Source organism: Vicia villosa, unplaced genomic scaffold (assembly GCF_029867415.1).
Source record: "Vicia villosa cultivar HV-30 ecotype Madison, WI unplaced genomic scaffold, Vvil1.0 ctg.001856F_1_1, whole genome shotgun sequence".
Lineage (NCBI taxonomy): Eukaryota > Viridiplantae > Streptophyta > Magnoliopsida > Fabales > Fabaceae > Vicia > Vicia villosa.
The window spans coordinates 72,101-144,189 of NW_026705752.1; positions in this window are offsets into that span (position 1 = coordinate 72,101).

A 72,089-nucleotide genomic window follows, 5' to 3' on the forward strand; every position below is an offset into this window, starting at 1 on the left:
ATAGTGTCCTTCCTGAGTTTATACTCAACTCATTAACATTGTCTAATTCTCTACGGTGTCCTTCTTCTAGAATTCTCAACCCGGTAACATCTTGAACGCAAACGCGACTTCTAGACCTCATTACACCATCCTCGTTAATTCTGAATTCGCCGTCTTTACCTTTGTAATTCAAGGTCGACTTATCAGCTTTCTGGCTTTCTCTAATCTTGTCTAGAATACCATTAGTCAGTCTCAGCATACCCAATCCACATTAGTAGGAGCACCTTCACATACCAAACTTAATTCTCTGAATTGTTCAATTCAATCCAACTCTTTCACCATCAGTATCGACAATTTTAGAGGCAACCTTGAACCATACAAATAATGTCACTGCAACATCAAAACAAAACCATGGCTGCCAAATCTAAATCATGAGTCAGATAATTCCTTTTCTGCGCTTTCAATCGTCCCGACGCATAAGTTACTACTTACTGATTTTACATCAATACACCATCCAAACCCATCAACGACGCATCACAATATACCACAAATGGTTCCAAAGTCTATTTCACTTTTTCTACTGATTCCTTCATCACTCAAATCCATCAATATTTAAATCATCTTTATCCGCTTATTTATTAAGGACATATTCTACTCGACTTCGTTCCGAACAATCGCGGTAATAAGCATTCCTATTTCAACACTGGTCTAGGCCTCTTTATACAACATCATAATATCTCCTCATAGGACCACTCTACTGTATTTATAACTCTTCCACAAGTTATAACATAATCTCACCTCTTCGTAGTCTCAAACGACACCCTAATCCGATACTCAAAGTTCAAGATATGAATGTTTCTAACCGTTACCCAAGATACAATACCGATACCATGCAACGAAACTCTATACGACATCTCCAAAACTTCTCAATTGGCACATTTAATCTCTAAGATTGCTTCTCAACAAGCCTCCTCATTATTCCTTTATTCTGTTTAACTCTGACACTGACATCCCATGCCGCACCAACGAACAATCTAGTTCTAAGGACAAGTGTAACCGTAACTTCACCTCTTTCTAACATCATCCTAACACAATTAAATATGTTACAGCTGCTGCAACCATTTTTATAACAAGGTTCATCTCGTTAGCTTTCCGACGCTTCAAACGGAACTCAAATCGGATGTCCAGAACTCCAGTTATGAATTTTCGAAGTTTCATAACGATTCAGCAATCTTCCTGCGATTTGCTTACGAAAATTCTGCTCCAAAACTCATCCTCTTCAAATTAATCTCATTATTAACATCATCTTATCACATCTCTTCACTTCCAAACTTCTTATAACTTAAACAACACATTTCATCGCTGAAGTTCGATTTCTGCAACATCCTGAAACCAAATTCATGTACGCCATCATCAACCTTCTTATCCTTGAGATCATATTCGTCTCTTTGCATTACTCGCACTTCGAAACTTTCTCAACAACATCGATAACCTCTCCCATCATCTCAATTACTTACTAGTAATCCCACGACAAGGTCTACGACAATACTTCTTTTAATCACTGCTTCAACAACAACCTTTTACATAGGGCTACTCATACAACAACATCGCAGTACGTCAGTAGCACTTGAGGCATCACAACTTCCAAATTCCATTTCTCAGAAATAACCATCATCTACTCCGAGACACTCCGACTGAACAACAACCACGGTCTTCAGTCCATGTCACCTTCGCTTCAGAAAACAATAACTCCACACTCTTGTACTACTGCCCCACGCATCTCTCTAACATCTTGCATCTGAGACATATCCGAGAAGCATGACTTCTCCCCCACTAGTTTCAATCCCACTTCTGCAAGCAAACCGTTAGAACACACTGGGTACCGACAGTGTTTCTCACACATGTCGCATACCGACAGGAATTAACAACAAGACTCTGGTCACAAGGACCGACTATGCTCTGATACCACTATTGTAACACCCTTCTAAACCCCCGCGGAAAATAGAATAATATTCAGAGTAAACATGAAATACAAGGATGTCACAACTTCTTTAACATAAAATACCATAGTCATTTGTCATGCTACACGAGGAACCACTTAACATAATTACAATTCATGTTCAACACAGCGGATTATAATTCATAACATTGCATATTCATCATCATTCATGCAAGTTCTCTAATACAATTATAAAACAACAAAGACCGACATAATAATTCGTCTCTAAACTATCGTTCCCCAGTGTTACAATCAGAGCATGACTCGACACGAACTACGGGCTAGCCTATAAGCTATCTTCACCCAATCAAGACGCCGCTACATCCTTTATCTGAAATCATCAAAGTAAGGGTGAGTTTCATTCGAATTAATAAGCATTATGCAATCATAAGTAATAAAATCTCATAGTAATTATCATCCACTCAATCATACATATAATCAGAATTATTACAACAAGTAAACATCAATCCAACAATATTGGCCATCGGCCCACAACTCATCAATTATACCAATGATCAAGTTATATTAACGACATATTCTTAATACATCAATCATATAAACACACCAAGGCATAACACTGAATTCCATCCAATCATGTTATAACCAATGCATATGATTAAACTGACACTATGCATGTGGTACCATACATGGGATATACCCATCCAACTGATATCCTCATCACTGAGATACAGTTTAACCAGCACCGATTCCACACACAGGGAATCATGCTCACCAAATATCCAGCACCGATTCCACACACTGGGAATCATGCTCACCAAAATATCCAGCACCGATTCCACACACTGGGAATCATGCTCACCAAAATATCCAGCACCGATTCCACACACTGGGAATCATGCTCACCAAAATATCCAGCACCGATTCCACACACTGGGAATCATGCTCACCAAAATATCCAGCACCGATTCCACACACTGGGAATCATGCTCACCAAAATATCCAGCACCGATTCCCCACACTGGGAATCATGCCCACCGTTTTGATCCACTTTCATCACCGGGATCCATCACCAAAAATGTATGCCAATGAATGCAACATATAACATGCTTACAACATCACCAATCCGATGTAACACATCGTCTCATTATCATCACCAAATCATCACCAATAAGCATATATATATTCTTAGCATTCATACAAACATATCACACATACATTCACCACAGTTCACATGTTAATATTAACAGTATATTAACATTCATAAATCATCAATCATCACCACGTTCATACATCGTTACATCTAACATCATTGCACACAATGTAACCAATTATCAAAACAACCCAACAACATAATCACAAAACATGTATTCATTTACGACATGTTATAAACCAACATCACCCAATGAATATCACAATCTCATCACCAATACAGAACATGCATCAATAGTCATATATATAAGCACATATACATATACTATCTTTCAATTCATTAATAATTAAATCGAGTTTAAAAAGTAAAGTTGGCTATTGCCCATTTTATCAATTCATCAGATAAAGCATCTCATTAGCTTCGCAACGCCCAAAACGGCACATAAATCGGATACTCGGATCAAAAGTTATGAGTTTTCAAAGATAAAACATTTTTAGAAAAAGTGCTGCAGGAACGGGGTTGTCCCTACGTGGGAACCGGTTCCTGGCAGCTTCAAAGTCTCGTCTCTGGTTTTTACTATGGGGAACCGGGTTGTCCCTACATGGGAACCGGTTCCCAGCTACCCAGAACCCATATTTCTCTGTTTTTACAAGGGGGAACCGGTTCGTCCCACATGGGAACCGGTTCCTACGTACCTGCACAGCAAAAATCACTATTTTGACAGCTTTTACCCTATCCCATAACCCCAATTTCAGGTACATACGAACATACACACAATTATCATTGATTTTCACACAATTACACATTTCAAACAAGTTATTGACATGCATTAACATCATATATCACAAGTATCAACAAAATCATGTCAATTCATACAAGATTATCAAAACCTAACAAATTCCCAACCCGACACGTACGATTGAACTGGACCACAATCCTAATCAATCATACTACCTACAATCACATAAGGAATACTAACCCGAAGAATCCCCCCTTACCTCAGAGTCGAACTTCGAAGGTTCTCTTCCCCTTTGGCTCTTCTCACTTTCACGTGTTCTCCTTTCTTCAGACTCAGTTCCTGCTTCTCCTTCCTCTTTTCCCCAAATTCCTTATTTTATGAAAAATAAAATAAATATTATAATGGGCTTGCTTAGTCAACACCCCCTCTTCTGCTAATCACCACTCTAGGCCCAAATGTCAATATTTCACCATTTTCCAAATAATTCCAAATAAAAATACTAAAATTCCAATTATTTAATTTAAATCCAAATTAAATTAATAAACTGAAATTATGGGGTGTTACACGGCCCAGTTCAAAAAGGAAACAAGTTATGAGGGGCTGAGCGGCCAGAAACCCTAGCCACCTCATTTCTCCCCAAATTTTCAAGTTTCCAAGTTCCCTCTTTTCCTCTTTCAACCTTTGCATCCATTTTTGGAAGGAATTTCTTGTTTTCAACTCATCTTCATCAATTCTCTTTTTCATTTGGGTGTGCAAGGTAAATGTTTGTTATTTTCTTTGAAAAAGTTTGTGTAAATTGGTAGTAGTAGTAGGTAATGTTTAGAATTGTTCATATTTATAGATTTTAGGTTTAGATTGTGATTAAGTTGTTGTTTTTGTGAATTGATTTCTGGAATTTGTGTGTTAAAAACCCTAGTTTGTGTAAATTAGGTTAGTTTAGTGATTAGGCAAAGAAGAGTTAGTATTGCATTCATCACTGGTTGCCATATTTGATGCAGAAGGAGTGAAGAGAGTGTAGGAGTTAGCAAGTTCTAGCAGCCTGCATTTCTGCAGAATTTTTCTGAGAAATCGCAGGGCCGCTAAGCGGCCGTGACCCCGCTAAGCGGCGGATGCTGATGACAGAAAAATGTTTCTGTTTCTGGTTCAGTTCAGTTCAGTCAATCTAAGTTGGATCTAATGCACTCAAATGGCTCTGTTTTTCTGCAATATTATGTGTTTAACAGTGTGGTGTGCTTTTTGTTGTAATGTGCAGATGACTTCTCGCCAAAGCCGAAGCAAAAGAGGACGATTCCCAGGCTCTAGTTCTGGACAAGCTCCCGTTCCCGTAGCACCCCAATTTGACAGTGCAAGGTTTTTGAGTGCTGAGCACCAAGAGTGGTTTGGACGGTTGTGCGGCAGAAAAATTTTACCGGAGAAAATCTTTGACCTCAAGCCTAATGGGGAGTATAGGCAATTTGTGGAAAACATGCATCATCGTAGGTGGGATGTTCTTTTGCAGCCGAGTACTCGTATCAATGTGGATATTGTGAGGGAATTTTATGCTAATGCGATGCCAACGGAAGATACGAAGTATGTGCGCAAAACAGTTGTGAGGGGGAGAGTCATTTCATTCAACCGGGCTGCCATTAGTTCTTATCTTGGTGATCCATTAGCCCTTCCTGAAAATGGGTGTGAGTATGCAAGGATACATAGAGCAAGGCAGTGGAATATGGATGAAGTAGCAGAGACTCTTTCTTTTGAGAGTCGTGGTTTTTCTCTTAACCCATCTGGCATACCAGTGAAGATGGACCAAAGGAACATGAATCAGATGGCTCAACTCTACCTTACCTTGCTTCTGAACAACTTGAAGCCGAAGAGCCACAACAGTGATCTCACTTTAGCTAACTCCTGTTTGTTATTTTCTATGATGACAGGTATAGAGATTGACATTGCTCAGATTATTTCTGAGGAGATGCGAGAGGTGGCTTCTAGTGGGCACCCTTTAGGGAGTCGACTTGCTGGTCAACTCCCTTATCCTGCTTTGATTATGGGATTGTGCAGGAGGGCTAGGGTGGAGATTCCAGATGAGGTTCAGATGGCTATTACTAGCAAGGTGGATGAGAGTTATGTTGCTCGGTTTTGTTCTCCACGGGGAAAGGGTCGTTTTCAACCACAACCTGAAGCAGTAGCTCCTCCTGCCGGCCAAGCAAGGTATAATCAGCAAATGGCTTGCAGGTATAGTTGGGATTATATGGATGCTTTGCGCAGGTCGGAGGCTACCATTCACGACTCTTTGCACCGCTTGTACTTGAAGATGAGCGATCCTTCCAGTGTGACATCTTTTACTACAAATGAGCAGTATGAGGCCATTTGTAACTATTCGGAGGATAGGCCATTCTTTAGGAATGGGGGAGGAGCTAATGAAGAAGAAGGTGATGAAGGAAATCACGAAGAATAGGAGGATGGTGATGAGTGATGATGCATACCTTTTGGTGATGTTGTTATGTTTTATTGTGTTTGTTTACTAGTACTTTAATTTTCCGTTGAATAGTTAGTTGTTGGATTACTTTGTTACCATCCTTAGGGATGTGTTTTGTTTTGTTGTAATGAAGTAGCAAATGGTGCTACTAAGACATCTTTGAGGCATTTGCCATTGGCAATTTGTCTCTATAATATTATATCATATTAGGTGTGTGTTATATTTTGTGTTTTTGTTATAGTGTTAAGTTTGTGTAATTATATAATATAGTTATAGTAAATATAATAAGTAGTGCTAGTAATATTATAATAGTACTAATAATATAATAGTAGTAATTATGTTTGAACATAATATTAGTAATTATAAGAAATTTTTTTTGTTATTTGTCCCTGTGATGAATAGAAAAAAAACTCAAGCAAGCAAAATCTCATCAAAGAGTGGTAACATCAAAGTTGGATGGTGATGATAATGCTCTTGATGCGGTGCATGCTAAGGTAACGATTTTCTTGCTTTGTAGATATTAGTGTGAATATGATTTAGGTGCTTTATACAAAAACTTGTCATCACTTTGCATTTGAAAGATTTTGTTCATATTTGAATCAAGTTAGGACATAACTACATAAGTGAGAGGACTTTCCATTGTGTACTAGAAACTTTTGTGTGTGCTAGCAATTGGTGTTAACTGGGATAATTCATGCTTAATCTGCTTTGTTTAAAGTGTTAGAACTTAGAAGTGATCGAGGCAATTTTTTTGTGTAATACGAGAAAAACCACCTTCCAAAAGGCCACATGTGAGAGTGTGATCAATTGAAATCAATTTTGAGCCTTAAATTTTGATGTTGCCAAGTGAGTCGAATGAGAACCGACAAGCTAGTAAGTATTCCCTTATTAAGTTTGTTGAAGAAAAGCAAATAAAGAAAACTTTTGACTCACTTGGAAAATATTTTCTTTGGTAGACACTTAACCCAATTACACTTAAACCTTAAATGAAGAGCATAATTGTGTTGAATTATTGAATTGTTCAAAGTTGGGGAGAGAGGAGTTTACTTGAGAAAAAGAAAGAAAGGAAATGGTGGTATAATAGAACAATGCATTCAAAAAGAAAAAGAATAATATGAAAAAGAAAAGAAAAAGTTCAATGAATTGAAAAATCAAAAGACAAAAGAAAGAATGCATTGTAGTGTTGTTAAGTCAAAAGGGAGAAATAAGAAAGTTTGTGTAAATAGTGTGATTGAATAAATGCTCTTCATGCAATTGTCCCTTTTTGATTCATTGGCCTTGTAGAAATGTCACTTGTTTGGAACCGAGCCAAGTTACAACCGAAAAAGCCCTCGTGATCTTTGTTTCTATCATTTTGGGTACTTAGTTTAGATGAATGTATGAATTGTCTTGAATGTGCATAATTGCTAGGGAGAGTGATAAGTCCTTTGTGCTAGCATGATTATAGCACTTTGTCCTTCATTTTTGAAGTGATTGTAGGTGATTCAAGTTTGAACATCATTTTGATAAATGCAAGTGTGGTGAAGTGTTTGTATTTAGAACCTAGCTCATATTCATGTTTTGATCTTGTACAAGCAAGGGATGGTTATGGAGCATGCATGTAAGTCAAGTTTGAACCATTCTCTTTATGTTGCTAACCTTGTAAATACTATTTTGTTTGTGCTTGTTGAGTTGTTCTTGTTTGAGGACAAACAAAGGTCAAAGTTGGGGAGAGTTGTTAGAATCCAAAATGTGGATATTTGTTGATAAACTTTTGTGGTATTTTGATAACTTTTCTCATTACTTTTCTATTTAATTTCGGTTCGTAATAGTGTAAATAAATAAAATCGAGTTTAGTAGTAAGTATAGTATTTTTTAAGCTTTTCTTATGTTTTTTGTAGGTTCTATGCATTTTGGCAAGTAATAGGAGGTAAGGATGCAATTTGGAGCAAGTTTAGAGGCTTAATGAAGAAGTTTGGTTCAGCAAGGGCCGCTCAGCGGCCACTAAGCGCGCTTTCCAGGGGCGAAAGGAAAATTTATGCTCAGCAAGTCCCGCTTAGCGGCCTCAGCCCGCTTAGCGGTCTCCAGCGTGGAAGCAGATATTTTTGGTGCTCCGCTTAGCGGCAGTCTGGGCGCTAAGCGGCGGTACTTTTTCAAGTGGCTACTTTTAGGCACTTAGAGATATTTTTGAGGATCCTTATCTTGTTCTATTCATTGTTACCAACCATACACTCTAGGGCAAGAGAAGAGGAGAGAAAAACTCATAAATCTTCAAGATTTCTCAAGCATTTTTCTTCATCATCTTTGAATTTCTATGCTAGGAGGTCTTGTGTTGATGTTTGTTGTTGAAGCTATGGATAGCTAAACTCCTCATGTGTCAAGATTAGAGGTAGTTAGCTTGTAGAGTATGTATTTAGCTTGATCTTTTGTATATGAACCTTGTTGGTGATTAATATATGGTGAATATCTTTGTATTCATGTTTATATGTTGTTTTGATACACTATTGATAGATATGTTTCAAATCTTGACCAAAAGGGTATTCATCTATCAACAATCAAACTCTAGAGATAGATTTGTGAGTTGATAATCACTTGTATCAAACTTAAAGGTTATTATGTCAACTGTCGGCATGAGAGATCATCTGACGGTTAATATAATAACAATCACGACACTGCTTTAGAGATAAACAGTATCGAGAGGATACGTGATTGTATTAATCATTGATATGTTCATATACATGATCATCAGAGTATATACAAAAGCAAGCTAACGAAAACTAATCTTGACACAGTTTTACCAAACCGTTTTTAAACCCGAAGTTATTGTCTTTAATTTCTTTTCATGCTATTTATTTTTCATGACATTAAAAGCATCCAAAACCTTAACTCAAAATACACTGAGCTGTAGAACGGCGATAATATCGCATCAATCCCTGAGGAGACGATACTAAGAATACTTATCCTATACTTTCTAACAACTCATTGTGGTAGGACTGGACAGACTATAGAAGTTTGTTACAGAAAACACGGTTTTACACCTCACTTTGGCAAAAGCTCCATTGCTAATAATGTTGCTACAAGTGAAAATGATGATAGTGAAGATGATGGTATCCAACAAGCTGCTATTACCAAAAGTGCTTCTCTAATAACTCAAAATCAGTTTGAGAAAATAGTGCAGTTAATTCATAATTCATCTCTTCACCAAGCTTCTACTCCTGCAGCTTCCAATCAAGTTGGTTCATCTTTATTCCCAGGTCATTCGTATGTGAATAACAATGGTAATCCTCATTCTTTTGTTTATAAATGTTGCACTTTCAATTCATGGATCATAGATTCTGGTGCTAGTGATCACATATGTTCTTCACCATCTTGGTTTCATTCTTATATTGCTATCACTCCTATTAGTGTTAAATTACCTAATGGACAATTTTCTTCAGCCAAGTATGTTGGTACAGTAATGTTCTCTCCCACATTTTTCATTACCAATGTTCTTTACATTCCCGAATTCTCTGTCAATCTAATTTCTGCTTCCAAATTGTGTCATAATTCCAATTACCAAGTGAGTTTTGATAACACTAAATGTTTGATTCAGGTTCAACAATCGATGAAGATTATTGGTTTGGCTGAGAAGCATGAAGGATTGTACCACTTAGTTCTTCAAAATAAGGATGAAGCCATTTCTAGCATCAACAACACCTCAGCCTGTTATCTACCAAAGAGTCCCTTATGGCACTTCAGATTAGGACATATGTCACACCATATAGTGCAATCTTTGAACCAAAGTTTTCCTTTTATTGATGTAGATCAAGGAGATGTCTGTGATGTATGTCATTTTGCCAAACACAAAAAGCTTCCTTATCAGTCTAGTTTTAATAAAGCCAGAAATCCTTTTGATCTTGTGCATTTTGATGTTTGGGGCCCTTTAGCTATAAAATCTTACCATGGTCATTCATATTTTCTTACAGCTGTTGATGACTTTAGTAGGTATACATGGATTATATTGATGAAATCCAAAGCTGAAACTAGAAAAAATGTACTCAATTTCATTAAAATGGTTGAAGTCCAACAGAAATCTCAAATTAAGATCATAAGAAGTGATAATGAACCTGAGTTTATAACTAGTTGTGTTGAGTCCCCCCAACAAAATGGGAGGGTGGAGAGAAAACATCAACACATTTTGAACATAGCAAGAGCTCTTATTTTTCAGTCCAACACCCCTAAAAGTTTCTGGTCTTTTGCAGTAAGTCATGCTGTTCACATCATGAATAGAGTTACCAGTCCTATTTTGAACAATAAATCACCTTACTACATTCTTTTCAATGAACTACCTGATTTACAAGTTTTAAATTTTTTTGGAACTTTAGCTTATGCCTCAACCATTCATTCTCATAGGACAAAACTTGATCATAGAGGTAGAAAGTGTGTTTTCTTAGGTTTTAAACAATGTGTTAAGGGTGCTATCCTTCTTGACACAAACAACAATGAAATTTTTATGTCTATAAATATGGTTCATCATGAACACATTTTTCCTTATCAACTCAATTGGCAATATCACACTGCCCTAACTCCATCATCCACCCTCTCCTATTACTGAACCAGTTCCACCTGCACCAACTCCCAATTCTGATCCTACTACTCCACCATCTGCACCAGACCCTTATGAACCATCACCATCCCCTACTTCAACATCTGAACCCTCACCACCTGATAATCATCATCACCAAAATCATAGACCAGCTCGAAATAAACATGCTCCAAGTCACCTTAAGGACTATGTGTGCAATTCTTCATTTTCTCCAACTCAATCATCTTCAGGTATTATTTATCCAATTTCATCTTTCCATTCTTTCAATTCATTATCTTCTTCTCATAGAGCTTTTAGTTCTTCTGTCACAAGTGATTTAGAACCAAAGTCTTATGAAGAAGCTTGTAAGAATGAAGATAGGAAGAAGGCTATGAATTCTGAATCGGAAGCACTAGCTCTCAATGGAACTTGGAAATTGGTCGATTTTCCACCTCATGTTAAACCTATTAGCAGCATATGGGTTTACAAAATTAAGCACAAGGCCGATGGCTCTATAGAGAGGTATAAGTCAAGGTTGGTTACCAAGGGCTATAACCAAGTTGAAGGTTTGGATTTCTTTGATACCTTCTCTCTAGTTTCCAAACTTTCTACAGTCAGAGTCTTACTTGCTGTAGCTTCCATCAAGCATTGGTATTTATATCAACTTGATGTAAATAATGCTTTCCTATATAGAGATTTAGAGGAATATGTCTACATGAGTGTGCCTCAAGGAATTCAATGCAATAAGCCAAATCAGGTTAGCAAGCTTGTTAAAAGCCTTTATGGTTTGAAGCAAGCCAGCAGGAAATGGTATGAAAAACTCACTTCCTTTCTTTTACAGCTTGGCTATCATCAATATAGTTCTGATTATTCTATGTTCACTCTCTCTAAGGATGAACAAGTCACAGTTCTGCTATTTTATGTAGATGATGTGATTTTGGCTGGTACTTCTTTAACTTAGTTTGACAGGATCAAAGCCATCTTGCACAACAAATTTAAAATCGAGGACCTAGGAATCTTAAAGTACTTCCTTGGCCTTGAGGTGGCACATTCAAGAGAAGGAATTGTCATCTCACGAAGGAAATATTGCTTAGATTTGTTACATGACACTGGACTGCTTGCATCCAAACCAGCCGCCACTCCTTTAAATACTTCAACAAAATTGTACCAAGATGATAGTAAACCTTTTGAGGACATCACATCATATAGAAGGCTTATTGGTAGACTGTTGTATCTGAATAATACAAGGTCTGCCATCACACTTGCAACACAACGGCTAAGTCAATTTATGCATAATCCTACACAAATGCCCTATAACACAACATGTCGAGTAATCAGATATTTGAAACAACATCCTGGAAAAGACTTGTTATTTCCAAGATCCCCCAATTTACAGATTCTAGGCTACTCTAATGCTGACTGGGCAGGATGTGTTGATTCTAGAAAATCCCCATCAGGCTATTGTTTCTTCACCGGGTCTTTTATTGTATCGTGGAAGGCAAAGAAGCAAACAACAATTTCTAGGTCCTTTTCTGAGGCAGAGTATAGGGCTTTAGGCTCAGCTACATGTCAAATGATTTGGCTCTTATACGTCTTGAGAGACTTGAATATTACATGTTGCAAATGACCGGTTCTATATTGTGATAATCAAAATGCCTTGCACATAGCTTCAAATCATGTTTTTCACAAAAGGACAAAACACCTTGAGATCGACTGTCACTTTGTGAGAGAAAAAGTTCAGCAAACTGTTATGAAGTTACTGCCTATATCTTCCCAAGAACAATTGGCATATTTCCTCACAAAGCCATTGAATCCAAGCAAGTTCAATAACTTCATATCCAAGCTTGGCATGATGGATATTTACCATGCTTAAGCTTGAGGGAGACTGTTGATATCCTGATTGAGATATAGAATCAAGCTCTTCCTTCCTTTGTAACTGATTTTACTAATTTAGTATTAGAGGTTACATAGTAAGTTAGGAAGTTAGTTGGAATATTCTGTTAGTTTTCTATTGTTAGTTAGAATTTCATCTTTTGATTCTCAATTAACTATATAAACATAACTATGATGTAATGTAACACCCCAAATTCTATACTAAACAAATAAGGAATACATTTGCATAAATCAGAGTAAAGAAGCATGCATCTCACGAGGGTGTTACACATATTTCAAAATAAAACAACATTTTATCTTTAAACATGCAATGGTCATTTCCAAATAACACGGGATTTAAAACATGCAAAACACAGCGGAATAATCATTTCATCAAATAAATGGTAAAATCAGATGATTCCCATACATCATCTACCATGTCTCAATATTTTGTCTCAAGGTCATTCATCAACCAAATAACATATTCAAATACGAAATACAATATGAGTAAACAAATATCTCATAACATCAAGTTATAAAAATATAAACCCAAATCTCATGTGTTACATATGACCAGAGCACAAATGATTACTTAGTAACAACACCTTACAAGAGATCTAAATCTCTAAGCTAAGCCTCCTACGAAGCACCACTATCCACAAAACCTGCGCGTTACCAATAAAGGGCAACATTTAAATAGAAGAGTGAGAATTCAAATTATTATAGAAAACATAATAATGGGAAATGCAAAAATAAACGAGCATACATTTCACATTTCATCACTCTCCTCAAATAACAATCCATATACAATATATTAAGATTCCCATGTTCATGTCTTACGACTTAGCTCATTCAATCCTAAGTGATCCAACATGATTCACGTATCCACATATATACATATATCATTAGCACATATAAATTCACATCTACATCACATATGTTCCAACGACATATTTCATATTCATAACACAATAACCATTCATATCAAATGAATCACAAAATCCAAATATATGCATATCACCAACATCCTTCCACACAATTCATATCACATAAATCACACCAAAGATAATATTTCACACCGACACGTGCGACTCAAGTGTGACTCAATGCCATATGCATGTGGATCCCATCCGTTATCATTTCCAGTCACGCCGATTGTCTTTCCTCTATAGACTAGATAACCACCTCAAAAGCCTCATTCCGTGTTAAGATTTCAAACCCCATACTGCGCTAGTTTTGGGACAAGCAAATAATCTTCACAAGACTACCCAACATTGCCTCCTTCAAAGACTCGTGCTTGTGTACGTTGTAATAGCCCGAGCCTTCGGCGTTCACGGCACTGTCACCTCACGATCTTCTCTACCCCTCACTAGTAGAGTTTTTTGCCTTTCGTGGGAATCGAACCATGTACCCTCGGGTTCAAGAACATGTTCATTCCATTCCCGCTACCAATTGAGCTAGTAGCTCAATTGGTAGCGGGAATGGAATGAACATGTTCTTGAACCCGAGGGTACATGGTTCGATTCCCACGAAAGGCAAAAAACTCTACTAGTGAGGGGGGTAGAGAAGATCGTGAGGTGAAAGTGCCGAGAACGCCAAAGGCTCGTGTCATACCCCAAATTTGGCCCACTAAGACTTGTCCCTTCTTATTGGCACATCATTTAAAATACGTATGTATTAAAATATATATGTATATAAGTGTGACCAAAATTATAAAATGGGGGTGTGCATCAAATAAAAGTGTGTATTTAGTTGGGCTTATTATTCATAAAATATGAGGTTCGATTTCAAAATTCAAAATTATTTTTAAACTTGGATTTTATAAATTTCCTTGGTTTATTTACAATATTTTGGATTTTTGTAATTATTTGTTTAAAAATATAATAATTCACTTGTAAATTATTTATATTTTTAAATAACAAGTATTTGCTCGCCTTTCATATCCTTTCAATTGGGTTTTTGTTTCAAATAAATAACATAGCACAATTGGTAAGGAATAAGGCTTGCAAGTTAGAAGTCACAGGTTTGAATCCCACAAGTGGCATTTTCACACTTTTTCTCATATTCTTTTACTAATTTTCAAAATGGGTTGTTGGGCTTTTGGATATGGGTTATTTCCTCTTATTGAATTTAACCTAATTCTCTAACTCTATAAAAAGGGGTCTTAGCAACCCTAAAAAAGACTTTTTTCCCAATTTCACGTTGTTAGCTGGAGATTTCGATTGAAGAATATGTTTCTTGAAGAATTAGAGTTCGAAGAAAAAATGGATTTCAAAGGCCATTCCTGAGAATAAATGGCTTTTTAATGGCCATTTCCGAGAATGTTATTTATAGAGAAGATGATTGAAATCGAAGCTGAATCGAGACAGGTTGTCTTCGAGACTTAAGCGTTTTTCGAAATACAAAAGTACTGAAGCTTGTAGTATTTCGTTGCATTCTCACTCAAGATCACGTTGCCACGTATCGAAAGAGGATTTAGGCGGGAGGATTTGAATTTCGAAATATTCTATGTAACCGAACGAGGACAGATGGCGCCCTAGAGATTCGAAACGCATGCATGTGAGCAACGTGGCATTTCGTTAGCATAGGGCCGTTAGGGTCGAATTAGTATAAATAAGGATCTTAGTATCATGATCCGGGGTGTTTATTTTGTACAAATCACTCACAAATAACTCAAGTATCAAGTGTTAAGAGAAAGAGTTCGCTGAGAAATGTACGTATGACACCACACTTTTAATATGTTTGTATTTCCATTTACAGAATCGAAATATCTTTAAGTTTCATTTACTTTTTCGCCTAGTCTTTCCTTTAATTCAAGTTCCTTTATTTTCTTCGATAAGTCTTTACATTTCCGCACTTTACATTCCTGCACTTTACGTTTCTGAAAGTTATATTTCTTTATCTTTTCGTCAATGTTTCACTTACGTTTATAACCAGTTTATGTTTCAATTGTGTACATTCTTTGTTAGTTTATTTCACAAGATTATTTACGCGTTCATACCATAACCAAGTTTCGAAGCGAAAGACCAACAAATATGAACCAAATTATCTCGAAAGACAACTATTTGACTATGTCCTAGGATCAATCTAGTCGATCCTGTGAGTAACCAAGGTATATTTATAGTTTGGAAGACTAGCGGTTATTTACTAGAAATCACCGTGAACAGCCTAGGCTAGTTGTAGTTAATAGGGACGAACATCCAAATGAAGTGTTACACAGGGTTAGGAGAGACAATATGGCGACGGAAAATAAATCAAGATCCACCACAAGGGTCAGGAACAATAGCAGCAAGTACCACAAATTTTTTGACTCCTATGTCAGAAGCACAGGAGAAACCCGCTTTGATAGGGTCTGCGGCCATAGTTAGTTCCCAGGCCATGCCCGAAAATACATCAGTGCCAACAGGGACAATCCCAGTTTCCAGTTCGACCACCGTGTCTTACTTTACAGGCACAACAGAAATACCACAGTTTGCGACCAATTTCGCAAATCAACAACATACCCCAAAACCATCATCATCATTCGAGGGTTGGAGACCTGGGAATCCATATGGAATTCCGTTTTCATATATGTCAGGACCTACATATACTGCACCTAGTGCGGCAATATTTTTGCCTAATGTCGGTTCAGTAGGTCGAAGTGCACATAATACATGCCCATCGGGCCAAATGCCTCTCTTAACTACCAATAGTCAAGCAGTATTTAGGCATGAGATGGATGTAAAAAACCACGATATGGTGGGTGTCCTCGCTCGAGAAATGGGTTCTATCTTTTCTCCCTTAATAGCAAACATTGCTAGGACTAACCAGGATAATGTAGAAACATACCAAAAAATATCTTCACAAATAGGTCATATGGCAGAGTTTTTTGGAGCCCATCAAACATCTACTAGGCGAAGAAATAATCAGTCTAGCTATCGAGAAGGTGACCCAGTCCTAGAACGTGTTCAAAATGGGGTTCATCCACCTAGGCAAAGACCCGTCGAAAGAAACCAAGTGATAGATTTGGAAAATCAGAATCGAAGGACTAATACTGGTCAACAAGAAGCTCTCGAAGAACAGCCTAGGCTAGTTGTAGTTAATAGGGACGAACATCTAGATGAAGTTTTACACAGGGTTAGGAGAGACAATATGGCGACAGAAAATAACCTAACCACCATGATAGAAAGAATTATGGCCAATAATGGCCTTAATACTGGACTTCGACGTCCAAATTACACTTCCCCTGTAGCGGAGTATATTTTGCAAAGTGAATTACCAAGGGGTACCACAGTTCCCAAATTTACAAAATTTTCAGGGGATACTAGTGAATCAACTGTGGAACACATAGCCAGATATCTGACAGAGGCTGGTGATTTAGCAGGCAATGAAAACTTGAGAATTAAATATTTCCCTAGTTCGCTAACAAAAAATGTTTTCACATGGTTTACCACCTTACCCCCAAATTCCATAGATGCTTGGGCACACTTGGAGAGGATGTTCCATGAACAATTCTATATGGGACAAACCAAGATAAATTTGAAAGAATTGGCTAGCATTAAGAGGAAATTCACGGAGCCCATAGATGATTATCTGAATAGATTCTGTTTGCTAAAGTCAAGATGCTTCACAGTTGTGCCAGAACATGAATTAGTCGAAATGGCTGCAGGTGGTTTAGACTATTCAATTAGAAAGAAATTGAAGGAGAGAGTAGCATATATTGAAGCTGAAGATGTTGAAGGCGAAGCCTTCGAAGATTCATACAGTTTCGAAGATGTCGAAATAGACTTAGCTGAATTAAAAGAAGCTTCCCCTTATTCTTGTAAATTGCTCACACCTTCGAATGAGAAAAATCCTGTCGAAAATGACAAGAGTGATAAATTTCCAAAGAAAACATACACTTTTGACGTCACTAAGTGTGACGAAATTTTTGATTTATTAGTAAAAGATGGCCAGATGATAGTGCCTCAAAATTCCAAAGTTCCTCCATTGGAACAACGGGAGAAACAAGGTTTTTGCAAATATCATTGTTTTTTAGGCCATAAAACCTCATAGTGCTTTCTTTTCAGGGATCTAATTCAAAATGCTATCAAGGATGGACGTTTGAAGTTCACTGATAAAGGAAAGAATCACATGAAGGTCGATTTTGATCCCTTGAATGTCGCTGACACCAACTACGCTGAACCAGTCGACATCAATATGGTGGATGTGTCTGAAGCTGACATTACTAAATGGGAGATAATTTCGATAGGAAAGCAGGCTACTGAGAGCCTAAACAACAATGTAATCTTCAATACTGATGTTGAAGAATCATTCGAGTCAAAGACCACTGAAGGTCTTATGGAGAAACTAGCGACGCCACTGAAGACCTTGGGTGAAGCTCCAACAGATAAGAATTTCTGAAGTTCCCCCAGCAGGGCTTAATATGGTGAACGTTGGACAACCTTTGTCAGAAATCGAGGAACTAGAGAAGTGTCTGGTGAAAGAAAGAAACTATGGAAACTCACGGGCAAATGAAAGATTGAAAGATTATCTCTGGAGGTGTCACGAGAAAAATGTTGGACGAATGCTAATGTGTCCAAGGTGGTCGATTATGCTGAATCGAAGGGTCCAAGCTAACTATGAAAGGGCCCAACGGAACAAGATGCAAGGGCATTGGAGGCAAGAAAATTATTTGCTGAAGGTTTACCCAAGGCCAGAAGAAAGCTTAGAGAGTTTGTTGGTTCAATGTCACAAGGCCAAGACTGAGATTGTTATGTGTCCTAGATGTGGGGCAGTTTATGATAACCTGATGGCGGAATCTTTCGAAAAAATATTATTCTCTACCGGTTGGGAGGTTCAGGGACTCATCCCCAACATGTATGTGTTTGATAATCGAACACCATCAAGAAGGCCTGATAGTCCTTATCCCAAGGCTCAAAGGGTAACATTCAAACTTCCTGCAGAAGTACCCACGGATACATGGACACAAGCTGGTGCAGGGAATAACAAATGGCGAAGTTGGGACCAAGGTGGACGAACTATAATGGCTTATAGAAAACAGTTCAAGACGTCAAATCGAGAGATGTACATGCATGAGAATTACAAAGGAAGGAACCCAATGTCCAGATCTCAGTGGAGAAGACACCAAAGGATGAAGAAAGCCCAGAAAGAATACAAGGCGAAGGATGTTGGAGAATCCAGCAGCACCAAAGTCCCAATGCAAGGGGTAAAGTAAAGTAAACCTCCGGTGGAACACAAATTGTTCAGTTTTGAAAATGAGAAAGAAGAAGAAAAGATGCAGTCTAGTCCTTGGAAAGAAGATGACAGGATGACTAACGATTCTGATTCAAATGGAGTGTCATCCATAAACTTCAACTGCAATGTGATGTCAGTTCTTCCTCACGAATTTTACCAAGAGATGGAAGTCGAAGACTGCGAGGAAGCTGACATAGAAGAAATGGTGAAACACAGACCTGTGTGTTACTATGTGCTGAATAATGGGGCTGTTGAAGAACATAATGCATTTTTTGAAAGACCTGACCAAGGTATGAGGAATCATCTGAAATCCCTTTACATAAGAGCCAAAATTAAAATTGTGGGCATAAACAAAGTCCTAGTTGATGGGGGGGGGCAGCAGTGAATCTAATACCCCAATATATGCTGAAAAGGATTGGCATGTTTGACACTGACATAAGGCCACATAATATAGTTTTGTCCAACTATGAATGAAAAATAGGACATACCTTGGGAGTGATCCAAGTGAACTTAACTGTGGGTTTAGTCACAAGGCCAACTATGTTCATGGTTATACCAGCAAAGGCGAATTATAACCTTTTATTGGGAAGAGAATGGATCCATGGGGTTGCTGCAGTACCTTCGACAATGCATCAAAGGTTAAATATCTAGAGAGAAGATGGTATAGTTTAAAATATAGAAGGAGATCAAAGTTACTATATGGCTGAAGTCAATCAAGTCATCAAAACTAGTTTTGACATAAACTTAGCCAATATAGGGCCATGCAATGCAGCAGAAGAGATATACTCTCCGAATAAAAATGCTATTTATTATCTATCCTTACACCCAAATGGATTCTAGTGGAATAGAGAAATAATGGAAGGTACAGAAGAGACAGAACCTGTCAAAGGATTACTAAGAATACGGCCAACTGGCTGGGACGAAGACGTTGATTATGCCTGAGTCATCTTTCTTTGAAAAGATTTCGGCTTACATAGCCGAAAAATAAAAGGAAAGCGGCTCTTGAAGTCGAACTATCAAACATGGTTATCGAAGCCACACAAAAAGAATCAGAAGTACCAGGCCCTGGGATACACTTTATCCCACAACCACCTGACGATGAAATTCATGACGAATAGGTTTCAGGCAAAGAAGCAGGTCAAAGATTAGACGCGATCTATGACGAAGAACCTCTGGGGTTTGAAAAAGATCCAATGGCACCAAATATAAATATGTTAGCTCAAGATCCACTCGAAGAAGTAAATCTTGGAGACGACAGTCAGAAAAGGGTAATGTATATCAGCGCAAAACTGGAGCTAGCCCTAAAGTCAAAAGTCATTGCGTTACTAAAAGAAAATAAAGATTGTTTCGCCTGGGACTATGATGATATGCCCATAGAAGAAGGGAAGAAGCCCATCAAGAAAACTCCTAGAAGATTCGCACCAGAAATCCTCTCAAAGATTAAAACAGAGGTCGAAAGACTTCTTCGCTGCAAATTCATTAGGACTACGAGGTATGTCGAATGAATTTCTAATATTGTACCTGTTATTAAAAAGAATCGTTCTTTAAGGAAGAAGCATATGCGCCTTTATATCTCAGCTTGAGATAACACAATAGGTAGCATGTTAGCGCAAGAATATGAAAATGGCATCGAAAGAGCCATTTATTATTTAAATAGAGTACTCAATGATGTAGAGACTAGGTACAGTGCCATAGAAAAACTTTGCCTTTGTTTTATTTCTCTTGTATGAAACTCAAGTATTATATAAAGCCAGTTGATGTTTACGTTTCATCTCATTTTGATGATATTAAAGACATGCTATCCAAACCAATATTGCATAGTCGAATTGGCAAATGGGCTTTAGCCCTTACTGAGTACTCTTTAATCTTTCAACCTCTTAAGGCTATGAAGGGACAAATTGTCTCAGATTTCATTGTGGATCATGCAGTGGTTGAAAATCCTCAGCAATATGTTGATTTGAAAACTTGGAAGCTATATTTCGATGGGTCAACACACAAAGAGGGAAGTGGAGTTGGTATCCTCATAATTTCTCCTGAAGGAATTCCAACAAAGCTGAAGTATAAAATTGAAGGCCCTCTATTCTCTAATAACGAAGCTGAGTACGAAGCATTAATTGCTGGACTTGAAGCCTTGTAACCAGAGTCGAAATTAAAGGAGACTTAGAATTAGTGATAAAGAAACTGACAAAAGAGTACAAATGTATCAAAGAGAATTTTATCATGTATTTTGTCATAGCAAATAGGTTTGTTCAAAAAATTCGAGTATATGGATTTAAAACACGTCTCGAGAATAAACAATCAAGAAGAAAATGATTTGGCACAGTTAGCCTCATGATACAAAGTATCAAAGGAAAAATTAGAAGAGTTGATCGAGGTAAGAGGCAAAGCAATGGCCACAAAATTGTCTCCAAGTGATATGGAGAATTCACAATTATGCTTCACCAACAAAGAGGAATTTGAACTATTAAACATAGATTCTTTAGGAGATACAAATTGGAGGAGTCCAATCGTAAACTACTTAAGGGATCCTTCGACATATACGGATAGAAAGATAAAATATAGAGCTTTATCATAGTTCTTGATGGGAAATGAATTGTTTAAGAAAACCCCTGAGGGAGTCTTATTAAAATGTCTGGGCGAAGATGAAGCTTACTTGGCACTCTCGAATGTGCACAGTGGGGCATGTGGTGCTCATCAAGCGGAGCACAAAATGAAATGGATTTTGTTTCGTTATAGAATGTATTCGCCCATTATGCTAAAATATTGCATAGAATTCGCCAAGGATTGTCAGGAATGTCAAGAACACGCAAGTATTCAACACGCACCTGCAAACGAATTGAGTTCAATTATAAAACCATGGCCTTTCAGAGGTTGGGCATTAGACTTAATTGGAGAAATCCGCCCCACATCATCCAAAGGCCAGAGACATATATTAGTAGGAATAAAATATTTCATAAAGTGGGTTGAAGCAATACCACTAGCCAATGTAGATCAAGAGGCTGTGATTGAGTTTATTCAAAAATATATATTGTATAGGTTTGGAATCCCTGGAAGCATAACCACAGACCAGGGATCAGTGTTTACTGGTCGAAAGATGCAAGAGTTTGCGAAAGAGATGGGATTCAAGTTGTTCACTTCTACACCTTATTATTCTCAAGCAAACGGACAAGTCGAAGCAGCTAATAAAGTAATAACCGGGCTGATAAAGAAACATGTAGGGAAGAAACCTAAGAATTGGCACAAGATTTTAGATCAAGCGATGTGGGCTTGTCGAACATCTCCCAAAGAAGCTACCAATACTACACCATTCCAATTGACACTTGGACACGATGCAGTACTTCAAGTTGAAATATACCTACACTCAGTTAGAATTCAGAGACAAGAAGAAATTCCCCCAAATATATATTGGGAAATGATGATGAATGAGTTAGTCGATCAGGACGAAGAAAGGCTTCGAGCATTGGAGATGATAAAAAGGCAAAAAGAAAGGGTGTCAAGAGCATATAACAAAAAGGTGAAAGGTAAAACATTTGTTAATAATGATTTAGTTTGGAAAGTTATTTTGCGTATAGACCGAAAGAACCAAGCTTTAGGCAAATGGTCTCCACATTGGGAAGGCCCTTTTCAAATTTTAAAGGTATTCTCAAATAATGCCTATGAGACAGAAGAGCTGGCAGAAGATCGTAGGATCTTAAGAGTAAACGGAAAGTATCTAAAAAGATACAAGCTAGTCATGCACGAATTAAAGATTGCAAAAACGTAAATATTAAACTTAGATGTCGTGGGCCAAAATGGTAAAATGTTCGCCAAAATGGCTTTATCCTTATGCTAGATATGTAATATAAATTAGGAAGAGAAACGGTGTCAAAATATGTTTCATTACTTCAAAGGATCAGAGACACATCCAGTCAAGATAGGTTGCATTATATGCAAACCAAAACTACAATAATTCCTACTAAACAAAATAAGCACTAAATATTCAGGATAACAAGAAAAAGTGAAGACCCACGATGCCTTCAACACCCTTCATTTGACTTTATGCTGCAAATCCTCTAAGCTTAGCAAGGGTAAGCTTTCCGCCTCGAACGAGTCATGGGAGCCATCCCTGTGCAACTTTTTTACTATCCCTAGTTTGACAAACATATGAGATAGCAATCTTCCGTAAGGAAGACAAGAGAGTTTGCCTTGGCGAGAAATGGCAACAGCTTCGGTGAGATGTTTGATAATCATCAGCGGTATGTTGATCTTCTTTTTCTGGAGAGCACTGAGCATGAATTCCAGATCCTCCACCATTATGATTTCTTAATCTTCCTTTCATGGGCAAAAGTTGCCCACCAGGAATTGATGCCAAATCCTACAAAGGAGCGTGTTGAAGGGATCATTAACAAAAATACTCGCTAAACCATCAGAGGTATTCATGGCAAAAGAGTTGTAAAAAACAAGACCAATGTTTTCACATCTCATCACTTCAGAAATGAGTGTTGGAGAGATGATAATGCGAGACCCGTAGACTCGGGAAACAATTGTGGTTTTCCCTTCTAGGTCCATCTTGATGGATGCGAACATCCAGAATTCAACCAGCATCTTCGGGTAAACAGACCCTTCTAAGATTCCAAGATAAACCGTTAAGTTCTGGGTGGCAAATAATTTATCAAGATTAATGTCATGTTGGTGGAACTCTTCAATAGAGGGTTTAAACTCTTTCTGGATGGCAGAGATAATGTTGTTGTAAGTTAAAGGTGCCATCGTTGTAAGAGAGAAGTATGAGAAAGAGAAAACCTTGGTGAAAATGTGGAAGAGGATGAAGAAATTATATAAATGGTAAGGTTTATATAGAGGGTGTATGTCTTGAAGAGTGGTTACGCTTTGAAATATGATTGGACCACGTATGGGATCCCCGAGGGAAGATATGGAGTTCGCCGTTTCTAGTCTTGGAAGTTGAAGCGTAATCATGATAGAAACTGATACACGCACGTCTTAGTTAGACGTTTTGGAAAAAGTGATGTCATGATTAACTGACTGTTACGGCTAGTAGAGTGGAAACGTCAAGTCAAAAACTAAGTGGTTGCAAAGAGTAATCATGTCAAATGTATAAGCTATCAAGGTCATCATGATGGTTGAAAGAATAGGTTTTGACAATATAAAAATTGTTAAAAATATTATTTGGGACATCGCATGGTAGAATATATGTATAGTTAAAAGACAAATAATATATATATATATATATATATATATATATATATATATATATTCATTAACCAGTTCAATTACAAAAAGTAGGACAAGTACAAACTGGGAAAAGTATTACAAAGACTATTATGATTAAGCAAAATCTGTAGGGAGATTGTTTTTCATTGTGGAGTATTGAGAGGCCCATAATGACAAGCGGCGTTCGATTGTGGCCTATTGCTTCTTCAACTCTTCGATCTCTGGCACTAATTTTTGCGCCGTTTCAATGTGTTGAATCCCTGCTTTTACCACTTCATCCAATTCTTTTTTCTTCGATTGCTTGATTTCTTCCTGGCGAGACTTGGAAGCCTTTACTTTCTCTTGGAGGCGTTCAATTTCTTTTTCCCATGTTTTGATATTCACCCCGCAAGTTTCATACTCTTTTTGGCGCTTCGCACACTCAAGCTCAAGAACACCAGCTCTGACAGTTGATTCGTTAGTGGCTTTCAACGAAGAGCTATGAGAAGCTACTTTCATGTTGAGTTTTTGGTCAACCTCTTGTTTTAGAAGGTTATCAGCTTGAAGCTGATCAAGTAAAGAACTTAGTGAAACAATCACTTATGAGGCTTCGTCAGAGACTTGGAGTAGATCCACATTCTTTAAAAGATTTTTCAGCCCAAAGCAGCTGGTGGAATCTTTACTCAAAACTTCGATAAGGTCAGTCTCAAAGAACTTCTCCTTTATCTGGCGAAGAAGGTTTGGAGCATCGATTCCTGTACCACTTTCCACCATGATGTTCGAGGAAGTTTCAACCATGAGGGGAAAAACGCTTTTAGCATTCATCATGGCTTTGAGGAAGCTTACAGAATCAGTGTTCTTAAGTTTCTCTAATTCGGCTGGAGTGAGTTCAGAAGAAGTTTTGATCGAAGTGGTTGCAGGGGCAACAATGGTACCAAAGGTCGAAGCTTCAATATTTCCTGATTTATGTAAACTAGAGACTTCGTCCATGGCTTCATTCCCAAGGTTACTGTCCTCATTCCTGGTAGATTGTTCAGATGCTTCACCAGTATTAGAATGTTGAGGAATACCCTCCATGTCTTCGTCTTGATTAATAACGGGGGATGCATCATTCAAATGAGTATCTTAAGTATGCTCAGGGGAAGCGGCTTTGATGTTAGGTTCATCATCCTCGATGTAATACGGTGAACTGACTTTTTATATTTAAGCAAGCAATGTTGCGGAGAGCAAGAGTCGCCACCGACTTTTATTTTATCCAATTTTTAGGAAAGGCTAAAAGAACAAAAAAAGAACTTAAAAAGATTTTGAGTTCGGGGGTAAATTATACAAAGGGAAGGTTTAAAGCACCCTCTGTATTCATGGTTATCCATGGGCTCTTGATTGCTTAGCTCACTTTGTTTTCAAAAGTGTTTGTAATGAATAGAAAAAGAATTTTAATAAGGAATTTAACTTGTAAATAAGCGTAGCCTTTTTGAAGGTTTTTGAAAAAAAGGGTAAAATTGAATTTAAACCAGAGCAAGCAATTAGGAGGTAGTTACCCTAAAATCATAAAAATGTTCTTTTAGCTCTTCAGGGCTATCCATGCCATAGGAGGGTAGGAAGTCCTTTTATTGGATGTTGAAGGGTCATCGGAATTATCGTTTGCCATAAGAATGACCCTGCCATAAAGAGGACATGTAGTCTAAGGGAAGGATATAATAGTCATTCTTAGGCAGCAGGCGAGGATACCTTTGCAATGGGGACAAATCATCATTTACCGAGGCAACATCGAGGGACAAAATTGATGATGAATGAACTGAGGGCAACATTTGCTTTAGGTATCCTTGGAATCGACGGACTTGACTATTCTATAATAAACAACAAAATAAGGCAACAAGGCAGCAAATCATAAGGCAACAGGCAACAAGAGAGGCTACCCTAAAGGTGTGTGTGTGGCACAATCACGTGATCAAATTCAGTTATTTTATCTTGTAATTAATTATTATAGGTTCATTCAAGGCTTGCACTCCCTAGGATTGCTAACCACATCAATTAATATTAAGGCAAAATAAAAGGCAGAAAAAATAAAATCCTACGCTATTACAATAAACACCTGCGGGGAAGGGGAAGTAATAGGCAAAAAATAATAAAGGCAAAAGAAAAATGATTAATTTATGTGTCTCGAGCCTTCATCGAATCCCTAATCAACCCTGAAAATTGCGAATGAAGAAGAGAAAAGTTAGTGTATTATTGACCCATTGGTTATTTACACAAACCCTAATTTAAACCAAAACAGGCAAAATAATTAATTATTTTAAGATAACTGTTTAGAAATTAGGAGAATCGAACGTGCGATTAAATATAATATTTACATGTTTTAAAATATTAATTCAAATTAATTAATCAATTAAGAAAACACATATGAAAGATAATACTTTTATTATAAAACAAACAATTATTTTTAATGTTGTGAGAAAAAAAATCGAATTTTCAATTAAATAAAAATAGGTGGTTATAGATTTATTATGTAAAAAATAAAAATTCTAAAATAAAATAAATTTGATGAAAGAAAAAGAAATAAATAAAAGAATTCATGAAATTAAATAAAAATTTGAAAAAAAGACTTAGCTTTGATTATGTGTGATTGGTCCATGATGGTACACGGTGGAGCTGCGTGTTCTGGTCCTTTGGATCTGTATTGATGGAGATCTTGTGGAGAAGAACGATGGTGTATCGTAGGCGTCTGTACGTGAGGTACATCGGATCGATGAATGCTGTGTATCACACAATTAAACAAAAAATAAAATACTTGCACTAGGTAAGGTTCGAACACACGCCCCCTATGTTAAGAGCCTTTATCCTTTGCCAGCCGTGCCAGATTCATATGCTGTTAAAAACACACATCCAAACAATAATATATGTAATTAACGTGAATCAAAATTTTAAAATGGACCCTGCGCGCCCAGCTTCATCTTCTTCATTTATTTTCTGCAAAAAAAGGTATGCACTTTCACCCACGGTTTTTCACCGTGGCCGTAGGTCCTTTCTCTTGAAACCTACGAATTGTCACTGATAAACACCAACAAAAAGCCCAAATCGAGTGCTCGGGATCTCGGGAATGCAATGAACACATTGATTCAACCTGCAATTGCTTCTACACAAAGTCCCTAATTCGAAAACCACGAACCCTAAAATTGGCATAAACAAATCCTTGTCTCTAAAACTAAATCAAACTATGCATTTATGTTAAGAACATCATGATAAGCAACAATATGCAAGCAAAACGGATTAATTGTGCGTAAATTCATGGAATCAGTATTGAGCCAAAGAGTTGTAAACCGTGGCTATGCCAGTCGCATCCTGGGATGCTCTGAGGTTGAGGAATGATGTGGAACGCTTCAGGGGACGTCCAGGAGCACGAACGAAACTCCACAATTCCTTGAATCGGCTTCAATTGTTGAATCTGAATCTGAGTTTTCCTTGATTTTTTGGAGCTTTTGTGAAGGTCTCAGAGGCAGAGATTTTTCGTTCTTAGCATATGAACCTTTTAGTCTTATTATAGGGAAGGCATTAGGTCAACAAAATTGATCCAAATCTTTGCAATTGGTATGATTGAGTGTGAAATATTTTTGATTGAAATTTGATGAAAAATTGCCAAATTGGTACCAAATCTCTCTAATCACCCCTTAAACAAAATCCACCTAGTTTTCCTTGATTGTTGATGAGATATTGGATCAAATTTGGAACCAAATATGATCTTTGATTTTTTTTTTAAAAATATTTTATTCAATTTAAATGGAACTTAAATGATTAAATTCAAAATAAAATAAAATAAATAATAAATATTAAAAATAATTAGAAGGATCTGTGGGTCATGGAGGGGTCTATGGATCAAGTTTGGAATCAAATATTTGGGCCCATTTAGTCAAAAACATAAAAATTCACCACTTTAGCCTTCATGCATTTTCACAAAATTATCCAACTTTAGCAATCCATAACTCATTCAGTACTTATCATATTGCTATGATCTAAGACTTTTTGGAAAGCCCAAGATGTCCTCAATAATCCACTTTGGAAGTCTTTTTTCATTTGAAGATTTTATCTTGATGATATGGGCTTTGACAAAAAACTACTTCTGGTTGACTTTCAAAAAGGACCTATAATCTTTTGGACCATATCTCTTAAATGAAGCATTTTTTGCCGTGGCATGTAAGAGACAAAGTTGTATAGAATTCAATTTCCTTCAAAATGAGATTTGGATGGAAAACTACTGATGCGCCATGTGAAAGTTATAGTTGGTCAAAGTTCAATTGACTTTTAGGTCTAAAAAATCCTAATTTAGAAACTTTGAGTTTTGTTGATTTCTGAACTTCCTTGATGAATCATGATCAACCCTTGATCAAATGATGAATTATACTTCAAAAATAAGGGTGTTGACAAAAAATCAGGAGTTTTGACTGTACTCTGACCATAGTTGACTTTTAGGTTAAATCAGTCGACTGTTGACCATTTGAGTTGTTGACCGAGCAATCTTGGGAATTGAAGCTTGAATTTTTATGTGAGGATCCTTTGCATCATATGAGATGCCATGGGATCCATTTGAGGCATCATAAGTTGATTTCTCATTGAGCAAAGAGAAAACACTAATTGGAGGCATGTTGCTTAGGAGACAGGTAAGTGAGCCTAATCCTCAGTGCTTGAGCATTTGAAAATCAGGTAGATCAAAATATCTTGAAATATGATGGGTAAAATTTGGGGTATGACAGCTGCCCCTGTTCAATCTTATTTAACCTAAGGATGTAGATTAGCTTGCGTGCCTATCGGAATTTGAAGGTGGAAGAGGATTGAACACTAGAATACCCAAGAAATTTGCCCTTGCTGAGACAGGGACTTTTGTAGGAGATGGGGTTAAAGATTCCATCCGGATGTTGGCGGAAAGTTGTCTGAGATAGGTTTGAAGATGCCACCAAGATGTGGACAAGATATTTTTCTGAAGCAGATGCTTTTCAGACTGAGTTACATGCATTGATTGTATCTGAAGGAGAGACTCGTCAAAATGTAGTAATGTCTTACAGAAGACTACCTGGAGAGGTTCCTGAATATGGTATATCAATGATTGATGTAAAGAATATTAGGCTTTAAACAAAGCTTGGGAAGAAATTTCTTAGAGAAAACTAATTGAAAAGCTCCCTAAAAGGGCAAGAGATGTCTTAGAAAGGATTGGATAAATGTGTTAAGGGAGATTACCTAAAAAGGATGAGATACGTCTTAAACAAGACTCACCTAGAAAGGCTCATGGAAAGAATATGATATGTCTTAAACAAGACTACCTAGAAAGGCTCCTAGAAAGGATATGATACGCCTTAAACATGACTACCTAGAAAGGATATGATAGGTCTTAAACAAGAATAACCTAGAAAGGATATGATACGTCTTAAACAAGACTAACCTAGAAAGGATATGATACGTCTTAAACAAGACTGACCTAGAAAGGTTCCTAAAAAGGATAATAAACGTCTTAGAGAAGACTACCTAGAAAGGTTCTTAGAAAAGATGATAAACGTCTTAGACAAGACTATCTAGAAAGGTTCCTAGAAAGGATGATAAGTTCTTTGATTGTTTCTGAATTATCTTTGAAGAAAGACCCAGAATGAAGTATCAGAATTGTATTTGTGTCTTGAATGAGCGTTAAGATTGAATCATTGATACGGTCTTTGCACCGTATCTGGCTGATAATGTTCTTTTGACCTGAAAAGGAAAATTAGTTTCATGTAACGTCATGATGCATGTATTGTATGATGAGGTTCTTGAAATAAACGAGAGTACTATATGTTATGCATGTATTTATGATTGATGTAGGGATGGACTATATAGTCGAAGCATATTGATAACTCTGTATATCCCTTGCAAGTTGAGAAAATAAATCTCTGTGTGTTGTTAGAGATGATGATAAGAGGATTGAGAATTCCTGTCTTCCATTCGAGGATATCCAGCTGGGGATTTTTGATCTTCGCTCAGGGATGAGAGTAATTCGAGTGATCTGATCTTGATGTATCCTGGGGACAAGAGAGAAGAATAGTCTTCTGATGTATTATCTAGCCGAACTCATCTGTGAGTGTCAACTTTTAATGGAGATAACGAGTTTTAATAAACCATGCTAGAGAAGAATGTTGTGTCGGAGAACCGGCAATATCAGAGGTGTAAACTCCGTTGGGGAACCAAGTCTCTGTTGGGAAGAGATCGCTTGAAGATAACTTCTTAAGGATTGCTATGTGGGAATATATTGTGAAAACTTCTCTGTGGGGAAGATTCCCAGAGCTTTCAAATTTTCATCGCCCCATGTCTTCGAGTACTTGCTGTTGGAAAACACTTTTAACCATATGTGGTCTTTCGCTTGCGGGTGTCTTCCTGCCCCTGGATTCAGTAACTTGGTATGCTTAATGCTTGAGATTACCGAAATTAGAGCTACAAAGAAGAGACAGATACTGACACCATCTGATGCTAGTAGCTAAATAGCATTTGTTGAGACTTGTGACTGATGCGACATGACCCCAGTGATGGACTAAATTTTCTGGTTGTTCAGTGCCTCTGAGAGATTCTATGAATCATGACCAGATTTACCCCAGTAAATGGAATAATAATATGTCATTCCCCTTGTATAAACAAGCCTTTTAGCTGAATGAGTCATGCATACGAGACGTCTCTGCAAATTTATCTGTCGGGAGGACTTTTAGTCATTAGTCATGCCCCATGCGATTTCTTCCTGATGCCAAACATTTGAACTTATGTAGACAAAATCATTTTATAATGACACTCATGTGAATGCAATGCATACGTCTGTCTTGAAGTTTAAAAACATTTTTTAGTAAAACAAAAGATGTAAGAAAGAGATATTTGTAAAAAACATGATATCAACTCAGGATTTATGGTAAACCTTAAGGAGTCAGGATACCTTTGGTAACAGTACGCTTTCAAACTAACCATGCTTCAGTTAGGACTTTCAAGGGTTGTAACATGGCTTGGTTCACGGTTTAAGAAGCAAAGGATAATGACTCAAAGTTTATTTGTACCCATCCCAATCTTCGTGATGTTCTTCGATCTTATGCTCAGTTAACATTGTATTTAAGTTCTAGCAGGTCCTGAAGTCGTAACGTTGACATTTGATGATGGTTAAAGTGCTGACAGTTTATTTGGATAGGCAGTCATCCTTTTTGTAATATTTTCTTTTGTTGAGGATTTGTAGTGACCTCTTTTTTGAATTTGTTATCCCTAACTTTTGCCTGAACTGTTTATTTTGAGATTACAGTCAGCGAGATATTTTGATTTTTTGATAAGTCTCCTTCATAGGTTTTGACTTAACCGTTTTCTTTTCCTTTTGATAAAATGCTGATTGCATGTCTTGAGAATTACGCGAATCCATCATCCCTTGTGTAAAGCAACTGGTATAACTGAGTTAACTGAGTAACTACCCTGCCCCAAGTTATGATTAAAGGTTTCAATTTGCACATGAAAGAAAACTTCTACTTCTTATGATCAAAAGCGGTTGACGAGGGATTAACATCCTTATATCTCCATTGTTTAGAGATTGAAACAATGCATGTACATTGTCAGCATAGTCCGTTCAAAAGCATATTGTACGAGGTTGCGGTATATTTCTGTCATCCTCCCTCAAAAGGTTTACAGCTTTAGCGAGAGTTGAATATCATAAAGAAAACCAAGTAAAAACAAAGTTTAATATAGCAATAGGAAGGGAAATAAATCAAGACAAACGTATGCAATGCATTATTGATTATGATAAAATAAATAGAGTCTGACATAAGACGAATGTTTAAACAAACAGGAAAGAAATTGCGAATACGAGTAAATTAATGATCCAAATAGCCATCTTTCTATTAGACTTTGTGTGGCTCCTCTGGTTGGCCAAATTCAATGATCCCTTCTTCAATCAAGTCTTGGATTTTATGTTTCAACGGCCCACAATCTTCTGTATCATGACCAGGACTATTTGAATGGTAAGAACATCTTGCATGATGCTTGTACCCAGGAGCGGGATTAGCTGGAGCTGAGTATGGAGGTAGTAGAGTTATCAGACTCCGATCGAGTAAGTGTTGCAAAGCTTAAGCCAATGGCATGTGTAGTGGGGTAAATGACCTTTTGGGTTTGGATTTCCAAGTACGTTGGCCACCTTGTTGCTTACGTTGATTTTCCTGTTGTTGTTGTGTTCGAACTTGACTAGAGACCAGGACTGCCCCAACAGTGTTGGATTCATTCTTCCCATTGTATGGCTTTTTTACAGCACCAAAAGAAGTAGCCATATGAATTTTTACACTTCGGATACCATTTTCAACACGTTCTCCAGTCAGTATGAGGTCAGTGAAACCAGACGAGGAGCTTCCAAGTAAATGGCTGTATAAAGGACCAATCAGTGTATTCATGAACATGTCAACTAACTCTCGATCAGCCAAGGGAGGTTGAACTTTTCCAGCCAAGTCTCTCCATTTCTGAGGATATTCTTTGAAGCTTTCATTAGGTCCCATCGACATGCTTTGTAATTGTGTACGAGTTGGCGCGAGACCAGCATTGTATTGGTATTGCTTGTAGAAAGCAACAGCCAGATCTTCCCATGTATGAATGTTGGCACCATCCAGTTGATAGTACGACTCAAGTTGAGTTCCAGACAAGCTTTCTTGGAAGAAGTGAATCCACAGTTTCTTATCATCACTGTGAGGTTGAATCTTCCTCACATAGGATTTCAAATGTAGCTTGGGACAGGAAACTCCATCATACTTGGAAAAGATAGGAGTTTTGAACTTGGGAGGGATAAGAACTCCAGAGATGAGTCCTAGCTCTTCAAAATCCAGTCCAAGTACTGTTAGCTGGAGATTTCAGTTAAAGGATATGTTTCTTGAAGAATTAGAGTTCGAAGAATAAAATGGATTTCGATGACCATTCTTGAGAATAAAAAGGTTTTTAAAGGCCATTTCTGAGGATGTTATTTATGATGAAGATGATTGAAATCGAAGCTGAATCGAGATAGATTGTCTTCGAGACTTAAGCATTTTTTGAAAAAGAAGAGTACTGAAGCTTGTAGTATTTCATTGCATTCTCACTAAAGATCACGTTGCCACGTATCGAAAGAGAATTCAGGTGGGGGGATTTGAATTTTGAAATATTTTGTATAACTGAACAAGGACGGATGGCGCCCTAGGGATTTGAAACGCATGCATGTGAGCAACGTGGCATTCCATTAGCGTAGGACCGTTAGGGTCGAATTAGTATAAATAAGAGTCTTAGTATCAGGATCCAGTGTGTTCATTTTGTACAAACTACTCACAAATCACTCAAGTATCAAGTGTTAAGAGAAAGAGTTCGCTGAGAAATGTACGTATGACACCACACTTTATGTTTGTATTGCTATTTACAGAATCAAATTGTCTTTAAGTTTCTTTTCCTTTTCGCCCAGTTTTTTTCCTTTCATTCTAGTTTTCTTTTCGATAAGTCTTTACATTATTGCACTTTACATTTCAGTAATTTACGTTTCTGAAAGTTACACTCCTTTATCTTTTCGTCAAAGTTTTTACTTACATTTATAACCAGTTTAAGTTGTGTACATTCTTTGTTATTTTATCTCGCAAGTTATTTGCATGTTCATACTCTAACCAAGTTTCGAAGCAAAAGACCAACAAATATGAGCCAAATTCTCTCGAAAGGCAACTACTTGACAATGTCCTAGGATCAATCTAGTCGATCCTGCGAGTAACCAAAGTATAGTTTATAGTTTAGAGGACTAGCGGTTGTATTATACCCCAAAATTTGCCCGCATATTTTTCAAGAAGAAGGCAACAGACTTCTGTCTAAAAATTGGGAGTTTCATATAATCTTGGATTTTATTTCATAAATATCCTGATTTTATGAATACTCGGTTTTTAGAATATTTCTTATACGGTATTTTGGTTCGCTGTTGAATTTATTCTTACACAAACGCCAAGTACTGTTTATCACTTCACACACGCTGTTTATTTGAGATTTATTTGCAGATAAATAGTACTGACGTAATTGGTACAGAATTAAATTTTTTGCAGGCGCAGAGTCCAGGGATTCAGACTGTACTGGTAACAATTAATTTATTATTGGTTTTGTTTCCCACTAATTTTTGTACTATATTATTATTTTCAAAATCTCTTCCTTTATTTTCAAATCTTTTCCTTTCTTTTCAAATTTCTTTCTTTCAAATCAAATCCTAACTTTATTCCATACATCTTTCTTTTCAAACCCTACCATACACTTTCTTTCAAATCCTACTACCACTCAAATTTTCCTTTTTTGTACGGTATCACTTTATTCCCCAACGTCTCTATTCTTCTTTTCACTCTATAAATACCTCTCATTTTTTTCATAAATTCTCACATCAAGTTTCAACTCATTTCTCAAACTTCTATCTCATAATTATTTTCTCTTCTTCCCCGGCAAAAATGGCAAAGTGGATGGATACGTTTTTTCTTATCGTCATCACTGTTTTGGTGGTGTTCATGTCCTTTTTCTGTCTGCATAGTCCTGAAAAATGCGGACCTGGGTTGCTTACACTCCCGTGCATCTATATGTTGCTATTTATAGCATGGGTTTTTAATCGTCATTTTTAAAGTTTGTCGTATCTTTCGCTTTCAAATAATGTACCGTTCATTATATTTGTCATACTGTTCATTATATTATGTAATATTTGTACTGTTAGTATTAAATGTCGTACTATCTGTCGTACTGTCGTTTAATTATCAAGATAATATTATGTGTGTTTTCTGCTAGTTAAATATTTATTTTTCTGTGCATTAAATATTTTTCAAGATTATTATCGGTAATTTCGTTCGCGTACGGTATATTTTATTTATTTATTATGTTTGTGTTTTTCTAACAACTCATGTAAAAAAATTTTCACCATTAACACAACAAAAAAACAAAAAGAAAAAATTAACTTTAACTGTTAAGTTTACACTTTAACTGTTACGTTAATGCCCGGACAGCCAGTTAACAGTCAAACCCGCTGACAGCAAAATTCTCCGTGTTTGTACCATCATTCAAATCAATTTTTTGCATTTCAAAATTTCAAAATTTTTGTTCTAGAAGTCTTCTGATAATCACATGATCAGCAGAGACTCAACACTGCACAAAAATCAGGTACGCTTAACTGTCTCCTACACAAACAGTCCCTAACTAGGGTTTTTGTTTTTTTTCTTCAGGAAAACAAGTTTTTTGAGACCTCGAATGGATTTCATGGATCTCCATATGTCTCAAAGTACCCCTAGACAGATTTTCAAACTTCAATTCGCTCAGACGCACAGTCAGCAGCTCAAACAGTCAATAGACGACCAGTTTGACCGAAAAGTCAACAGACAGTCAAAAATGAAATTTTTTGTCAACATCCATTTTTTGTCAAAATATTCATCACTTGATCAATGGTTGATCATAATTCATCAAGAAAAGATCAGAAATCAACAAAACCCTAAGTTTCAAAATTAGGGGTTTCTCCTAAAAAGTCAACTAAACATTGACCGACCATAACTCTCTCCTCGTTCATTCAAAAAATTCCAACCAAAGCTTGTTTTGAAGGGAATTCAATTATATTTCAAATGAAATTGATCCCATGGTCATTGGATTCACCATTTGAAAAATATGAGCCAGGACATTACAGGTCATTTTCAAAGTCAACAAAAAGTGGTTTTTTGTCAAAGGCTATAACATCAAGATAACTTCTCCAAATGCAAAAAAATTTCCAAAGTAGATTGTAGAGGACATCTTGAGGTTTCTAAAAAGTACAAGAACTCCTACATATGATCAAAATTGAGGGAGATATGCCTTGTTGAAGTTGGCTATTTTTTGGGAAAATGCATGAAACCAACATTGATCAAAAATGTTTTTTTTCCAAAAGAGGCCAAGTATTCATGATCCAAACATGTTTCTAATGATATTAAAGGGCTCCCACGACCAACTTGAGGTCCATGGCATTTTTATTTCTTTTTTAATTTAATTTTATTCCCATTTAAAGTTAAATTAAAAGAGAAATGGTTCAAGATAATGATTCAAGGCTTTTGTCCTTAGCATGAGCCATCAAAATTGATCCAAACTCTGCAGCATAGAGGTACATGGCAGGCCTAGAGCAAGAGGGATGAAGAAAATGAAGCCATGGTCAAGAAATTCAAACTTTTTAATATTAAAAAAACCAAAAGTTCAAAAGCAATCAAAGCCTCTTAGCTTAAGTTTGTAGCACTCTATTGCTTATATATTACTTAGGACATTTCAGTAGTAAGACACACAAAAAATCCATCAAAGAATAGCCAAGAAACTCACAAATGTTCAAAAAAATATCAAACTACTTGTAATTTTTGTTTTCATATTTCCAGCCACTATCAATACAAAATAATCATTCTATTACTCTTGTATAACATCATAGGTGAGGATTGAACCCTAGCATGTGATTGAAACAACCTCAAACATGCGCATAATCATCTTCATGTTCATAACTATGTAGCTTTCGTTTTCTTATGCACACTTAATCATAATGCAAACTAACCCTTTGAATGGACTCATAGCATGAAATAGAATAGATCTGGGTAGTTACATGTAAGCCCTAACGTGATTTTGAAGCTCCACCATTTTTGAGCTTCAAAAATGTGAAGCTTTCGTTTTCCTAGATAGAGGAAGTTTTAGTCAAAACTAACACCACCAATGAACTCCCAACATGCCATTTAGTGGATCTGGGTTGTTCTTGTGGATTTTTTTCTCACGTTTTTGCAGGTTCCAAGAAGCATGGAAAAAGAAAGGAAAATCCGCAGGTAATTTGGCTGCTAAATCCGCAGCTAAATCCATAGGTAAAAGGTTGAAGAACATGAATAGTGGATTTGAAAATTTGAACTCCACGCGCGCGTTCCTCATTGGCTAGTCAATCAGTCAGCGCTCCCTTTCTTTTTTTATTCGTCCACGCACGCAGAGTGGGACCCAACTGACTTATTAAAAGTCTTTGTGATCCCACGTGATCAGTCAATGCACGCATACCATGTGACCTCCAATCAAAACCATCAGATCTCCTAGTAATCTGATCCAACGCACCAAAACACGCAACCACGCCATGCTCCCTCAGAATAGCACCACACCAGATTATATTTATTTATATTTTCTATTTTATTTGATTTTCTTTGTAAAATTAATTTAAAATAGTTTTAAAAATAAAAAAATTATATTAAAAATATTTTTAGGTTGATAAAATAATATATTATTTTTTGACACAAAAATATTTTTTTTCTTAATAATTAAAATATTTTGTTTAATTAATTAGATAATATTGTTATATTTATCTTTTAATTATATCAAAAAATCAGAAAAAATATTTTCTTTTTATTAAATCAAGTTTATATATTATAGACTAATTTTGTACATATTTAGAATATTTTTCTCTTTAAGTTTAAATCATTTGTACAATTATTTGCATAATTATTGATTAATTAGCTTAATAATTTCCAAAAAAATTTCAAAAATCCCAAAAAAAATTAATTTTATTTTAAAATTAATTAACACACAATTTGGACATATTTTAGACTTAATTTTTTAGGTTTAAATTTTATTTCTAATTCTTAGCTTTTTAATTAAATTAATTATGCATTAATTTTAATTAAAATCAACCATCCCAAAATACTTCCCTTTATCTTATTGCAATTTAAATTCATAGATAAGTGTATAGGTTGTTAAATTCATGTAAATAACGTAGTTTACATTTCTCGCACAATCGATGTAATAGCGTAGATTTATTTTCCGCATTTTACATTCCCGCACTTTAAATTCTGTACATATAAAATTGCGAGTATGACAAGAATAACAACTAAAGCGTTAGATCACTAATTTCAAAGACGAAAAATATCTGAAAAATAAAAACACAATCACACTTGCACCTCTTAGGGTAATCCCTCTGTTACTCTTTTCAAAATCAATTCTACTGTTTCAAAGGCGATTCAAAATAATTTCTTTCTGTATCCAGTCAAAGAAAATTTTCTAAAAGAAAATAGGAAAGGACCTTATGAACTTAGGGTTGTCATACCCCAATTTTTGACCTAAGATACCACCTCATATCATTGCATATGCATCATTTGCATCTCTAACAAATTGCATAGCTTGTGTTTGCTACTTGTGACTCAGCAGGATTTAATCAAGAGATCACTCATCAGTGCAAGCAACAGTCAATTAGGGTTTTGTTCTCCCTTCATCTCAAATGAACCATCTTCATCAACAATCAACATTTGGTCCTCAGAGATTCATTTCAACAAGCTCAAAGACTTTGAATCAACCAGATTAGGGTTTTGCCTGAAGACAACATACTCCTGACTTCTGCTCAGAATTTGACCTAGTGACTTGGGACATGATATCAAGACCTCAAGTGCATCATTTTGACCTAATCCATTGGCTCATAACATCTCCTACACAAAGATTGATCAGACAAATCCTCAGATCAGGGTTTTGAACTATCAGGGACTAAAATCAGGGATCACATTTGGGAAACCCTAAAAACCCCCAGGAAGTCAATCAAAGGTTTCAATCATCCTCAAATAATCCCTATGACAATATCCAATGGAGATTACATCTCAATTCAAGATCCACAGTCATCAATTTCATCTGGTCGACAATTAGGGTTTTTGACCTAATTCACTGAATAACTGACTTTTTAATCAAGACATGGTGTCACAACTCAATCCATGGCTAAATATCCTCTAATGCTTCAATGTGATCCATTCATACCATTCATTTGATGAGGATAGCCTGTTTCATTAAAAACTCCAGAAACGCGATTCGTCTGAAAAAGTCAACTGTACAAGATTGCCATTGACTTTTGGGGAATTTTGGTCAACCATGACTTTTAAAGTTTTAAATCATCAATATATGATATGAGAAGTCATTTGATCAAGAAAAATCAAGAAAATCAATCAAGAATCAAAAAGTCAAAAGTTTGACTTTCATACTTAGAAAAATTTCTAAGTGTTTTTCAATGGTTTTTTCCAAACTTTGAAAGGGAATAACTCAAAATTTCACCTACAAACTGAAAAAAACTTCCAACATGAAAGTTGTAGATTTTGATCCAATGAACAACTTTGTCACATATAATTTTTTTTCATAAGATCAACCATTTAAGAGATATGGAGCTTCAAAGTTGGTATCTTATGAAAATTTCACTTAAAACTTCATTTTCTTCAAAGTTCATGGATCTTTTTCACCCACTTCCTTAAGGATCTTGAAGAAACTTTCAACTAGGGTTTTGAAGTGTGTAATATGAGCTTTCCAAAATGTCCAAGAGCATGAAAAAATATGGAGTGTAGCCATGGTTTTGAATTTTGACATTAGTGAACTTTTCACTTGAAATTACATGCCATTTTTACTAAGTTATGAACCAATTTGCCAAATGATCCAAGTAATGATGCATAGAAGCAATAATTGGTAGATATTTTCTGATTTGAGATCAGAATGGAAGAGGATAAGAAGCTTGAGAAATAACCATGGTTAAGTCACTTTTAACCATTTGCATTTAATGTGAAAGATTCCATTTTATCTCTTAAGCCAAATCATCATTCTTGATCAACTTGCAAGAGCTTTGTATTCAGAAACTTTGGCCTATAAATAGAGGTGCAAATCACTCTTCAATTCACACCAAAACCTCACAATTATAGGTTTTCTCTCTTCTTTCTTGAATTACAAGTTTCATAGTTTTCAAAGAGGTAGAAAACTCAACCTCCAAATCATTGAAGTTATGGCCAAAGTGATGGTTCTAACAACTCATAAACATCATATGGGATGTGTTTGAACCACTCACACACCCCAAATCACCCCAAAACTCAGATTCACTTTTCAACCTCCATATGAACATCAAATGAGCCTTATCATGCCAAAATCCACACAAGCTCATTTCTGTCCAAACTAATGCTTCAAACACATTCCATATATCATATATGAGCTATACCAATCATCATCCATGACCTGAAACACCTCCATCATCAGATTCGATCCTCACTCCAAGCAACTGCAGATCGGGTCCCATGACTATGCTCAGACGAATTCAACTTGTTCCAGACATCCAGACACCTTCCATAATCATCATAGAAGCTATTCAGATTGATACAAAGCATCTGTAACACCTCCAGATCAAAATCCAATTCTCAGTTTGGCCGTTTTTGAGGTAAGTGCACTTGAACTTCAAACTCTACTCTCCACGCATCATAAATGAAATATGAACATACCATCTCATTTCTGCACACATGAGGATCATTAACCCTCAATCAATTGCATCATAACTTGCACATACACGATTTCACGATCAAATTCAGTTTTAGGGTTCTTCATGTTCATGCGAAAATTGACCCCCTTAGAGTGAAAATAAATGAAATTAAAGGTCATCATCATGTTCCTCGTGAAAAACCGAGTGAGATAGACCCTTTGATTAATCAAAACAACACAGTTTTGAAGATTTTTGAAAATCAGTTGAAGGTGTGTTCTTGGCGCCAGTTTTGGTTTGGAAATTTCAAATGCTAAGTTTAAAATATAATTCAATAGAAGCGTGTATATTACAAGCTGCGCGCGCAGCTCAGTTGGCAAGTGTTTTGAGTTGTGAGAGAGAGGGCGTGGGTTCAAACCCTAGTGGAGACAAAACCAATTTTTTACCACTTGTTTTCTTTCATTTTTTAACAAACTTCATTAATTAATTTAACTAATCAAATCAACTTATTTTTTCTTCATTTTTTGAACACTTCTTATTTAATATACATATTTTATGAATACCAAAAAAAATCACCAAAAAATATTTATTTGATACATTTTTAAATAGGTTTAAAATGACATATTTTTAAATGTTTTTAAATACTTTTAAATACTACTTTTTCATTTGATTTTCAAACCTAATCACTTGTAAATATTTTTTGTGATCAAACCCTAATCATCTAAGTGTTAATTGAGAATAATCTTTTGTTTATCTTGATTAAATTGACTTCTTTCAAAATTCAAATCGTTTTAAAACGAGCGATCGCGATTCTTTTCAAAAACGATAAACCATTTCTTTTTGATTCTCAAAGGAAACTTTTGATTAAATCTTTTTAATTGATCAATTGATTTTCAAAACGAAGTGGGGCCTCTCGAATATTAGAGAATGTAAGTCCCATTTCTTTTCTTTTTGTACAGTTTTCAAAACATTCTTCAAAACAATAAAACTTCTTCAAAATAAACAATTTTCAAACAGTTTTCAAATCATTTTCAAAGCAACAAAACTCCAAAGAAACAAAACTTTTAAATATACCATGGGCCTCCATGTAGGTATAAGCCCCGAGCCCTTTTGTACATACCCACTCCAGTACATGAAATTAGGTATTTCATTGTACGCATTTTTGTATATATCTCAATCAATGCGTTTTTTAACTTTGAATAACAAACCAAAAATGAAGGTTTCTTTAAATCTTCCCAAAAATACCATGGGCCTCCATGTAGGTATAAGTCCCAAGCCCCTTTGTAAATACCTGTTTACATAGCTGTTGAATAAATTCAAGTGGACTTCTCCCCGAGTATGAGTCCCGAGCCCTGTGTATACAAATGGATCATGCTTACAGGTATATTTCCTTCATAAACTCCATTATATACACACACTTTGTCATATATGTATAACTGTTCATATTTGTTCATGTACTTGTTCATATTTGTTCGTATTTGTTCATACTTGTGATTGTTATATATACTTGTTCAACTTAGTACAACACTAGGTTCCCCATAGCCTCCTATTGGGCTTCGTGCAAAGAATCTCCCTAGTTTAGGTTAGGACATAGAGTATGGTTTCCCGGTGAAATCGCTCTAAGAGCTCAAACCAACTATACCATGCCTCCCCTTGGGCTTTGTACAAACGAGTGACCCTCCCATAGCCTCCTCTTGGGCTTACAATGCAAGGACCCTGGATTGTCCCTCCCATAGCCTCCTCTTGGGCTTACAATGCAAGGACCCTCGGATAGCCTCCTCTTGGGCTTCGTACAAGGACCCACGGGCTTCTTATAAGCATCCCTAATATCCAAATCAAATACCCTAGGAGATTAGACATTTTTCATCTCTATGCTAGGAGTATCTCTTATATATCATCACAAACAATCAATCAATCAAACTTTTTTGCCACAAGTCTGGCTAATCAATCAATCTTCTTTTGCCACAAGGCTGGCTAATCAATCAAACCGTTTTGCCACCGTACTGGCTGATTAATCAAAGTTTTTGTCACAAGGCTGACTTCATTGAAACTTTTGCCACGAGGCTGGCTGATTAATCAAAACTTTTTGTCACAAGGCTGACTTCATTGAAAGTTTTTGCCACAAGGCTGGTTAAACAAACAAAAATCAAACAGATGTATGTGATGATATAGATTAGATACATCTAGCATTTAGACGACATTTGTCTATTTTCCTTTGCTTCCACTAGCATAAGTGGGAACTACGATTGCTCTGACTTTCTCAACATCCCTTTGAGAATACGTAGGCACAAGGTCGATCCTTGGCGAGCAAAACAAAACAAAAAAAAACCATTCAAACCTTAGCACCCGTAGACCCCAAGCTACAGATGCTCTGATTCCCTTTAAGGGATATGTATGCAGAGGATCGCGATGATCTTTGCGAGCATAATCAAACAAACACCTTAGGTCCCACCTATTTCACAACAGAACCTCCACCGTAACATAGAATGAAAAACAATAAAGAACCCTGTAGAGTACTACAGATACGTTGGGTGCTAATACCTTCCCTTCGTATAACCAACCCTCTTACCCAAGATCTCCCCCCACTTTTTAGGTTATTGCAGCTTTTTCCCTTTTCCTCCTTTGGAAATAATAAAAAGTTTGGTCCGTACAAAAGAAAAATCATTTTTATGAGCACTCGAGCCCAAAGAAGGCATCAGGTGTCTCATCCCACAAAAAAGAGGAACAAAACGGTTTTTCGCCCGCGACAAGGGTAGATCTCCTAATTGCTTGCTCAAATCAAACAAAACAACAAATGTTTCACATATCACTGTTTTTCAAAACAAAACCTTCAAAAAAGATAACACTTTGCATATATCCAAACAAGGATCATTACGAAGTTAAAAATCTTTTTTTCAAAACATCTTTCGAAAGATAAAACACTTTGTATACATCCGCACAAGGATCATTACAAAGTTAATTTACAAAGGTATTTAAAACCACATACAGGCATTTCAAAGCAAGACAAATGATTCAAACAAGTGAGCTAAGCAATTAAGAGCCCATGGATAACCATGGATACAAAGGGGTGCTAATACCTTCCCTTTGTATAACCTACCCCCGAACCCAAAATCTCTTAAAGGTCTTTTTCTATTTCTTTTATAAACTTTTCCTTAATTGGATAAAATAAAAGTCGGTGGCGACTCTCTGATTTTCAAAACTCAAAATAAAAGAAGAGTCAGTTCGTATCCCACGAGAAAAACCGAGGACGACAGGTTGCTTACCGAAAAATCACCGTAAAAAAATTGGCACGCCCAGTGGGATAGTGTCAAACAGTTTGTCATTAATTTGTTGTTTTGTTTTTGTCTAGAATATATCAAGACCTTGTATGAACCTTAGGAACGGTAAATTAACCAACAGTGCTCAACCGATTCCTAACGAAGGTACAACAAGAAAATGGTCAATTCGACCAGTGGAAGCGGAAATCAAGATCCCCCACAAGGGTCAGGAACAGTAGCAGCAAGTACTACAAATGTTTCGACTTCTACGTCAGAAGCACAGGAGATACCCGCTTTGACAAGGTCTGCAGCCATAGTTAGTTCCCAGGCCATGCCCAAAAATACGTCAGTACCAACATGGACAGTCCCAGTTTCCAGTTCGACCACTGTGCTTCACTTCACAAGGACAACAGAAATACCACATTTTGCGGAAAATGTCGCAAATCAACAACAAACCCCAAGACCATCGTCATCATCATTCGAGGGTTGGAGACCTGGAAATCCTTATGGAATGCCATTTTCATATATGGCAGGATTACATGGTGCAAGACCTACATATACTCAACCTAGTGCGACGACATTTTCGCCTAACGCAGGTTCGGTAGGTTGAAGCGCACAGAATATAGGCCCATCGGGCCAAATGCCTCTCTTAAATACCAATAGTCAAGCAGTATTTAGGCATGAGATGGATGCAAGTAACCACGATATGGTGGGTATTCTTGCTAGAGAAATGGGATCGATTTTTACTCCCTTAGTAGCAAACATTACCAGGACTAACCAGGATAATGTAGAAACATACCAGAAAATATCTTCACAAATAGGTCATATGGCAGATTTCTTAGGAGTCCCTCAAAAATCTACTAGGCGAAGAAATAACCAGTCTATCTATCGAGAAGGTGACCTAGTCTTAGATTGGGTTCAAGATGTAGTTCAGCCACCTAGGCAGGAACCCGTCGAAAGAAAACAAGTAATAGATTTAGAAAATCATAATCGAAGGACCAATACTGGTCAACAAGAAGTTCCCCAGGAACAGCCTAGGCTAGTTGTAGTGGGCACGGACGAACATCCAGGCGAAGTCTTACACAGAGTTAGGAGAGACAATATGGCAACAGAAAATAACCTAACCGCCATGATAGAAAGAATTATGGCCAATAATGGCCTTAATACTGGACTTCGACGTCCAAATTACACTTCCCCTGTAGCGGAGTATATTATGCAAACGGAATTACCAAGAGGTGCCAAAGTACCCAAATTTACGAAATTTTCAGAAGATACTAGTGAATCGACTGTGGAACACATAGCATGATACTTGACAGAGGCTGGTGATTTAGCAGGCAACGAAAACTTGAGAATTAAATATTTCCCTAATTTGCTAACAAAAAATGCTTTCACATGGTTTACCACCTTAACCCCAAATTCCATAGATGCATGGGCATACTTGGAGAGGTTGTTCCATGAACAATTCTATATGGGCCAAACGAAGATAAGTTTGAAAGAGTTGGCTAGCATTAAGAGGAAATTCACGGAACCCATAGATGATTATTTGAATAGGTTTCGTTTTCTGAAATCAAGATGCTTCATAGTTGTTCCAGAACATGAATTAGTCAAAATGGCTGCAGGAGGTCTAGACTATTCAATTAGAAAGAAATTAGATACACAATATCTAAGGGATATGGCCCAACAGGCAGATAGAGTTCGACAAGTCGAACGATTGAAAGCTGAAAAGGCCAGAGCGAACAAGAATTATAAGAAGGAAAGAGTGGCATATATTGAGGCTGACGAGGCTGAAGGCGAAGCCTTCGAAGATTCATACAATTTCGAAGAGGTAGAAATAGACTTAGCCGAATTAAAAGAAGCACCCCCTTACTCTTGTAAATTGCTCACCCCTTCGAGTGGAAAAATCCTGTCGAGAATGACAAGAGTGATAAATTTCCGAAGTAAACTTACACTTTTGACGTCACTAAATGTGACGAAATCTTGATTTACTAGTAAAATATGGCCAAATGATAGTGCCTCCAAATTCCAAAGTTCCTCCATTGGAACAGCAGAAGAAATGAGGTTTTTGCAAATATCATGGTTTTTTAGGCCATAAAACCTCACAGTGCTTTCTTTTCAGGGATCTAATTCATAATGCTATCAAGGATGGACATCTGAAGTTCACTGTTAAGGGAAAGAATCACATGAAGGTCGATGCTGACCCCCTGAATGTCACTGACACCAACTACGTTGAACAAGTTGACATCAATATGGTGGATGTGTCTGAAGCTGACATTGCTAAATGGGAGATGATTTCAACCAGAAAGTAGGCTACTGAGAGCCTAAACAACAATGTAATCTTCAATACTGATGTTGAAGAGTCACTCGAGACAAAAATCACTAAAGATCTTAAAGAGAAAACTAGCGAGGCCACTGAAGACCTCAGAGTGAAACTCCAACAGATAAGGATTTCTGAAGTTCCCCCAGTAGGCGTTAATATGGTGAACGTCGGGCAACTTTTATCTGAAATAGAAGAACTAGAGAAGTGTCAGCTGAAGGAAAGAAACTATGGGAATTCACGGGCAAATGAAAGCTTGAACGATTATCTCTGGAGGTGTCAGGAGAAAAATGCTGGACGAATGTTAATGTGTCCAAGGTGCTCGATTATGCTGAATCGAAGGGTCCAAGCTATCTATGAAAGGGCCCAACGAAACAAGATGCAGGGGCATTGGAGGCAAGGAAACCAATTGCTGAGGGTATACCCAAGGCCAGAAGAATGCTTGGTGAGTTTCTTGGTTCGATGTCACAAGGCCAAGACAGAGATAGTTATGTGTCCCAGATGTGGGGCGGTTTATGATAACCTAATGGCGGAGTCGTTCGAACGAATATTATTCTCTACTGGTTGGGAGATTCAGGGACTCAGCCCCAACATGTATGTGTTTTATAATCGAACAGCATAAAGAAGGCCTGATAGCCCATATCCCAAGGCTCGTAGAGTGAAATTCAAACTCCCTGCGGAAGTACCCACGAATAGATGGACACAAGCTGGCGCAGGAAATAATAAGTGGCGAAGTGAGGACCAAGGTGGACGAACTGCAATGGCTAATAGAAAGCAGTTCCAGGCATCAAATCGAGAGACGTACAGACTGGAAAATGACAAAGGAAGGAACCCAATGTCCAGATCTCAATGGAGAAGACACCAAATAATGAAGAAATCCCAGAAAGAATACAAGGCCAAGGAGGTTGGAGAATCCAGCAGCACCAAAGTCCTAATGCAGGGGGCAAGGTCAAGCAAACCTCTGGTAGAATGCAAGTTATTCAGTTCTGAAAATGAGAAAGAAGAAGAATAGATGCAGTCTAGTCCTTGGAAAGAAGATGATAGGATGACTAATGATTTCGATTCAGATGGAGTGTCATTGATAAACTTCAATTGCAATGTGGTGTCTGTTCTTCCTCACGAATTTTACCAAGAGACGGAGGTTGAAGATTGCGAGGAAGCTCACGTAGAAGAAATGGCGAAACACAGACCTGTGTGTTACTATGTGTTGAATAATGGGGCTTTTGAAGAGCAGAATGCATTTTTCGAAAGACCTGACCAAGGTATGAGGAATCATTTGAAACCCCTTTAAATAAGAGCTAAAATTGAAAACGTGGGCATTAACAAAGTCCTAGTTGATGGAGGGCAGCAGTGAATCTAATGCCCCAATATATGCTGAAAAGGATTGGTATGTTCGACACCGATATAAGGCCTCATAATATGGTTTTGTCCAACTATGAAGGAAAAGTAGGACATACCTTGGGAGTAATCCAAGTGAACTTAACTGTGCGTTCGGTCACAAGGCCAACTATGTTCATGGTTATATTAGCAAAGGCAAATTATAACCTTTTGTTGGGAAGAGAATGGATCCATGGGGTTGCTGCAGTACCTTCGACAATGCATCAGAGGCTAACTATCTAGAGAGAAGATGGTATAGTGGAAAACATAGAAGGGGATCAAAGTTACTATATGGCTGAAGTCAACCAAGTCAACAAAACTAGTTTCGACAGAAACTTAGCAAATATAGAGCCATGCAATGCAGCAAAAGATATATACGCTCCAAATAAAAATGCTATGTATTATCTGTCCTTACACCCAAACGGATTCCAGTGGAACAGAGAAATAATGGACGGTCCAGATGACACAGAACCTGTTGAAGAATTGCCAGGGATACGACCAACTGGCTGGGACGAAGACGTGGATTATGCCTGAGTCATCTTATTTCGAAAAGATTTCGGCTTACATAGCCGAAAATAAAAGAAAAGCGGCTCTTGAAGCCGAACTAGAAAACATGGTTGTCGAAGCCACGCACAAAGAATCAGAAGTACCAGGCCCTGGGATACACTTTATCCCACAACTACCTGACGATGAAATACATGGCGAACAGGTTTCAGGAAAAGAAGCAAGCCAAAGATTAGACGCAATCTATGATGAAGAACCTTTGGGTTTTGAAAAAGATCCAATGGCGCCAAATATAAAGATGTTAGCTCAAGACCCACTCGAAGAAGTAAATTTTGGAGACGAGAGTCAAAAAAGGGTGACATACATTAGTGCAAAGTTAGAGCCAACCCTAAAGACAAGAGTCATTGCGCTACTAAAAGAAAATAAAGATTGCTTCGCCTGGGACTATGATGAGATGCCTGGTTTAGGGAGAGATTTGGTCAAACTGAAGTTTCCCATAAAAGAAGGGAAGAAGCCGATCAAGCAAACGCCTAGAAGGTTTGCGCCAGAAATCCTCTCAAAGATTAAAGTAGAGGTCGAAAGACTTCTTCGTTGCAAATTCATTAGGACTACGAGGTATATCGAATGGATTGCTAATATTGTACCTGTTATTAAGAAGAATCGTTCTTTAAGGGTATGTGTAATACGGTGAACTGACTTTATTTGAAATGTCATGGTAAGCAAGAGTCACCACCGACTTTTATTTTATCCAAATTAAAGAAAGGCTAAAAGAACAGAAAAAACCTTTTAAAAGAAATTTTGAGTTCGGGGGGTAATTTATACAAAGGAAAGGTGTAAGGCACCTGTTGCATCCATGGTTATCCATGGGCTCTTAATTGCTTTGCTATTTTGAAACCAAAAGTTTAGAAATATAGAAGAAGAAAATAAGGACTTTAGCTCCTAAATGAGCGTAGCCTTTTTGAAGGTTTATGAAAAAGTGTAAGAAAAATATTTAAGCCAGAGCAAAGCAATTAGGGGAAAATTACCTTGACATTGTAAAAGAGTTCTTTTAGCCTTTCAGGGCTATCTATACCATAAGAGGGTAGGAAGTCCTTTTATTTGGAGGTTGAAGGGTCGTCGCAATTATCATTCGCCATAAGACTATCCCGGCCATAGAGGGGCAGGTAGTCTAAGGGAAGGATCAAAATAGCCATCATTATTAGGCAACCAGAGGACACCTCAGCATTTCGTAGGCAACTTCGAGGGACGAGATCATATAAGCGAATCGAAGGCAGCATCATTGGGACTTATGATCTTTAAGAATGAACTAAGGGCAACATTGTTGAGGCATCCTCGTATTCGAGGGACTTGACTATTCTGCACTGAAAACAAAAGGCAACAAGGCAACAGGCAACAAGCAACAAGAGAGGTTACCATAAAAGGTGTGTGGGTGCACAATCACATGATTAATTCAAATAATTATCATATAATTAGTTATTCTAGGTTCAGTTCGAGTTTTCACGCCCTAGATTACTAACCACGCAATAATAATGATATAACAGTGTTAAGTGCCTTCAAGGCCACACAATACAACCAGGAGCAGTTACATAATAAGCCACGGGGAAGGGGAGAAAAGCAATAAAATAAAACCCCAACAGAGCAAATACTTTGACACAAGTAATAATTAAAAAGAAGAAATTAAAAACAAAATGAGTTTTAGGGTTACCGAACGTTCGAGCTTTGATCGGTTGGTTAACCCTGAAAATTAATAAAGGCATGGAAAAAATAGGGTAAGTGTAGGAGGAGTTCATTAACAGACGAAGGCAAACCCTAGTGTATATTTTATAAGGCAAAAATAAATATTTAAATCAATAAAGAAATCAGGACTTAGCTTCTCGATTGGCATGGCGTGTAGTCGGAAGAACCCTGATGGTAACCCTGAAAAAACTGCACAAAGAAGAAAAAGAAAATTTTCAGTGTATGACTGATCGAGTGATGAACCTCGTAAACCCTGATTATGGCACAAGTTAACTAATGGTTAATAGAATAAATAAACAAACAGATTAATTAATTATTGGTTTTCAACCTACTTAATTAAATCGGCGAAAATAAAATTTCGATTAAATTACTTACTCCTAATATATATTTTTTATCAACTAATAAAAACATTTATAATTAATTAAATTAATTAAACAATTTGAATAAATTTAAATCAAATAAAACTATTAATTAAGATATTTTTATTTTAATATATTTTTTATTTTTATGAAAAAAAAGAATTAAGAATGAATTTTTGTTAAAAAGGTATTTAAAATAATTGTAAAAAAAAAATATATAAATAAAATAAATAAACAAAAAAACAATATGTTATATAATTAAAAAGAAAAAAAATTAGAAAACTTAACTAGTGATCCTGTGTGGCGCAGCGCATGAGGAACATGGTAGACTGGCAGCTCAGGTGCGTTGGATTCAAGGAAAAGCAGATCAGATGGCTTGGAGAGACAAGGGCGCATGATACCTGGTATGGAAGCATCACACCGGATCTAGGGGAAACAAAAGCAAAAACGCGTGCCCTTTTTGAACCGGCCAATGAATGGCTGCCACGACTTCGTCCCTAACCTCCAGTCGTTGCCTTAGCCTGGGTTTTACCAACGGTTTTCGCATCCGTTGTAACACCCTATTTTTATTAGATTTTAATTAATTAAGATTATTTGATAATTGGTATTGTTTGTGTGTTTATTTAATTATTGTTTGAGTAATAATTATTTGATTTTTGTGGTAATATATTACTTAGCTAATTAATAAATGGTAGAATTTTATTAGAATTAGCTATTGGGCTTAATGGGAATTAGAAATGAGAATAGTGGATGGGTTAAGCCCAATGAGATAATGAGAGTTAGAAGAGAACTTATGAGTTAACCTAAATTAGATAGAAAGATAGAAAGAAAAGTAGAGAAGAGAAAAGAGGCAAAAGAATAGAAGAGAGAAGAGAAGAGGATTGTAGATTTCTTGAAGTTAGAAGGAGAAATTCAAGAGGTAAGGGTTTGAATCCAAGTTCTTATAATTACATGATTGGGTAATGTGTGTTTGTGTAATCTTTCATCTCTTCATCTCATAGTTTTGGAAAAATGTTAGGGTTATGATAAAACAATGAGATTTTATGATTTGTTCATGTTTAATGTGTTGTATGAATGACCCATGGTTAGAAACATGATTAGGAACATCATATGTGTGCCAATTTTTCTTTTAATTGATGTATGGATTGTGTTTGGGTTAATGGGTGTTGTATGAGGGGAATAAGAAGAAAAATGGTGATTTTCTGAGTTTTACACAGCATAGGTCGACCTACACAGAGGCATGAGTCGACCTGAGCATCTTAAAACAGCAGAAAATCAATTTTCCTTCAGTATGCGTCGACCTGTAGATGCAATGCGTCGACCTATAGCATCCTTGCGTCGACACATGAGTCGATGAGCGCATACCCGGGAGAGATGGAAAACAGCAATGCGTCGACCTATATTTTTCCTTGCGTCGACCTGCAGATTCCATTTTTGGCAGATTTTCGTAAATGCCATAACTTTTGATCTGTAGCTCCGTTTTATGCGCCGTTCGAAGCGTTAGAAAGCTACCGTGATATTCTATATGATAGTATAGGATTTAATTGCACTTGATTGATTAATTGTGAAGTTACTATATGGAATGACATGTAATTATTTTATGTGTGTTATGTTTGTATGTGATGTATAACAATTGTTGGAACACTTTGTGTAGATGTATTCATGATGTATGTGATTGGATATATGATGGTTGTTATGCCTTGTTGCAATTGTTAATTGTGTTTGTGAATGTTGTGTACAATTGACAGATAATTCATAGAGTTGGATTATGGTGATATGCGGTAAGTTAAGATTGATGAGATAATCTTAATTGCATAAATTGTTAGTATTTGTACATACATTCATAACATGGTCGGCTTTATGGTGGAAGCGGTGAAACTTGGGTTCACATGGTAAGAGACGTTGATCCTTGAATGGAAATAGGCGTAGAAGACGTGATCCTTAATTGGAGATAGGCATATTGGCTTTGATCTTGTCCGGATCGGGAGCGTGGCTTGGATTCTAAACATTGAATCGGAAAGCGGTGAAACATTGGATTCACATTGGGTACCACATGCATTGAGTCACATTTGTTGCATTTCGAGTCACATTGTGTGTTATGTGATTGTCTTGTATACATGTGATTTGTTTTGGAGTGATGATTGGTATATGATATGTGAATTGCTTAATTGAGAAGTGTGACGAATAGTAAAATGTCTGCTTGTTTATGTTTACATTTCCCATTATTATGTTTTCTATAAGAAGTTGAATTCTCACCCTTCTGTTTGAGTGTTATCCTTCGTTGATAACGTGCAGGTTCCGACGAGTAGTAGCTTGTCCGAGGATTTAGCTGAGGAGCTCCTGAGTTTGTTATTGGATTAGGTAGCGAGTCATATGCTCTGATCATGTAACACTTGGGGGGAATTTTCTTTAGACTTATGCTTATTTTTGGATATTTTTATTTCCTATGTTTTGTTGGATATTCGGATGTATTTATTTGAGATCTCGGATATGTTGTTTAAGGCTATGTGGCCAAGATTGTGGACTTCAAATTATTATGTGGATTTAAATGTTAATTTGAATTTGGTAGATGAATATAGTATGGGATATATTCAATGAATATTTTAATATAAATTCAATTGTTTTTCCGCAAGCGATTATGCATAGTCTATGAGAGCATGAGATTTACATAGCGTTACAATATGATCTTTACATATTAAAAATATTGGATGTTTTATTTTAGGTTTTCATTGTGATGAAAATAACATGTGGCGCCCTTTTTCCTTTATGCATACTTACTCTGTTTGATTGTATGATATATTTGGGGTTAGAAAAGGGGTGTTACATCCGTCGCCATAGCCTGCAAAAATAACGAATACTACCAAACGCAGACAAAAATGTTTCGCGACCACACCATTGTGGTCGTCTCAGTCTCATGAATCTATTGGTACCTGCAATTGGGTCTGATGTTCCCTAAAACGAAAAAACCCTAATTAAGAGCTTCAAAACCCTACCATGGTGATTTGTTCATATCGGCCCAGAAATTCAATTAAACATCCAGGATTGCTCATCACATTACACAGAACACAAATATGCAAATAAAATATGTTTATGATGCGTAAAACATGGCCTATGAATTTGAATTTGTTAAGGGCAAACCATGAGGTATTGGAGCTTGTTCTTGATGTCTCCGGGCTCGATTCTGATTGGGGAATGTTCCTTGATGCACCCTAAACACAATTCGACCCTTAAATCTTCCTGAACGTGGCTGCCAATGAAAATCCGGATTTTCTTTTTTCTTGAACTTTAAGACATTGATTAGGGTTCTTGAATTGCTGAAAATTCATCCCCTGGTGATCTGAATCAATTGTGTACTTATAGAGGACTGTATTAGGGTAACAATAACAAATCAAATCTCTTTGAATCAATCTTTGACAAATTGATTGGAAATTGATTTTTAGTGTTTCTAAATTTGGCCTTGATTGATCTTTCTTGCACCTCAATCCATGTGAACGAAATTTGGATGATTTGATGAGGATATTTGATATTTGGCTTAGAATCAAAGCAAAATCATATCTTCCATTTAATTTACTATTTTATATAATTAAATTATGATTTAAATGAATAAAAACCATAAAATAATTAATAAAAATAGATAAAAATAGAAAGATACTTTTTTGGGACGTGCATGGGCTTAAGAAAAAGGTAAGATAAAAAGAATATAGGCCCATTTGGAAATATTTGGAGTTTTGGACCTTTTCTCTTCATACATGCCCTTAAAAATAGGTGAACTTGTGCACCTTGCCATTTCCTCATATTTCAACATTTTTTCAAGTTCTTGGACTTTTTAGAAACCTTGAAGAGTCCTCTAACCAATGTATTTGGTCTCATGTCAAAATAAATTTCCTTGCTCCTTGTATGCTCTTTTGAAAAAGATGACTTTTGGTTGACTTTTAAAAGGACCTATAATGTTTTGAGTCATATCTCTTAAATGAAGCATTTTTAGACTTGACATGTGAGAGACAAAATTGTATAGAACTCAATTTCCTTAAATTGAGCTTTGGATGGGAAATTTATGATGTTCCGTGTAGGAATTATGGCTGGTTAAAGTTCAGTTGACTTTCTCCTATGAAACCCTAATTTAGAAACTTTTGAATTTGTTGATTTATGATCTTTCTTGATCAACCATGATCAATCCTTGATCAAATGGTGAATGATACTTCAAAATAAGGTTGTTGACAAAAAATCAAGAGTTTTGACTGTACTTTGACCACAATTGACTTTTAGGTCAAACTAATCGACTGTTGACTTTCTGAGTAATTGAATGATCAATCCTTGGATTTAAAACCTGAATTGTGTCATGGAGATAGTTTGAAACATCATAAGCCATATGAAATGTATTGGAGCCTTTGATTCATTTATTTTCTTCAGAGAATCAAAACCTTAATTCCTTGAACCATTGTTTAGGAGGAGGTGTCTTTGAGCATTGTACTTTGATATGAGTTTGAGTAAGAGGAAAAGGATGGGCAAATTTTGGGGTATAACAGTATGTATAGATTTTCGTAATCTAAATGCAGCGACCCATAAAGATGAATACCCTATGCCTGTGGCTGAAATGTTAGTAGACTCAGCCGTAGGCTTCGAATATCTAAGTATGCTAGATGGATATTCAAGATACAATCAAATTTTCATTGCAGAAGAAGATGTGTCCAAAACAACTTTTCGTTGTCCTGGGGAAATAGGTACCTATGAATGGGTCGTTATGCCTTTTGGCTTGAAGAATGTTGGGGCAACTTATCAAAGGGCAACTTATCAAAGAGTAATGAATTCTAGATGATATTTTTATAAAATCTGTTTCAAATGACAGTCATCTTGATCATCTCAGCCAATCATTCGAAAGAATGAGAAAACATGGCTTAAAGAAGAATCCCCTTAAGTGTGCTTTCTTTGTGCAGGCTGGAGATTTCCTGGGCTTCGTAGTCTACAAAAAAGGAATAAAAATTAGACAGAATAAAACGAAGGCCATTATAACACCCCACACATAATTGACTAGTATATTATGCATGAAACGTTAAAAATCGGTATTTGAGTACATACAAAAGCTAAAGATACAAGATGATCCATATAAATACAACATGAAATAATATTAACAATTACAAAACATGTGTCTTCATGGATCTGCACAGCGAAAAATGAGATCTGACGAGGTCTCCGAGCCATCACCACTTTAAGTCGTCAATCCGAACCTGCTATCTGTCAAACGCTACTAAACTGCACCTGAAAAATATAAGTTGATTGGGGTGAGATTACTAAATCTCAGTGAGTCCTCCTATCCTATGGGTCCACTCGGTTCTACAGGGTACATGCATCCACAAACCGAATCCACCATTGATTCGGGGTTATCCTCACATCCGGTACAAGTACGGAGAAAACAAGGAATCGTCCACCATAGGACTCATCATATACAAACACACAAGTATATCACAAACAAGTATGCAAAACCCGTATCCTTATACGGGGAATCAAGAAGTGTAATAAACCTCGGCTAGATTATGGAATGAACGCACCCTCGATGAGTCCACCCATGCCTAGTGTCAAGGGACTTGTACAAGCTCACTGCAAGAGGGTTAAACGGGTTCGCACAAGCCTAAGTGGCCGTACCATGACCTGGCCTAATTGGCGTCATTATCCCGTTAACCTCCTTCACGCTAGTGGGTTACACCGAGTACAAACCGCCACCTTGACGCATGGTCCCACCGGGCGAAAGCCTAGTATTAGTCTACATGACTTTACTAGAGGTGAGTTACAACCACTATGTAATAGCCTACATGGCCACATAGCCCCACCATACCGTGCACACAAAAGTGTTATCGTCAATGAGTATAGGCCCCTCACGGCACTCACGAGAACACTACCACGGTAGCTCAGGTGCGCGACCTCTGATCATAACATTGGACTATTCCACGGACCACATGGTCCAGGATAATACCTTACATCATAGTAAGAAGTATATCCCAACCTAACCCCCGGCCACTCCGATTCAAGCATACGCACACACATCAAGTGAAATATCATAACACAAGCCAATCCGAATGTTCAACCAAAACATTGGACATCAATATAGATTCATACTTATCTCATCAAAAGTATTCGGAATCAAACACAATTGTATAGTCAAGGATTTATGGAATATACCTATCCAACATTATGTATAATATTCCACATAAGCAGTCAAACAGAAATAAAGGCAATGCGTGTCATAAAACGTCACACATTAAACGTACATATTTATACTAATGGTTCAGGAGGAGTTTGGTTACGATTGAAACCAGAACTGCACTCAAGGGTAAGAAAACAGAATTCTGCAATCAGCATCTTCCGCTTAGCGGCCTCACGTCCGCTTAGCGGACTCGCGACAACATTTACTTCTGGAATATCCGCTGGGCGGCCTTCGCCCGTCCGCTTAGCGGACTCGCGATAATCTGCAGAATTACAACAACATCCGCTAAGCGACCGTAGTCCGCTTAGCGGACCATCATTATTGCAGAAAAACTCAGAACATATCAGTTTCGTAATGGGGTGTCTATACCCATCAAAACCACCTGCATGCAACAACTAAGGACGTATCCAGCCAGCAATTATCAATAGCAACCAACAATTAACACAATTATCAAGTTAGTGTCATGGATTTATGATTATTTCTCACAATCCCTAAACCCCAATCACTAACCCTTACATGCAAATCCCCAAGCTACTATCTAAGGACTCACCTGGGATTTAATGGAGGTTATGAGAACACTCTTGCTGCTATTGAACTCTCTCTTTGACCAACACTTCACCTCAATATGATCAAACCCGTAACCACTCTTGTACTCACTTTCAGCATCAATCATCAATCTTCAAATGCGTTTATCTCCACCAATAAACAAGCTATGAACGCGAACCATAGGTGCAAATCGAAGAGAAATTCGTTAGCTTTCCAATGGGACCAGAATCGTTACGATCGGAGTTACGAGTTGGGAGATATACCTGATTTAGTGGAGCTGTGTCAATAGTTGCGAAAATGACTTCTTGCACATAAGTTCTCCTTTCTCCTCCATGCTTCCAAGATCTTTTCTCTCAAAATTCTGATTTGCATAGATCCTTTACCAAACATGTCCTTATGTTCCCATGCAATTATTATTTAAGGTCCAATGTGCCCTTTAACTAAGTGGTATTTACAATAATGCCACTTAGTTCAATTCCAACCAATCCTCTTTGTTTCTAACCATTCCACTAATTCTTCTAATAATCATTCTTAGATTAATAGAGAATAAAGCCAATGATCTCTCTCTAATTACCATTTACTCATTCAAATGATAATTATCGGTGTCAAAAGATCGGGATATTACATTCTCCCCCCCTTAAATTGAATTCGTCCTCGAATTCTATCCGGTTGTCACGGAGACCAACCCTTCTTATCTATCCAATCCAAGGAAAGAATTCCACTCACACTCGTCTTTAGATAATCTCACTACTCTGTCCGAGGATCATTCCATACGAAGAAACACAATCCGCCAGAAACACCTGCGTCCCACTATGCATGATTAGAAACCTTAACCGTCAAGCAACACGTCTATTCAGGTACTTCGTCTAGACATACCTGGAAAAAGATCCTTCCAGGGTCCTTGACCTTCACTGCTCTGCTCTGAATCTCCAAAACTTCCAAAAACTCTAATAATCCACTTATGTCGGATATCCTTCGTTTCATTCTCTGGTGTGTTCACCCTCGTTTAACAAACATTACTGCTTCACTCAGCTCTTTGAATTATTTCCCACTTGAGAATTACCGCCACAACGTCGCTTCTGCGATAACACTCCAAGTTATTCTCCACTCGAGTCCATACAAAGTCATTAGGTGACCTCCAAATTCCTTGGTCTTAACCTCTAGTTCCCAAAGTTTTAGGATGATTGTCTCGAGTTTACCTTTACTTTATACAACTGATTCTTCTTACTTTAACCCTTATTCCAGTTTAGACATAACAACCGTCACCGCAAAACCACGAAGGTGTAATCGTCTTGCAACTATCGCCTTGACATTCGACAACTTCGAACAAGATTCTACTGATAAGACGCGAAATTCAACAACTGACTTGTAACTATTGTCCAAGCCTTCCTGCACAATCGTAGTGCACAAGGTATAGCCACAAAGAACTTGCGCCAACTGGATGTCCTCTTTAGCCTTCAGCATTTCGACGGTCTGATACTCAGTCCAACCCTTGTGACTTGCAAGCTAAACTGATGACCTACGAACGTCGTACTGCATGCCATCCACAAAAGTATTCCCTAGCTGGTCCATATACAACACCTCTCAAGTTTATGGTGGATCCTCGAGTGACTGGAATGAACGAAACGCTGCTTCGACAATTTCCTTTAGGAAGATACTTTCATCCCAACATAAAATCCCACAAATAGTCCGTTCGTTCCTACCTCAGACTTATCTGATTCTTCCTTGATCCGTTGCGCTACTCTGATCCCAACAAGTCACACACCTTGAAATCCTCTGAGTCATATTATATCCATAATTCACTTAGTTCCCATTAATACACAATAATTCCTTATCTACAGTCGTCCAATTACAACACACGCCAGGACTGCATATACATCCATCATTGACTACTACTCCTCGAAGTTGCGTACTTTCCAGAATCACGCTTCTACTTACTCTGCCATTCCGTATAGTTCATCTACCACAACTTAGGTACACGTTTCTTCCTCAGGACATTGAAACCCAAATACTCACTAACTTAGAGGTTCGTCCTTGTCACTGATTTCCTGAGTGTACAACTGGTATGTCTATCATTCTAACAAATCTTGTTGCTCAACCGGTATATCGAACCCTTCACGATGTACTGCAGCTCATGGTAACTCTAGCAGTTTTATACAATTCCTACCCAACCATACACCTTCATCCTCTTAGCGTAGTATCACCTCTGATAAATCATGCGACCTACCGATATAACAGTACTCCCATAGCCACACTCCATTCACACAGTTATCTGACATTTGTTCTACCTCTGAACTAAACTGATTCCTCGGCGGCTGCATCCTTCATTGTGGTGCTTCTAACAATCAAAGTGTAGCTACAAAGCAAGAAATTGCACTTCGAACATCTCTCTTATAGACTCCTAAAAATTCCTCAAACCAAAATGTCTATGCTTTACCAAGATTCACATTTCTTTACTCAGAGTATCTAGCAATACCTTACCAGACACATCACACATCGAGCCGATCCAAGACACAACCTGCATATTCTATCTCCGATCGCCAATGGTACATGATAGCCACTCACCATGCTGACCAGGATATCATGACCGCACATGAGTCCCACCCTAGGCACTCACGTAAAATTTCCAACTTAACACTTCATGAAACGAGAACGTCTGCAAGGTATAATCTGACTCTAACTCGCGCGAGCACGATCATTCAGAGTCTCTATAAGCATAGTATCGGATCTTGATCCCTCTCACCATCGCCTGTCTAGTTATTCCTCTACTATCGAGCGCGACGTATGGATCCTTATCCCACATACCTTATGAGAGTCTGGATCTGCATCTCGCAAGTGCCAAATCAGAATTCTACCTTGAGCTTCAGATCATCTTTGTCCCACACATGTCGGAAAAAGATGACTCACGCATCTTTGTGCACGATAGCGATACTGTGGCATTATACCCGTCTGGTAGTATCAACATGGTGGTCCAACTCCGAGGCCATGTATCTAGGTAACCTACCTCAGTGGCGTATAATGATCTCCACACGTATCCTAAAGTCACAACCGACAAGTGTCTGAACAGGCCTCTAATAGGCTCATCGTTCCTCAAGTCCTTCGAATCACACTCCTCAGGATGCTAAAACCTGAGAGTGCTACACACCAAGGTTTACTTACTCGGAAAGTCAACACGGCAAGCACGAAGATTTGAAGTTCAACTTCGGATCACCATGCAGTGCGCGTACCCACTCGTCCCACGCATGCATAGGATTCCGAGGATAATTCAGTCCAGATAGGAATACTATGGTTCCTAACATTCGACTCAACTGCGATCATCCTACTGACGTTCCAGATAGATCTTAGTTCTTACTCGCCTGAACGCCCAACGCCAAGCGTAGTTCTATGGCTTCACTCGGGGTCAGACGAACAACAACTAAGAGAACTTTGAATACTGCATTTCACGCTTCTACATCATTTCATATTCCATCTAGCGTAGTTCTAGAACTAAATATAAAATGATAAGAACAGAAATACACATCCTCTTCAATCGACCGGGTATTCAAGCCTCACCCAATCGTAAGCTACCACGCTCGTACATTCCACCAACATCTACTAGGTATCCACTCTCGCTTAGGGTACTTCAAGTTGGATCAGGATCTAATACTTCATCCATCCAATTACTGTCCGTACCAGCGCAATCAGAATGGTCTAACTCTTCTGTCCGCATTTCCAGAGGCCATTTTGTCCTATCAGCTCACCCGTCACACTTAACACCGGCAACATCATCGGTACTGAATCCTACTAATTCACAGCTCAACGCCTTCGGAGGATCTCCCTTACAAGGCTCCTACTCAATCCTATTTGGATTTCCCTTGCTATTACCAAGACTTAGAGAAAGCTTCACTTCGTCCAGTCAAAATCCTGGGGGTTCCAGTTGTCTCGATCCACATCTTTGCGTCAAACGCTCCTCTTAAATCTGACAACTCCAAGATCCCTTCAACCTACGTCGTCCAATAAATCTAGCTTCCATACACAATTCACCACCCAACTAATCCTTGCTACTTGGGTTCACGACACTTACAGGTTTACGAGTCCTCGTGGCGGCCCTGCCGTAATTCTACTGTCTCACATTCAGTCGATGAGTTGATCAAGTTCAACAACTGAATGAGATTTCAGTAAAATCAGGCTAGCAACGCACACTTGAGAGGAGGAAAAGGAATTGCTAGTGATGTCTCATGGCTCGGCCGAGAATCGACCTGCTCTGATACCAACTATAACACCCCACACATAATTGACTAGTATATTATGCATGAAACGTTAAAAATCGGTATTTGAGTACATACAAAAGCTAAAGATACAAGATGATCCATATAAATACAACATGAAATAATATTAACAATTACAAAACATGTGTCTTCATGGATCTGCACAGCGAAAAATGAGATCTGACGAGGTCTCCGAGCCATCACCACTTTAAGTCGTCAATCCGAACCTGCTATCTGTCAAACGCTACTAAACTGCACCTGAAAAATATAAGTTGATTGGGGTGAGATTACTAAATCTCAGTGAGTCCTCCTATCCTATGGGTCCACTCGGTTCTACAGGGTACATGCATCCACAAACCGAATCCACCATTGATTCGGGGTTATCCTCACATCCGGTACAAGTACGGAGAAAACAAGGAATCGTCCACCATAGGACTCATCATATACAAACACACAAGTATATCACAAACAAGTATGCAAAACCCGTATCCTTATACGGGGAATCAAGAAGTGTAATAAACCTCGGCTAGATTATGGAATGAACGCACCCTCGATGAGTCCACCCATGCCTAGTGTCAAGGGACTTGTACAAGCTCACTGCAAGAGGGTTAAACGGGTTCGCACAAGCCTAAGTGGCCGTACCATGACCTGGCCTAATTGGCGTCATTATCCCGTTAACCTCCTTCACGCTAGTGGGTTACACCGAGTACAAACCGCCACCTTGACGCATGGTCCCACCGGGCGAAAGCCTAGTATTAGTCTACATGACTTTACTAGAGGTGAGTTACAACCACTATGTAATAGCCTACATGGCCACATAGCCCCACCATACCGTGCACACAAAAGTGTTATCGTCAATGAGTATAGGCCCCTCACGGCACTCACGAGAACACTACCACGGTAGCTCAGGTGCGCGACCTCTGATCATAACATCGGACTATTCCACGGACCACATGGTCCAGGATAATACCTTACATCATAGTAAGAAGTATATCCCAACCTAACCCCCGGCCACTCCGATTCAAGCATACGCACACACATCAAGTGAAATATCATAACACAAGCCAATCCGAATGTTCAACCAAAACATTGGACATCAATATAGATTCATACTTATCTCATCAAAAGTATTCGGAATCAAACACAATTGTATAGTCAAGGATTTATGGAATATACCTATCCAACATTATGTATAATATTCCACATAAGCAGTCAAACGGAAATAAAGGCAATGCGTGTCATAAAACGTCACACATTAAACGTACATATTTATACTAATGGTTCAGGAGGAGTTTGGTTACGATTGAAACCAGAACTGCACTCAAGGGTAAGAAAACAGAATTCTGCAATCAGCATCTTCCGCTTAGCGGCCTCACGTCCGCTTAGCGGACTCGCGACAACATTTACTTCTGGAATATCCGCTGGGCGGCCTTCGCCCGTCCGCTTAGCGGACTCGCGATAATCTGCAGAATTACAACAACATCCGCTAAGCGACCGTAGTCCGCTTAGCGGACCATCATTATTGCAGAAAAACTCAGAACATATCAGTTCCGTAATGGGGTGTCTATACCCATCAAAACCACCTGCATGCAACAACTAAGGACGTATCCAGCCAGCAATTATCAATAGCAACCAACAATTAACACAATTATCAAGTTAGTGTCATGGATTTATGATTATTTCTCACAATCCCTAAACCCCAATCACTAACCCTTACATGCAAATCCCCAAGCTACTATCTAAGGACTCACCTGGGATTTAATGGAGGTTATGAGAACACTCTTGCTGCTATTGAACTCTCTCTTTGACCAACACTTCACCTCAATATGATCAAACCCGTAACCACTCTTGTACTCACTTTCAGCATCAATCATCAATCTTCAAATGCGTTTATCTCCACCAATAAACAAGCTATGAACGCGAACCATAGGTGCAAATCGAAGAGAAATTCGTTAGCTTTCCAATGGGACCAGAATCGTTACGATCGGAGTTACGAGTTGGGAGATATACCTGATTTAGTGGAGCTGTGTCAATAGTTGCGAAAATGACTTCTTGCACATAAGTTCTCCTTTCTCCTCCATGCTTCCAAGATCTTTTCTCTCAAAATTCTGATTTGCATAGATCCTTTACCAAACATGTCCTTATGTTCCCATGCAATTATTATTTAAGGTCCAATGTGCCCTTTAACTAAGTGGTATTTACAATAATGCCACTTAGTTCAATTCCAACCAATCCTCTTTGTTTCTAACCATTCCACTAATTCTTCTAATAATCATTCTTAGATTAATAGAGAATAAAGCCAATGATCTCTCTCTAATTACCATTTACTCATTCAAATGATAATTATCGGTGTCAAAAGATCGGGATATTACAGCCATCATGGAAACAAAGCCTCCATCCACGAAGAAAGAATTGCAGTCGCTATTAGGAAAGATGAACTTTTTAAGAAGATTTATCCCCAATTTGAGTGGCGTACACAAGCTTTCTCCCCCTTACTTCGCCTGAAGCAAGGAAGGTTTGAATGACACGCTGAACATCAAGAAGCTTTTGAAAAGATCAAGCAATATTTGATGCACCCACCCATCTTGCCCCCCCCTCCTGAATGGAAAGAAGCACATGCGCCTGTATATCTCAGCTTCAGATAATACAATAGGTAGCATGTTAGCACAAGAAGATGAAAATGGCATCGAAAGAGCCATTTATTACTTAAGTAGAGTACTCAATGATGCAGAGACTAGGTATAGTGCCATAGAAAAACTCTTCCTTTGTTTATATTTCTCTTGTATAAAACTCAAGTATTATATAAAGCCAGTTGATGTTTACGTTTCATCTCATTTTGATGTCATCAAACACATGCTATCCAAACTAATACTGCATAGTCGAATTGGCAAATGGGCTTTGGCCCTTACTGAGTACTCTCTAATCTTTCAACCTCTTAAGGCAATGAAGGGGAAAATTGTGTCAGATTTCATTGTGGATCATGCAGTGGTTGAAAATCTTCAATATTATGTAGACTTTAATCCTTGGAAATTATACTTTGATGGTTCAACACATAAAGAGGGAAGTGGAGTTGGTATTCTTATAATTTCTCTTGATGGAATTCCAACAAAACTCAAGTATAAAATCGAAGGCCCTCTTTGTTCCAACAATGAAGCTGAGTACGAAGCACTTATTGCCGGACTTGAGGCCTTGTTGGAATTGGATGCAACCAGAGTCGAAATTAAAGGAGACTCAGAATTAGTGATAAAGCAACTGACAAAAGAATACAAGTGTATCAAAGAGAATTTGATAATGTATTTTTTCATAGAAAATAGGTTGCTCAAAAAATTCGAATATGTGGATTTAAAACACGTTTCAAGGGTAAACAATCAAGAAGAAAATGATTTGGCACAGTTAGCTTCAGGATACAAAGTATCAAAGGAAAAATTAGAAGAATTGATCGAGGTAAGAGGCAAAGCAATGGCCACCAAATTGTCTCCAAGTGATCTGGAGAATTCACAATTAGGTTTCGCTAACGAAGAGGAATTCGAAGTATTAAATATAAATTCCTTAGCAGATACGGATTGGAGGAGTCCATTTGTAAACTACTTGAGGGATCCTTCGAAAGATACAGACAGAAAGGTAAAATATAGAGCCTTATCATACTTCTTGATGGCAAATAAATTGTTTAAGAAAACTCCTGAGGGAGTCTTACTAAAATGCCTGGGCGAAGCTGAAGCGTACTTGGCACTCTCGAATGTGCACAGTGGGGCATGTGGTGCTCATCAAGCGGGGCATAAAATGAAATGGATTTTGTTTCGTTATGGAATGTATTGACCCACTATGTTAAAAGTATTCAGGAATGTCAAGAACACGCAAGTATTCAACATGCACCTGCAAACGAATTGAGTTCAATTATAAAACCATGGCCTTTCAGAGGTTGGGCATTAGACTTAATTGGAGAAATCCGTCCCACATCATCCAAAGGCCAGAGATATATATTAGTAGGAATAGACTATTTCACAAAGTGGGTTGAAGCAATACCACTAGCTAATGTAGACCAAGAGGCTGTGATTCAGTTTATTCAGAAACATATATTGTATAGATTTGGAATTCCAGAAAGCATAACCACAGACCAGGGATCAGTGTTTACTGGTCAAAAGATGCAAGAGTTTGCGAAAGAGATGGGATTTAAGTTGTTCACTTCTACACCTTATTATGCTCAAGCAAATGGACAAGTCGAAGCAGCCAATAAAGTGATAATCGGTTTGATAAAGAAGCATGTAGGGAAGAAACCTAAGAATTGGCACAAGACTTTGGACCAGGAACTTTGGGCTTGTCGAACATCACCAAAAGAGACTACCAATACTACACCTTTCCAATTGACGTTCGGACACGATGCAGTACTTCCAGTCGAGATATACTTGCAATCAGTCAGGATTCAGAGACAAGAAGAAATTCCCCCAAATATATATTGGGAAATGATGATGAATAAGTTAGTTGATCTGGACGAAGACAGACTTCGAGCATTGGAAATGATAAAAAGGCAAAAAGAAAGGGTGTCAAGAGCATATAGAAAAAAGGTGAAAGGTAAAACATTTATTAACAATGATTTAGTTTGGAAAGTTATTTTGCCTATAGATCGAAAGAACCAAGCTTTAGGCAAATGGTCTCCATACTGGAAAGGCCCTTTTCGAATCTTAAAAGTATTCTCAAATAATGCTTACGAGATAGAAGAGTTGGCAAAAGATCGTATGATCTTAAGGGTGAATGGGAAGTGTCTGAAAAGATACAAGCCAGTTATGCACGAAGTAAAGATTGCAAAAACGTAAACATTAAACATAAATGTCATGGGCCAAAATGGTAAAACATTCGCCAAAATGGCTTTATCTTTATGCAAGTCAAATAATATAAAGTAAGAAGACAAATGATGTCAAAATACGTTCTATTACGTCAAAGGATTATAGGTACATCCGGTCAAGATGGTTGCATTATATGCAAACCAAAATTACAAAAATTACTACTGAAAGAAGTATTAAAAATGATGGATAGCAAGATAAAAACAAAGACCCACAACGCCTCCAACAATGCCTCCAACACTCTTCATTTGACCCTTTGCTGCAAACCCTCTAAACTTAGCAAGGGTAAGCTTTCCGCCTCGAACGGGTCAAGGGATCCTTCCTTGCGCAGCTTTTTTACTATCCCTTGTTTGACAAACATGTGGGACAGCAATCTTCCGTAAGGAAGACAGGAGGGTTTGCCTTGGCGAGATGCAGCAACAGCAACGACTTCGGTGAGGTGTTTGAAAATCATCACTGGTATGTTGATCTTCTTTTTCTGGAGAGCGCAAAGCATGAACTCCAGATCCTCCACCATAATGCTTTCCTCGTCTTCCTTTCGTGGGCAAAAGTTACCCACCAGGAATTGATTCCAAATCCTACAAAGAAGCGCGTCTAAGGGGTCATTAGCGAAAATACTCGCTAAGACGTCATAGGTGCTCGTGGAAAAAGAGTTGTTAAAAATAAGACCAGATTTTTCACATCTCATCACTTCAGAAATGAGTGTTGGAGAGATGACAATGCGAGACCCATGGCCATGGGAAAAGATGATGGTTTTCCTTCTGAGTCCATATGGATGGATGCAGACATCCGGAAATCAGTCAGCATGTTGGGATAAACAGAACCTTCTAAGATTCCCAGATAAACTGTTAAGTTTTGAGTGGCAAATAGTTCATCAACATCAAGGCCATGTTGTTGGAACTCTTTAGCAGATGGTTTGAATTCTTTTTTGATGGCAGAGACAATGTTGTTATAGGTTAGAGGTGTCATTGTTGCAAGAAGGAAGTATAAGAAAGAAAAAACCTTGATGAAAATATGGAAGAGGATGAAGAGATGATAGAAATGGTAAGGTTTATATAGAAGATGTTTGAAGAGTGATTACGCTTTGGATTTTGATTGGACCGCGTATGGGATCCCCGATGGAAAATATGGAGTCCGCCGTTTCTAGTCTTGGAAGTTGGAGTATAATCATGTTAGAAACTGATACACGCACGTCTTAATTAGACTTTTTGGAAAAGTGATGTCATGATTAACTGATTGTTACGGCTAGTGGAGTGGAAACGTCAAGTCAAAAACTAAATGGCTACGAAGAGTAATCATGTCACGTGTATAAGCTATCGAGGCCATCATGATAGTTGGAAAACAGGTTTTGACAATTTGAAATTGTTAAAATATTATTTGTGACATGGCATGGTAGAATATATATATATATATATATATATATATATATATATATATATATATATAATTGAGAGATAAATAATATATGAATATTTATTAGCCAGTTCGATTACAAAAAGCAAGGCAAAGAACAAAATGGGAAAACTATTACAAAGACTATTATGATTAAGCAAAATCTACAAGGAGATTGTTCTTCATTGTGGAGTATTGAGAGGCCCATAAAGACAAGCGGCGTTTGATTGTAGCCTGTTGCTTCTTCAACTCTTCAATCTCTGGCACTAATTTTCGCACCGTTTCGATATGTTGAATTCCCGCTTGTACCACTTCATCTAATTCTTTTTGCTTTGACTGCTTGATTTCTTCCTGGAGAAACTTGGCAGCTTTCACTTTCTCTTGGAGGCGATCAATTTCTTCTTCCCAAGATTTGATATTCGTTCTGCAAGTGTCATACTACTTTTTGAGTTTCGCACGCTCAAGCTCAAGGGCACCAGCTTTGGTAGTTGATTCATTAGCAGCTTTCCACGAAGAACTATGAGAAGTTACTTTCGTGTTGAGTCTTTGGTCAACCTCTTTCTTTCGAAGGTTATCAGCTTGAAGCTGATCAAGCAAGGAACATAGCAAAACAATCACTTGGGAAGCTTCGTCAGAAACTTGGATTAGATCCACCTTCTTTAAAAGATTATTCAAACCAAAGCAGCTGGTGGAGTCTTTGCTCAGAACTTCGATAAGGTTATTTTCAAAGAACTTTTTCTTTATCTGGCGAAGGAGGTTTGGAGTATCATTTCCCGTACCACTTTCCACCAAGATGTTCGAAGAAGGCTCAACCATGATGGGTGTAACACGGTGAACTGACTTTATTCGAAATGTGCGGATAGCAAGATTCGCCACCGACTTTTATTTTATCCAATTTGGAAAGGCTAAAAGAACGGGAAAGACCTTTGAAAAAGATTTTGAGTTCGGGGGGTAAGTTATACAAAGGGAAGGTGTAAGGCACCCTTTGTATCCATGGTTATCCATGGGCTCTTAATTTCTTAGCCCACTTTGTTTGAAATGTTTGAAGTGTTTGAAAAGATTTTCGAAGAAGAACTTTAGCTTGTAAATAAGCGTAGTCCTTTTGAATTTGATTTGAAAAGAGTGGGAAAAGAGTTTTGAATTTAGAGCAAGCAATTAGTAGCAACTACCCTAAGTTTGAAAAATCATTCTTTTAGATTTTCGGGCGAAAGGATCTATCCATACTATCATACCCCAAAATTTGCCCATACTATTTCTCCTATTCACATTCAAATCAAAGTACAAAGATCCAAGGCACACTCTCCTAAGCAAAAGATCAGAAACTAGGGTTTGGGTTGTTCAAAGTAAAATCAATGAATCAAGAGCTCCAAGGCATTCTATATGGTCTATAATATCTCATATTACCTCTATAACAAGTATCAAGTCTCAGCTCAAAGAATTGGTCATTCAATTGTTCAGAAAGTCAACAGTCGACCGGGTTAACCTAAAAGTCAACTGTGATCAAAGTACAGTCAAAACTCCTGATTATTTGTCAAGATCCTAATATTGAAGTATCATTCACCATTTGATCAAGTATTGATCATGGTTCATCAAGGAAAGATCAAAAATCAACAAATCAAAAAGTTTTTAAATTAGGGTTTGTATAGGAGAAAGTCAACTGAACTTTGACCAACCATAACTTTCACATGGAACATAAAATATTCTCCATCCAAAGCTCATTTGGAAGGAAATTGGATTCTCTACAACTTTGTCTCTCACATACCAAGTCTAAAAATGCTCCATTTAAGAGATATGGACCAAAACATTAAAGGTCCTTTTCAAAAGTCAACAAAAAGTCACTTTTTTCAAAAGGATATATAAGGAGCATGGAAAAAAATTTTGATATGAGACCAAAGACACTGATTAAAGGACTCTCTAAGGTTTCTAAAAAATCCTAGAACACTTCCATACCTCAAAAGTTGAGAGAGATGGACCTTGTCAAAGTTGGAATACTTTGGAGGGAAATATGTGAAAGAACTTGAATATTTTTGCAAATGGGCCCAAGTTTTTTTAAGTCAATCTTGATCCTCAAGTATCCAAAAACCCAAAATCTCTTTGCCACGAAAATATATGATTTATTTGATTTATTTCGATTTTTATTCCAATTAAAAAGAATTAAAATCATATAAATTAGAAGAAAATCAAATATTTTATAAAAGATGTGATTTGGATCTAATTTAATCATCAAATATACCCCATATCCAATATAATTTCGTGCACTTGAAGATTGAGAGGAAATCGGATTAATTTGACCATATTTGGAAAGTTCCATAACCATATTCTCAATCAAATTGTCTCCATTACAAATCAAAGATTTACAAGGATTCAATCCAATTTTATTGACCTAAATCAGTCCTCTATAAGTACTGACCGATCCAGATGGCAAGGGTGACAAATTGGCTGCATAAGAGAACCCTAACCCGAAGCAAAAAACTCAAGAAAAATCAAAGTTCCAATTCCTAATTGCAGGACGATTCAAGTGTTTTTATTGATTGCAAAGCGTTCCCTAGTGTTCACTGAAGCTTTTCCAATTGTCGCACGCAAGAGACACGTCCAGAATCATCCCTAATCCTCCACGGTTTGCCTTACTTTAAACTTGTTCGATTTGCATTGTTCATGCATCATTGGCGGATTTAATTCGTATATTTGTGTTTGATATCGTGTGATGATCGATTCTAGAGAATTATATGTGTTATTATGTTGTTTTGAATAATATGCCATAATAGGGTTTCGAAGCTGTTAGTAGGGCTTTTTCACACAGGTTCTTTTTGACCAAATTAAGACCATGTTCAGGTTCCTAAGATTCATACGAACATGTTGAATGCCTCGCGAAAAATTTCTGTGTGTGTTTGGGCCTATTCGCTATTTTTCAGGTGTTAAAGAATGGGGCTTTTATAGCGCTTTTGTGAAAAGCGCTGTAAAAAGGGGTTTCTGAACTTTTCCAAGGTAGAAGACTACGATGTGTCACTCTCCTACTGGCAGCCTCGCGCGCGCGATTTTTAAAATCTCCCCCTGATCCAGTGCGTTATGGCGCACCATCATGTCAGGTACCCTCTCGCTGCCAGCCATCAGATGTCTCTCTCTCAATCCAACGTTCCAGGTAGCGCAGGCGTACCATACTCCACGCGCATGTGCCACACACGATCAAAAGTTAAGTTTTTTATAATTTTTTTTATTTTTAATTACATAGCCTTATATTTATTTTCTATATTAATTTATATATATATATATATATATATATATATATGTTGTTTTAAATCCTTTTTCTTTATCCTAATAAAAACTATTAGATATATTTTCAAAATGTTTTTTTTATGATTAATAATAATAATTATTTTGTTTTAATTATTTATTTAATTATTTCCTTTATTTTATTCATATATATATATATATATATATATATATATATATATATATATATATATATATATATATCATTTAATTTATTTACACATATTATTTTCTTTTACTTATTTATAATATATAATATTTATTTCATTTAAATTATTTTATTTATTTTATTTTCTTATTTTCATATTTATTTAAATTATATTTATTTTTCTTATATATTCTCAAAAATTCATATATATCTTATTTTAATTCATAAAAATTTATAAAAAATACCTTTGTGTCCGATTTTATTTTATTTTCTCGATTTAATTAATTAGGTCGCGAGACCAATAATTAATTAAGTCACCTACGTTATTTTATTCAATTCGTACCCTAATCAGGGTTTACGACGATCATTCCATACACTGAAAATATTTGTTTTTTCTGTGCCTTTTTTCAGGGTTGCTCTTCCAATACATTTCGACTACGCGCCTGATCAAGATCCGAAGCTAAGTATCCAATTTAATTATTATTGTTTTAAAGTTTATCTTGTTTCCTTTTAATTAGGGTTTGCCTTTAAATAAATCTTGCATACATTCACTTTTCTGCCTTTGCTTTGCCATTTTTCAGGGTTAACCCCGAGGCTTCCTCCGACCGCCAACCATATCAAATCAAATTAAAAGCTAAGTGTTCTTTTCTATTTTAAATTATTTGTTTATTTGATCTTATTTATTAAATTAGGGTTAACCCTAATTGACATTTGGGCTGATAATGCACTCACCCTACTTTTGTTTGCTATTTTTCCCACCTTTTCAGGGTTTGCCAACCGTCAAGGCTCGAATAGTCGGTAACCCTAAATGTTAATCTCCTTTATTCTTCTACTTTCGTTTATTTATTTATTTATTATCCTCCGCTGGTTTCATTTCCCCTTCCCCCCGCTGGTTTCATTTTCCCTTTCCCCATTATTGCTTTAATTATTAATATTAGTTGCTGTGGTTAGTAATTCTAGGGAGTGCAAGCCTGTAATTAACCTAGAATAACTAATTATAAGATAATATATTTTGAACTAATCACGTGATTGGTGCACGCACGCACACTTTTGGGGTAACCTCTTTGCTGCCTGTTGCCTTGTTGCCTGTTGCCTTGTGTTTTTTTTTTGCAGAATAGCCATGTCCCTTGAATATGAGGATACCTCAGCCATGTTTCCTCGATAAATACAAAGGTCATAAGACCCTAATAATGCTGCCTTCGGTACACCAATATGACCTCGACCCTCGGAAGTTGCCTACGAAAGGCTGAGGTATCCTCTGGCTGCATACAAAAGGCTATTCTGGTTCTTCCCTTAGACTACCTGCCTCTCTATGGCATGGCACATACGTTGGTCACCACTTCTCATCACAATATTAACTTAAGAAACGACAACAATGTCCTCAATTCAACTATGACAATATATACAATGCATAAGTAAGATTCCAACACAATCACAACAAACATCTCATCATCAAGTCACCACGTCTTAACAATCATATCTTCATCAAGTCACAATATCATAATCAAATAAGACTCAAATTCAATTCACATGTGACTCGACTTATGCAAATGCATGTGGTACCATTTGGAGTAAAAC